Genomic DNA, 69,663 nt, shown 5'->3' with positions numbered 1-69,663 from the left:
CCCAGGGTGCTTCTCCTCTCCCTCTTTCCCTCTCTATCATCTATCTCTGTCTCTCAACTTATGTTTATAAAACATGGCCTCTAGGAACAGTGAAATCATGCAATCAAGTAAGTTAACTTCTTTAAAAAAAAAAAAACTGTGTGGTGCGAGAGGTGGCGCAGTGGATAAATCATTAGACTCTCAATCACGAGGCTGAGCAAGTTGTGGTCTATATACACAATGGAATACTGCTCAGCTATTAAAAATGGTGGCTTCCATCCATCCAAAAAGATCTGTGTACACATATGTTCTTGGCAGCACAATTTGTAATAGCCAAAACCTGGAAACAACCCAGGTGTCCAACAGCAGGTGAGTGGCTGAGCAAGTTGTGGTCTATATACACAAGGGAATACTACTCAGCTGTAAAAAATGGTGACTTCACTGTTTTCAGCCAATCTTGGATGGACCTTGAAAAAATCATGTTAAGTGAAATAAGTCAGAAACAGAAGGATGAATATGGGATGATCTCACTCTCAGGCCGAAGTTGAAAAACAAGATCAGAAAAGAAAACACAACTAGAACCTGAAATGGAATTGGCGTATTGCACCAAAGTAAAAGACTCTGGGGTGGGTGGGTGGGGAGAATACAGGTCCAAGAAGGATTCAGAGGACCTAGTGGGGGTTGTATTGTTATATGGGAAACTGGGGAATGTTATGCACGTACAAACTATTGTACTTACTATTGAATGTAAAACATTAATTCCCCAATAAAAAAAAAAAAGAAAAAAGAAACTGTGTGGTGTGGGAGGTGGCGCAGTGGATAAAGCATTAGACTCTCAATCACGAGGTCCTGAGTTCCATCCCTGGCAGCACATGTACCAGAGTGATGTCTGTTTCTTTCTCTCTCTCCTCCTACCTTTCTAATAAATAATTTTTAAAGAGAAAAAATATATTTTCATTTATTTATTTATTATTGGATAAAGGCAGATAGAAATTGAGAGGAAAGGGGGAGATGTAGAGGGGAAGAGACAGAGAGACACCTGCAGCCCTGCTTCACCACTCATGAAGCTTTCCCCCTACAGGCGGGAACCAGGGGTTTGAACCTGGGTCCTTGTGCACTGTAATGTGAGCACTTAACCAGGTGCGCCACTGCCTAGCCCCTAAGCGATGCAGTCAGTGAGCCCCAGAAATGACCCTGGTGGCCAGATAAATAATACAAAAGAATACAACTGTTCTTTCTGAACAAGCAAAGAAGTTTATCTTTGGCAGCCGGAGTTTGCTAACAATCACATATCCCTATGAACAGTATTTTGAGTAATGAACCAATGAAGGAAGGAAAAGAAATTTATTAACTGTTGTTAAAGTTCCATCTACAGTTTTCAATATGAATTGTAACATTTATTCTAATAAGCTACTTAAGAAGAAATGAGCAAATTACATGGAAGAGCAAATTTGTTAATGTGTCTGCATTCTTAAAAAATCATAAAGGTCTTTAGAAAATAAACATTAAAATAAATGTGTGTTTTCCCACCCAATTTCCAGTAAAGATGTCCCTTACTGGTGATATCCATAAATAAGAATTCTCATAAATAGGCTGGAGTCATTCAGACATGAACAATTTTCTGAGTTGATCATAATCATCTCTATATAATGATGATAATTGCAATGGCAAAAAAATCACTTTTTGATATAATCGTATCACAGTAGGCAGTGACAGGGAATAAGTAGTTTGGGCAAGTGTGCTGATGATTGTGCTGCACTCATGCTAGTCCTTAAAGCTCGCTGTATGGAGATCGTTATATACACTTATGAACGTGTAATGAATTCTGCTCAGTCAAGCAGAAGTTGGAAAACAAGATCAGAAGAGAAAACACAAGCAGAACCTGGACTGGAATTGGCGTATCGCACCAAAGTAAAAGACTCTGGGGTTTGTGGGGGGGGGGGGAGAATACAGGTCCAAGAAGGATGACAGAGGACCTAGTGGGGGTTGTATTGTTGTATGAAAAACTGGGAAATGTTATGCATGTACAAACTATGCTATTTACTGTAGAATGTAAAACATTAATTCCCCAATAAAGAAATAAAAATAAATAAATAAATTCTGCTCAGATGCTCTTCAGAGAACCAGTTGGAGAGAGAGTCAACTTCCTAAGGAGAAGCACACATCTGTGTGACCGTTCACCTGTCAGTACAATCACACCACCACACACTGGAAAACCTAGTAAGAGACACTGAAAGAGATTTTTTTTCTCTTTTGTGTTTTGTCAGACTGCTTTCCAAGAGTTTATTCTCTTCCTTCCTATTGATGGTGGTCGTTTTTTGTTTGTTTGTTTTTGTGGTTTTTGTATGTTTGTTTGTTTCATTTGTTTATGTTTTGTCACTGTTAGAACTTCACCACTCTAAAATGATTCTTTCAGATAGAAAAATGGGCTGAGAGAGTGACAGGCGTCTCAGCTCCAAAGTTCCCTTCACTCTGGTGGGGGACAAGCTTGAACCTGGGTCTTGCACATGGCTAACCAGCACACTATCCCGGTGAGCTATTTTGCTGGCCCTCTGTTTCGGTGTTTGCTGGGAAAACTCTCCAACAAATGGACAGGAAACCCTGGTGGGTGTAGCACCTCCTTTTCCTTCCATAACTTCTTTTTTAAAAATATTTATTTATTCCCTTTTGTTGCCCTTGTTGTTGTTATTGATGTCATCGTTGTTGGGTAGGACAGAGAGAAATGGAGAGAGGAGGGGAAGACAGAGCGGGAGAGAAAGACAGACACCTGCAGACCTGCTTCACCGCCTGTGAAGTGACTCCCCTGCAGGTGGGGAGCCGGGGGCTCGAACCAGGATCCTTAGGCCAGTCCTTGCGCTTTGCGCCACGTGCACTTAACCCGCTGCTCTACTGCCCGACTCCCCCTTCCCTAACTTCTAAGGTTTATGCTTGCTTACTTATTTGACAAAGACACCAGGATACCTGTGGCTTGTGAAGTGCCGGGAATCAGACCTGGGACCCCAGGAATGCAAGGCCTGTGCTTCCCCACTGTGCTAGCCCTCCCTCCTAACTTCTGAAAGCTGAAGTCGTTATTTAATCTTTTCTAACTGCTCAGCTCTGGCTTATGGTGATATAAAGGGTTGGTCCTGGTCTTTTTTGGAGCATCAAGCATGAAAGTCTGTGTGCATAACCATTATGCTAACCCACTGGCCCTGTGAACAGTCTTAAAAATGCCAAAGTAAACCATCAAAGATGCCCCATGATATCAAACTGCTCACCTGCTTCAAAAATGTCAACCCAGGGAGTCGGGCGGTAGCGCAGTGGGTTAAGTGCGCACGTGTCGCAAAGCGCAAAGACCAGTTAAGATCCCGGTTCAAGCCCCCGGCTCCCCACCTGCAAGGGAGTCGCTTCACAGGTGGCAAAGCAGGTCTGCAGGTGTCTCTGTCTCTCTTCCTCTCTATCTCCCCCTTCTGTCTCAATTTCTGTCTCTATCCAATAACAAATAAAAATAAATTTTAAAAAAATCAACCCATTAAGCACATGAGCATCTCCCATGGGTGTCATAAGTATCATGTTCATGGGGCTGGGCAAGGGCACGCCCAGATAAGCACACATAGTACTAAGCACAAGAACCTGCACAAGGATCTGGGTTCAAGCCCCCAGTTCCCACCTGCAGAGGAAATCTTCACAAGCAGTGAAGCAGGTCTGCAAGTGTCTGTCTTCTTTCCCTCTCTATCTCCCCCTCCTCTCTCAATTTCTTTCTGTCCTGTCAACTAAAATAGAAGAAATAGCCTCCAGGAGCAGTGGATTCATAGTGCCAGCACTGAGCCCCAGGGAGAAACCTGGAGGCAAACAACTAAATACATGGTCACCACAAGAAATATGTGTAAGCAAGTGTGGGACACACAGACATTGCCCAGAAGCACACAGCAGATGAGAGGTTCTGACTAAGGGTTAAATGGGGCAAGGGTTCCAGGTGCCGTTGACGTCCAGAGAAGAGGGAGGTCAGAGGACCCAGTAGCCTGCAGAAACCTCACTGTGATGCCCTGAACAGGAAGCGTCTCTGAGAGGATAAAAGTGTCCCGTCTAGGTAGGAGGTGGAGGCAGGCAGCAGCCCCCACCTCCCTCCGGTTACAGAATCTGCACTGAAGGAAGAAGTGTTTCCAGAACAGACCGTTGTTTGGATGGGTAAGTGAGTCTGTCACCAGGAAAGCATCTTCTCTGACGCTGAGTTCTAAGTTCTGGGTGATTCTAGATGCAGGACAGTCTGCATCTTCCACTGTGCCCAGACTTTTTTCCTCTTCTTCTCCTGTGGGCTGTGGGCTGCTTCATCCAAGGAGGCCTCGCTCCTCCTCCCCCTGGCTCCTGAGTGACTTCGGTCTTCCCTTCAATAATCAACTCCCAGGGCCAGCAGAGTGCACAACTTACCACGTGTGAGCTCTTGAGTTCAAGCAGCAGTGCCAAGTGGGAGCACTGTGGACAGTACCGGGGTGAGACCCGTGGATGGTGGAGCAGTGATGTGGCTGATGATGTCTCTCCTCTCTCAAGAACTGAATATAAAAAAAATAGATTCGGGGAGAGCTTCAGCAACAGTGACACAGGGCTGCAGGTGTCTCTCTTTCTAGCTCTCTCCCCCTACCCTCGCAGTTTCTCTCTGTTCTATCAAATAACAAAGAAAATTTAAAAAGAAGGAGGAGAAGAAGGGGGAAAAGGGAGAAGGGGAAGAAGAAGATGCGAGGAGGAGGAGAGGAAAGAGGAGGAGGAGAGAGGAGGAGGAGAAACTGAGTGGAGAGGCCTCTCAGCAGTGATGGGCAAGCATGAAGCCCGAAATTCATCCCCCCCCCATACTGCATAAATAATAATGATGACGACGATAATAATAATAATAGGTGGTGTTACACCTGATTAAGTGCACATATTACCAAGTGCAAGGACCCAGGCTCAAGCCCCTGGTCCCCACCTCCGGGAGATCCATTTCATTAGCAGTAAAGCAGGTCTACGGGTGTCTATCTTTCTCTCTTGTCTATCTGTCTATCTCCCCATCCTCTCTCAATTTCTTTCTGTCCTAGCTAATGAAATTAAAAAAAAAGTGGGGAGGGAAAAGTGGCCACTAGGAGTGATGGATCTGTCATGCCTAACAATAACCTTGGTGGCAATAAAAATACTTAATAGTAAGAAAACCAGCTTCTTGAATATCCTGCCAGTTCCCCCAGTTCCTCCAAACCCTGCACTAATGTGTCCCTTCTCCGAATCTTTTCAGCATTTATAATTTATACCACATGACTGAGCCCTTAATGACATGCTCTCTTGCATTGTGCTCTAATTTGTATGTCACTCTCACTTAGAGGATCTGGCTAAAAATACCGCACATACAGAAATTACATCTTTCTCTCTGGTTCCTCACGAACTCTGGGGAGGCCTCACTCTTTTTCCTTCATCTTCACTACAGTTCTGTTTCATGAGTCAGAAACTCTGATGGCGTGGCTTGGCCAGGGCTCCCCCAAGTGCCCTCCTGGGAAAAGAGCTGACTAGGGACATGAGTCTACAAACATCTTGTAAATTTCCAAGTCACTTAACCTTTTCAAAATGATCTCACTGCATCCAGAATATGAGAACACAGAAAGCTAAGATAATAAAGATGAGGGCTTTCCAGGGAAAAACAGAGAGAAATGAATTATGGGTTCTAAAATCTAAAAACGTTCAAACCCCCTGCTTTGGAAAAAAAAATAAGCGCATTAAGATGTGATGTTTATTCTAAAGTTTTCTCCATGTGACATCTGAATATAAAATCCAAATGACTCACAAGTTTATCTTTATGTTTAATTCAGGAACCAGAAGTACTCAGAGGTTAGCTGAGAGCAAAGGAGGTAGGAATTGGCATGCAAAGCCACATGGTAGTTCAGCAAGGAGAGCACATGGCTTCTCGTGAGTGAGTCCCTGGGTACCATGCCCAGCACTACATGAGGGGACCATGGGCAGCAGCTGGGGAGCTCCATGGACAGGGAAGTTGTGTTCAAGGCCCAGTTCATTCCCCAGTGCCTCCCCCACACCCCCACCCCAGCCAGTTCAAAATGTTCCTTTGAGTGAGTCTCAAGAGGCATTCAATTACCAAAGGATTACTTTAGTACTTTACTAGCTGGAGTTAAAAATATTCCATTAGGAAAAGTACTGTTCGGTGTTGCCATCCTTGCAAGATGGTTGGTGAAGCACCTCTCTGTTCTAGTGTCTTGTGAGCAATCCCACTTTCGAGTATTTACCCAAAGAAAATGGAAGTAGTATCTCAAAAAGATAGATTAACACTCATGTTTTTTTTTTTTCAGCATTATTCTAAAAGCTGAGATATGGGGAACAACCTTAGCATCCATCCGTAGATGAAAGGATAAAGAAAATCAGATGGACACACAACGAAATACAACCCAGCTTCAGAAGGTGAGGAAATCCTGTCACGGACCACAGCATAGGCTAAACAGAGGCATTGCACCAAGTGAAATAAGCCAGAGAGAGAAATAGAAATATTGCAATGATATCCTGTATCTGTGGGCTCCAATAGAAAAAAAATAAACATTCAAACTCAGACACAGAATAGAATGGTCATTGTCAGAGGCTGTGGGGTGAGGCAGAAGGGAAGAGGCTGATTGACATACTTCCAGTCAAGAATTCTCAGAAGGCTAGAAATGGACCTGTCCTTCCATGAAGGATGATAAATGATATAGTGGGGGTTGTATTGTTATATGGGAAACTGGGGAATGTTATGCATGTACAAACTATTGTATTTACTGTTGAATGTAAAACATTAATTCCCCAATAAAGAAATAAATTTAAAAAAAAAAAAGAAATGGACCTGTTCTATGATCCTGCAGTTCCTCTCCTGGGGATATATCCTAAGGAACCCAACACACCCATCCAAAAATATTTGTGTACACCCACGTTTATAGCAGCACAATTTGTAATAGCCAAAACCTGGAAGCAACCCAAGTGTCCAACAGCAGGTGAGCGGCTGAGCAAGTTGTGGTCTAGATACACAATGGAATACTACTCAGCTATTAAAAATGGTGACTCCACTGTTTTCAGCCCATCTTGGATGGACCTTGAAAAATCCATGTGAAGTGAAATAAGTCAAAAACAGAAGGATGAATATGGGATGATCTCACTCTCAGGCAGAAGTTGAAAAACAAGATCAGAAGAGAAAACACAAGTAGAACCTGAACTGGTATTGACATATTGCACCCAAGTAAAAGACTCTGGAGTGGGTGGGGAGAATACAGGTCCAAAAAGTGTGACAGAGGACCTAGTGGGGGTTGTATTGTCATGTGGAAAACTGAGAAGTGGCATGCATGTACAAACTACTGTATTTACTGTCAACTGTAAAACATTCATGCTTCAATACAGAAATTAAAAACAGACAAACACACTTCCAGTCAGAAGAGAATAAGTGCTGTCGTCTAGTATGCAGTGTGGTCATTATAGACTAGAACACAGTAGATCTTAAGTACTCTCACCAAAGTGAAATAAAAATAGAGGTGATGGAGATAATGGTTGGATGTAGAGATTCAGTTGTGGTAATTCTATTTTTCCCCATCTGGGCTTGTCACTGAGGCTTGGTACCCGCACAAGGAATCTACTGCTCCTGGCGGGCATTTCCCCCCATCTAATTGGATAGGCCAGAAATAGAGGAGAGCAGGGGAGAGGGAGAGAGATAGGGAGAGAGAAAGATACCTGCAGACCTGCTTTGCCACTTCTCAGGCGTTCCTGCTGCAGGTGGGGAGCTGGGGGTTCAAACCCAGATCCTTACGCTTAACCTGGTGCACCACCGCACGGCCCCGGTTGTGGCGATCCTTACGGAGGGTATACAGATAGAGAAATCATCACATTGTGTGCTTTGATGATATTAAGGCCTCATTTTGTCAGTTGTATCTCAGTAAACATCGACTATAGGACACGCAGACTATATATTAAGTGACTGGCAGTGCCATAATATGCTCAGAACCCATGCTGCTGAATGAGTAAAGCCAGGCAGAGAGCATCATGTCACATATCTCCCTGTCTGTGAGGTTTCCAAAAGAGAGATCCAGTGGCAGAACAGAGTGACGGGTTCCCGCCAGGGCCCTGGAGGAGGAAGGAGTGTGGAGAGCGGGATGGGGAAGGGCTTAACTTGGTGAGGATGGCGATGTCTTGAAGCTAGAGAGAGGGGCTGTTGGCACAGCAGTGTGGCAAGTCAACTAAGTGGTTTCACTTGGAAACAGTTTATTTTAGTATGTTCTGTGAATTTCACTCTTGGAGGCTTTTTTTTTTCCCTTTATCTTACTGGATAAAAAAAAAAAAAATCATGCCACATGGTATCAAGCTTTAGTTAGATGTGAATCCCCAATTAGTGGAACTCTAATTAAGCTCTGTCGTCAGTAACACAATTTATTTTCTTGGGAAATCTTGATGAAAGACTTCCAAAAGATAGCTCCACAGAAAATGACAGTCCTTCTGGCTAAGATATTAACATAACAAAGTTGACAATTTGTGTGCAATTTGCAAAAATAAATAAATAAGCAGACACTGTCAAGAGCACGGAGAGGATTTTAGTGGCGCATAATCTAATCAGCCTCGTTTATCTAAGGGAGTCTTGGAGTTGGCACCGTTAGCTCCCAACAAAATACAGGATTTTTTTGTGGTTCCACACTGCACCATAACAAGAGGGAAATTGCTCCTACTTTAACCTCTGCAGAAGATGAGCACTGAGGGGGTCGGACGGTAGTGCAGCGGGTTAAGCACATGCGGCGCAAAGCGCAAGGACCAGAGGAAGGATCCCGGTTCAAGCCCCCGGCTCCCCACCTGCAGGGGAGTCACTTCACAGGCGGTGAAGCAGGTCTGCAGGTGTCTGTCTTTCTCTCCCCCTCTGTCTTCCCCTCCTCTCTCCATTTCTCTCTGTCCTGTCCAACAACAATGATATCAATAACAACGGTAATAATAACCACAACAATGGTAAAACAACCAGGGTAACAAAACGGGAAAAAAGTGGCTTCCAGGAGCAGTGGATTCGTGGTGCAGGCACCGAGCCCAGGCAATAAACCTGGAGGAAAAGAAAAAAAAAATATGAGGACTGAATTGATGTGGGGGTGCCGGAGCTAGGCAGAAACGCAGAAGAGGGTGTCCTGCAGCTTGTGGTCCTTGCTTTGTTTCCAGCAGCTTAGGCCTCTGGCCTCTTCATCTGTGTGAGGGTTGCATCTGGATCTTGGTCTCACAGCTGACATCTCCATGTGACACTAGTAAAGCTGGAAGTTAAGGTGACTCAGGGACTTTGAGCTCAGTGTTCTTTTCCTTTGGATGCACATGGACATGAATGGAAACCACCCAGAGCAGTCTGTCCTTCCCGTCCTTCCGTCCTTCCTTCCTTTTTTTTTTTTTTCAAATCAATGTCTCGTTTCTCTGCTTAGATTTCAGTGTGTAAACAGTCCCATTTTGGGGTTTGGAAGTCAAAAGATTTGAATTTGAATCCTGGTCCTACTACCCCTTACAAACTGCCAGATTCCTCCCTCTGACCACTGTTCCAAACTTGTTACTGTTTCTTTCCTGTCTTTGGAGACGCTCAAGTGTCTTATCAGTCCCCATCCCTCCTGCCAAGCACTAGACTGATACACAGAAGTCAGTGATGGACCAAAGAAAACACAGACTCATGGCATAAACAAAATCTTCGGGGTCGACTTTATTTTTCTTTTTAATGTAATTTCTTAATGTGATCAGAAGACTTTAAAAATTTTTTTATATTTATTTTTCTTTTTGTTGCCCTTGTTTTTGTTGTTGTTGTTGTAGTTATTATTGTTGTTGTTACTGATGTTGTCGTTGTTAGGACAGAGAGAAACGGAGAGAGGAGGGGAAGACAGAGAGGGGAGAGAGGAAGACAGACACCTGCAGACCTGCTTCACCGCCTGTGAAGCGACTCCCTTTCAAGTGGGGAGCCGGGGGCTCGAACCGGGATCCTTACGCTGGTCCTTGCACTTAACCTGCTGCGCTATATCGCCCTACTCCCCAGAGAATCTTTTTTAAAATTCTCTTTCTTTATTAGATAGAGACTGCCAGAAATCAGGAGGGAAGGGGGGTGATAGAGAGGGAGAGAGACAGAGAGACACCTGCAGCCCTGCTTCACCACTCACAAAGCTCTCCCTCTGCAGGTGGGGACCGAGGACTCGAACCTGGGTCCTTGCGCACTGTAACGTGCGCTCAACCAGGAACACCACTGCCCGGCCCCTCCTGCCAGTCATTTCCCCCCTCCTCTTATGCTCTCATGCTGCAGTACAATACTGTCTCCTGAGTTTCCAGTTGTCATTCCATCATGAACATTCTCCGTGTCGCTTTTCTCCAAAACGGTCTTTGCACTGTCTAGCTGTGCCTTACCTCATTCCAGCTTTAGTACGAAGCAGCCGGCAGAGTTCAGGATGCAGATTCTGTCTGAAGAAGCTGGAGGACACAACAGCTTGTAGACCAGTTGAAGTCTCCACTGTGGCTTGACGCAACTCAATTAACTTCCAGGGAATAATGGGGGAGCGTGTAGGATCCAGTCTGTTGTGTCAATTTCATAGGGGCGTAGTCTTTATGTTAACAGTCAGATCAACATGCTCTCACCCAGGATGCATGAAAGAGAGCTTGCCGGGAGAAATTGAGCGGAAGAATAACAAAACGCTGCTTTCCACAAGGTGAGCGACAGGGAAACTGACCTGATCAAGCACGTAAACTCTTGACTACCTGGGGTATCACCTAATCCGCCCTTCCTCTTGTGAAATAATGATGACATTTCTATTTTGAGTCCCGAAACCAACACCCGATAGTTATAAAGCAGAGAGGTTTCAAATGAAAGTTTGACCGTGGGAAAGATACACCTGTGACCTTAAGAGAACCACTGCAGTTTTCCATGGAGGGGATGGGGACACAGAATTCTGGGGGGTGGAAATAGTGTTATCTTATAGTTTTGTATCTCTCTCCCTTCCTCTCTTAATTTGTCTCTGTCCTATCAGTTAAAAAAAAAATAGACAGAAAATAAAGGAGAAAATAGCCTCCAGGAGCAGTGGATTCATAGTGCCAACACCGAGCCCCAGTGATAACGCTGGTGGCAATGAAAGAAATAATAATAAATAAAAAATAGGTAAATAACACTGTGGTTACACCGTGGTCACTACACAGCAAGGAAGAAGATGAGTGAATCAAGCCCACACTAACCAGTGTCCCACTCTGCTGATAACAGAGCAGAGAGAGAAAGACGGACACCAGCTCATCCCCTGCCGTCAAGGGAGGCTCTGCCTTGAAAACCTGTTTGTCTCTCCCCCTCCCTGGCCCCACTCCCTCTCTTTCTCCTTCTCTCTCTCTCTCTCTCTCTCTCTCTCTTTCCCCCTCCCCCTCCCTGGGTGATCTGCAGCAGGCGCTCACTCTCCGGACAGTCTCTTAAAAGCCCACTCCAGTGGGGCCAGGAGGTGGCGTACCTGGTTAAGCGCACACACTACAGCACACAAGGACCTGAGTTCAAGCCCCTGGTCCCCACCTGCAGGGGGAAAGCTTCACGAGTGGTGAAGCAGTGCTACAGGTGTCTCTCTCTCTCTCTCCCCATTTCCCCTCTCCTCTCAATTTCTCTCTGTCTCTATCCATTCATAAATAAATGAAATCAAAATAAATAAACAAACCACTCCAGCTAAAACTTCACCCCCCGGGGGTCTCAGCCCAGTCCCTCCCCGTGGGACACTGTGGCCCCTGGTGGTGGCTTCCACTGTGTTCAGGTTCCACTGCCTGTGTGCTAGCTGCTAGGCGTCCCTGTCCCTGAGGCCAGACCAGCTTCTGGGGGTCCCTGCACAGTGAGTGCAGGCAGGCACATCCCTGACCCCCCCACCCTCCACCCTGGGGAAGAAGCCCATAACCAGTGCCTGTTTCCTGCTGCCTCTCCTTTGATCTCGCCACAGTGGGACTTTTTCTTCCTTCTTTTTTTGGCCCCTTGTGCAAGGCATTTTGTCATCTGTGATGCACTTCTCCTTAACAGCACACCGAAGATACATTTTTGGCAAAGCACAGCACGCAGAACTTGAGATCCAGACGGCTGCGTGATTTTTTTTTAGAACGACCGCGGGCTGCGGGTGCCAGCAGCGGGAACAGATAATCCTAGAATCCCAGCTACACTTCTGATGGAGGGCTGTGGCTTGGCTTCTGGCTCAGCAACCCAAGCCAGCTCTCAAGTGACTTGTCAGATAAAGTGAGGAGTATAAAAGTTGGATAAGGGCAAGAGACCAGCACACTCTAATGAGGGCCCTTTTGGTCACTACCAGGCCACCCCATCATCTGGGGTCCCTAGTCAGGGAATCCTGGGATTCCCACATAGATATGATGGGCCTAGACCTCTAACAGATCCCTCTCTCCATCATCACTGGTCACTTCATCCATCAGGAACGTTATCATAATCCCTCTTGTGGGCCTCTCCAGAACCTTGCCCTCAACATAGAACAGCAGTGGTAGAAATGGCCTCACCCTCTGAAGGGAGGCTGGGTCAACAGACTCTGCCACTGGAGGAAGACGGGTCCTGCAATGAGAGCAGCCTAGAATGCTGCCAGCTGTGACCATGGACTGTGAGGCCAAACTGACGGGGGATGCAGAGGTCGCACGAGCTCCTGTGCTGAATAGGAGTGGACATGGGCCCTGGGTCAGATCAGTGGGGTTAACAGTTCATGGTATTTATACTTTGCCCAGATTTGGGAGCTACTCTCTACCCTAGTCCAGCTTTCTAGTCCTATCCTCAACTCTGGCACCATTTTCTCAGACAATACTTTTAGCCCACCCGCATGTTAGCTGTTGGCCTCAGGCAAAAATTAGTAAAGTCACAGGCTCCTTGGACTATACCTAAAATAGACCTCCTAGCTTCTTCCAACATGAACACCCCAAATCTCATCTGCTATAGTCTTACCTTTAGGTTCCTGATTATTAAACAGTTTGTTCTGCTTTATATCTGAATGCTTTTCAGCCACCAAGTTATAGATGCCAGATGCTACCATGACACCAACCTGACTTCCCCGGGCAGACAACCTCACCCATATGTCCTGGAGCCTCCCCTCTCCAGAGCCCTGCCCCACTAGGAAAGACAGAGACAGGCTGGGGTGTTGGTATGCTTCACATTGGTTTGGTCTTACTCCCTCCGCCTCCGGGAGATTGTGGTTTAGTCTTTGCCTTTTCACGCTTCTCCCTTCTCCCCGCCCCCTATCCCTGACTCTGCCACCGGAGAAGAAGGATGTAGGACAGAACTGTGTGGTGATTAGATTAGATTAGTTTTGAACCGTTTGCTCATTAATAAAGAAATACTGCTTCTCTGCTCAGCCGTGTGTCCCTGGTCTCAGTCTTCCGCCCACGAAGCTAGCCCCTGGCGCCCCGAACTTTGATGACACTGGGGGGGTCTGGAACCACCTGCCAACATCCATGTCCAGTGGAGAAGCAATTACAGAAGCCAGAACTCCCACCTTCTGCTCCTCACAAAGAGGGAAGCTGGACTGGGGAGACAGCATAATGGTTCTGCAAAAGACTTGCAAGCCTGAGGCTCCGAAGTTCCAGGTTCAGTCCCCAGCACCACCATCAGCCAGAGATGAGCAGGGCTCTGGTAGCTCTCTCCGTGTATCTTTCTCTCTATCCCTCTCTCACTAAAAATAAATAAAATAGAATAAAATTAATAACTTTTTTAATAAAAAAGAATAGGGAAGCTTCCAATGGAGGGGATAGGACAGGGAACTCTGGTGGTGGGAACTGTATGGAATTATACCCCTGTTACCTTACAATCTTGTTAACGATTATTAAATCACTAATAAAAAGGTAAGATAGGTAAATAAATAAGTGAAGAGCATCCAGGTCGGTCTAGGGGGGAAGGAGGTACAAGCTCTCAGTAAGCATCAGACCCACACAACAGGGCCCCGCCTGGGAAGCGACGCCCCTGCAGGTGGGGAGCCGGGGGCTCCTCACACAGGTCCTTGCGCTTTGCCTGTGTGCGCTTAGCCTACTGCGCTACCGCCTGACTCCCTAGAAGTTTATTTTTAAGGTATGGTTTACTTTTCCTGATTCTCAAGCTGCCTTCAGGCCATTACGAGCTGTTATTTTATTTTTTAGGCTCGAGGCGTCACTTTCGCAACACAGCTCTCTTAAGAATTCGCAGCGTCTTCTGCTGCTGTTGTGTTTTTGAGGATTGCATTACTCAGCTTCCTGTTACTGGTCTCTCATAATCGCATAAACTATTTGGATAAAGTGACCTTGGATGGGGTGGGGAATTTCCTGAGTGATAATGCAGGTGTCAGTTTCCCTGTTATCTTTGCAATTTTCAGTTGTCCCTAAGGAAATGCAGCCGAGGCAACGGATTAATTTCTAAGGCTCCTTGCAGCTCTCTCCTAATAAAAAGTTACCCAAACTATAAACTCTCAAGAAAATTAGTTTGATTTATCTGGTTTCTGCCTGTCAATTTCCTGAGACAGTCTACTGCGACAATAATAAAGAGAAGAAGGTCAGCGGGTTAGCCACAGTTGGCTGGAGAATCTTAAATTATAGCATCTGCAGCACCAATAAAAATGTCTGTATCTTGATGTGGGCATAAAAAAAAAAAAGAGTAATGACCTGTGGTTAATTATTGAGCTGTGGAAAAGTGATGGTAGCAAACCATTTGACAGTCTGAAAATGAATATTCATTCCTCAAAGTATCAGTAGATTTCACTCTAGTGGAAGATGGTCTTTGAACAGAGCTTCTACATTAAAACTGTATGGATTTGCGATGATTTCAGATGGCTCGATCTACACCAATTGCTTAAAGAGATCACATGTATTAGGATCAGATGTTTTTGTGTTTGTTTGTTTTCCTGTTACTGTTTTGCCCCCAGGATTATCTCTGGGCTTCATGCCGGCACTACAGATCCACTGCACCTGGTGGCCAGTTTCTCCTTTTTATTGGATAGGGCGGAGAGAAATGGTGGGAGGAGGGGAAGACAGAGAGGGAGAGAGAAAGACAGACAGCTGCAGACCTGCTTCACCGCCTGGGAAGCGACTCCCCTGCAGGTGGGGAGCCAGGGGGCTCGAACCGGGATCCTTCCATGGATCCTTCTGCTTCGTACTATGTGCACTTAACTGGTGCATTAACATTTGGCCCCCAATTTTTTTTAAGGTTTATTTCATTTGAGAGAGAGAGAGAGGGAAAGAGGGAGAGAGAGGGAGAGAGAGAGAGAGAGAGGGAGAGAGAGAAGGAGGGAGGGAGGGAGAGAGAGGGGGAGTCAGAGCGATTGTGTACATGTCATGCTGGGGAGCCTCAGGTGGCAAATCTACCAGCTGAACTGTCTCCCCAGCTTCGAGATGATGGTTTTTTTTAAAGAGACACCCTTCAGCTCTTTAATTGGAGGTGGGTGAGTAGGGAGAAAGTTGGGGAGAGAAAGTGCAGGCTGCAAGGTCAGCACAGGTGACAGCTCTCAGCAGGTGTGCGGTTTATTATTTACAAAGCGCAGGGCCTTCGTCCTAGGCCAGCGATCCCCTCCACCTCGACCTAGTTTCTGCAGCCTCTGCAGCCCCTCTGCACAGATGTGTTCCAGCTGCAGGAGGCCCCAGAATCCTCGGAGCCAGCCCTCCCCTGCTTGCAGCTGGTGTTGCAACAATGAATAAAGACAGAGAAGACGCGTCGTGGACTGAACAGAGCTGCGGTGAGCAGCTTGTCCTTGTCTGTCTGTCTCTCCCCTGTCTGTCTCTGTCTTCCCCTCCTCTCTCCATTTCTCTCTGTCCTATCCAACAACGATGACAACAACAGTAACCACAACAACAATAAAATACAAGGGGAACAAAAAGGAATTTAATTAATTTTTAAAAAGGACATCTGCGGAGCCGGAGCTCAAACCGGATCCTTTCGCAGTTTCTCTCTCTCGCACTTTGACACTATGTGCGCTCAGCTGGGTGTGCTACCACCCAGCCTGCAATTAAATAAATCTCCAAAAAAAAAAAAAAAAAAGGGGGGGGGGTGGGATTTCAGGGATGGAAAAAGTCTCTACAGTTTCGATGTCTGTGGCTAAACCTGGCCTATGGGTGCATTTCCTTGAACCCAGAAAAAGAGCAAAATAGGTTGGGAACTTTCCCTCTTCCCTCTGAGGGTCCTTCTCGTTCTCTCTCTCCTCCGCGTGGCTGGGGGAGCAGCAGAGGAGTGTGGGTGGCTATTAAATAGTCACTTGTTACAGAGGGACGGGGATCTGGGCCGTATCAACAGTTGCTCCCTGCCAGCCTGCTGGCAGACGTCTCCACGTGAGACGTGGGGTGATCAATTAATTTTAATACCAAGCATATTGCACGGTGGGGACTTCCTGCCTCTTTATTTCCTTTAAGCAGCCTGCTGATCCGAACACAGCCAAACCCTGGGCCGTCCGGGAAGTCCAGGGTCGGGAGAGAAAGGTCTGTCAGGACGTCAGTGAGCTTCTTGGCTTGGGCAGGACACTTCAGAGTGGACAGTGGGCTCTCTTTCATCTGCTGAGGACCGAGGCCCCCGGAGAGTGGCAGTCACCGTTTAACATGTGGAGCTTTTCCGGCAATTAAACCTTCCTCCTCCTCCTGCCTGAAATCTTGCCTAAATTTCAGGCAAGGAAAGAGAGTGAATTTGGAGGACCCCCCCACCCCTGCCCCGTCCCACAGAGATGCCTCAGCTGGCGTCTCATGGTTGCCTCTGCTGGTTCCTCAGGCACCTCAGAGCAGGGCCCACAACTGCTGCTCCCACCCTCACGCAGCACAGCCTTGTGAGCCCCAGGGAGTGGCCATTGAAGGTCCGGGCCGTCCACTCTTCAGACTGAGCACCGTTCTCTAGAGCTGTGGACATGCTGGCCATAGCCACAGCCTCACAGGGGAAGATGAAGATGCTGCCCTGCTGTGTGGAATCTTCCAGTAACTAGAGACAGCCCCAGTGACCAGTGACCGAGGGCTTGTCCCCAGGCGTCCAGTCCAGGCCCTGCCCTTGAGCTAACCCAGGCCCGGATGGTTGTGGGAAGCCAGGACATTGCACCAGAGTAAGCAGGGGGCAGCTGAGATGGCGGGATGGGGAGGGCTGGGGGCCAGGGGGTCGGGTATTGCTTTGGGGGGGGGGGGAATGCCAAACAGCTGGAGACTCTTTAAGTGAGATCCCATGGGAGAGGCTGCCCCGTAAAGGCCGGTTTGAAAGCACCGAGGCCCATGTTTGTCAAGGCTCATGCATCAGTCTGAACCACCAGCCATGAGCACAGGGCCTTGCGCCCGCTCCCTCCCACGTGGGGGACCATGACCAGCCGCCCGGGAGGACATGGGGACAGGCGCCAAAGCTGTGCGACTTCGTGTGGTCCGTGACGCCTGTGTAACTGCTGACTCCCAGTGTCCGAGAACCGTCCTGGAAAACGCTAGGCTCTTGTGTCCTCGTGATGTTGCGTGAACCAGGCCTGGCCCACGCCAGGTCCCTAACACGTGCACGTGCCCACGGGCGACCCCCGGGCCCTTCGGTGAAACACGTGCACTCAGACAGGTGGCTGCTGAGGTCGTCCAGGGATGGGACCAGGGCTCACTCGGCAATTCTATTTACGACTCGTTTGGACAGGAAACACTTTTTATTGGGGGGGGGGGGGGCTGCACACTTTTAGGAGAACGCACACAGGGAGCCACAGCGGGGGGGGGGGGGGGGCAGGAAACACCCCAGCTGGGCCCTCCACACTCAAGTATGTACAGGACGCACATCACATGGCAGAGGAGGCCAGGGACACACACACGGGAGTGCCCCACGCACAGGTAAGGAAACATGGCCTCACTCTGCACCCAGGACACGAGGCCTCGCTTCACCTATAGGTCCCTCAGGCCCAGGAGCTCTGAGCCGGCAGCAGAGACAGACAGACGCGATCAAAGAACGACAGACGGCCAAGAAACCCGGCAGGGACTATTTACGTGGCAGAAGAGGCACGGGGGCGCGGAGAGCGGGCCGGGGTGTACCGGGCGGCCGCTGCTGGAGTCTCGCTGCCCTGCAGACGCTGCTTCCGGGGGGCCGAACACTCGCCCTACTGGACCCGGCAGTTGTCGCTGCTGCCGCCGCCACCCAAGGGCGGGGGCCGGGCTTCGGGGCTGGGGGCCGGGTGTCCCCGCCTGGGGCGCAGGCCCTCCCGGAGGCTTTCGGCAACCCCCTTCTCTGGCTCCCGGGAAACGGCGGCGGCGGCCGAGGCCGTGGGGCTCTGCTGAGCGGCCTTGACCTGCAAGGCAAACATGTCTGTCAGGGGCTGGGGTCCATGTGAGCACTGGACGCAGGGCCCTGGGGGTGAGGCGAGCGCCCCAAGACTCTGGACCTGCAGGCGGGAGGCTCCGGGTGAGACCCGACACCCGCGTGCGGCAGTGGTGCCCTGGACCCCCCTCCCATGAACAGGCCTCCGAGAATAAAGCCTCGTCCGCCTGTGGGGTGCTTTCCGGCAGGACTCTGCCCCTCCCTCAGCACGGGCCCCGCCACAGAGCAAGAGGGGGGCTGACAGGACACCCAGCAGGCTTCCTCGACAGCCCCGCTGGCCCCGGCCTGGTCCCGCTGTCCTTCACATGCGTGGCCACCTGAGGAGCACTCAGCGGACACCAGAGGGAGCACGGAGCAGGCCCCCGGCCCTGGACGTCCAGTTCGCGGCCCCCGACGGAGCCGCCACCTTCACAGGCAAGCTGCTTGCTGACATCTAAGAGGCCTACAGCCCGCTGCTCAGATGACAGGGTGCGGGGAGACCAGAACTCTGCACACGTGTGACTCTTCTTCATTCCTTTTCCTCGCTGAGAAGAGAAGGCTACCACACCACCGTCCACCATCCCTGGGGCTTCCCCCGGTGCCTGGCTTCTAGCAGCTGAGCTGCCTACTGGGCCCTACAGCAAACTTTTAAGTAAGATCGACTGATGAACTGATAACTGCTTACCAGAGGGACGACAGGGAGAGGGAGGCGGAGAGGGAGGCGGAGAGGGAGAGCAGATCACTGATCTGGCCCGTGTGGTGCTGGGACTGGAAGCCCGCTCTGCTGTCTGGCCAAGCCCCGCCCCAGGGGCTGTAAGAGCTTTCTAATCATTCCTTTTCCGCAGTTCTGTCTCGGGGCTGGATGGGGCAGCCGTCACCAGCCATGCCGCCCAGGAAGAGGGGCAGAGGGCTCGGGAGGGACAGATGCCACCACCCACCCTGGCCGGCCCAGAGACTCACCTTGAGGACCCGGGCGCCGCTCCCCGAGGTCCCGGCGAGGTTCTCCTTGTCGGCGGCCAGGGCGGCCAGGCGGGGGCTGGTCCTCGTGGCCATGGTGCTCCTGCGCAGCACGTAGGGGCTGGTCTTGCCCGTGGGGATGTCTGAGAAGCCTGCGGGGGAGGGGCCTCCAGGTGAGGCTGGGGCTTCCTGGGGACTCCCACCCGCCTCCCCCACCCACCTCCAGGAATCTGGGCTGCGGGGATGGAGGCCCCACCGGGAGGGACTGTGAGACAGAGGCCAGCCACCGCAGGGCAACGGCTCCCCCAGGGGACCAGACAGGCACCTGACACGCCTCCTGCCAGCTCACCGTGGCTCCTGGAGAGCCGATGGCCAGGCAGCCCGAGCCCAAGCCCCCTCCCCTGGCATCTTGGGTGGAATCCAGACTCCCTGCCCGTAACAGACGCAGCTTTGTGTACACACGGCACCCCCAGGCCACCTTCTCCCCAATCTTTTTACAGAAATCCAGAAAGAGGAAAAGAAAGGGAGAGAGGTAGGGAAGGGGGGAGAGGAGACGGCCCAGTACTGTCCTCCTTCCCCCAAGAAGCTCTTCCAGGCCATCCCTGGTGCTCCCAGGTGAGCCCGCTGCCCTACCCACTGAGCCAGCTTCAAGCTCTCTACTTAGTTTGCTTTTTTAAATTGTTAAATCTATTTTGTAGAGACAGAGAAGTTGAGAAGGGAGGGGTAGAGCGACACCCGCAGCACGGCTTTACTGCTGTGAAGCTTCCCCGCTGCAGGTGGGGATGGGGGACTTGAACCCTGGTCCTGGAGCATGGTAGCATGTGCCCTCAATTAGGTACACTGCCTAATTTATTTTTTTCTTGGGCTGCCACTGAGGTTATCGCTGGGGCTCAGTGCTGGCACTATGAATCCACAGCCACTTTTTTCCCCTTTTTTTTTTTATTTGCTAGGACAGTGAAACCGAGCAGGGAGGGGAGACAGAGAGGGAGAGAGAGAGAGACACCCACAGCCCGAATTCAGCACTCCCGCAGGTGGAGAGCAGGGCTTGAACCCTGGCCCTGAAGCAGGGTAGCCTGTGTGTGCCCTACCAGGTGCACTAGTTCTCTTTTAAAGGCCTATCTGACCTGTTTGTCCCATGGGGAGGGGCAGGGGGCCTGGCTCCGGCGCTGTGACTGCCAGAAGGCTGCTCACCTCTCCTCACCACCTCCGGGAGGCCCTCGGGCTCCAACTCAGTGTCCTCAGACAGGTGGCCACTCCGCCTGCTGCTCCTCCGGGTTTTCTTGGGGAGGGTCTCGGGGGTAGCGGGCATGCCGACGCCCCCAGCCTCCGGGAGGCCCCTGGGCCGCTGCCTCTTGCCCGGCGCGGGCTTTGTCTGGGCCGCGGGGGGCGAGGGCCCCGGGGGGCCAGGGCTGAGGGCGGGCGAGCTCGGCAGGCTGTGCGGGGGCTGCTGGGCGCTGAGCCGCAAGACCTGCGTCTCCAGCATCTCCCGCTCCTTCTCCAGCTTCTCCTGGCTGATGAGCAGCGCACAGTACTTCTCCAGGTACTGCTCCGCCTCCCGGCCCTTCTCCTCCAGGGCCTCCTGCAGCTCCTTGACTTCGGCCTCCAGCTCCCGCAGGCTGGCACCCTCCGCAGCAGCACCTGGAGGGCACAGGGACATGGGGCGTGGGGCATGGGGCGTGGGGCAAGACACCCCCCCGGCCAGCCTCTCCCCAGAGCACAGGGCAGCTGGCTGGGTGGGCGGGTCACCGAGCTCTCAAGCCTGAAAGCTGGCGTTGTGTGTGCCCGAGCGATGCTCTGGTTCTCTCTCTCTCTCTCTCTCAAAAATAAACACATAGGGAGTCGGGCGGTAGTGCAGCAGGTTAAGCGCACGTGGCGCAAAGCGCAAGGACCGGCGTTAAGGATCCCGGTTCAAGCCCCCAGCTCCCCACCTGCAGGGGAGTCGCTTCACAGGCGGTGAAGCAGGTCTGCGGGTGTCTGTCTCTCTTCCTCTCTATCCCCCCTACTCTCTCAATTTCTCTGTCTCTATCCAAGAACAAATAAATTTTTTTTTTAAGTTCACAAAAATAAACACATAAATAAACAAGCAAACAGCGTAGCATATTCAAGCCCCTGCTCCCCACCTGCAGGGGGGAAGCTTCACACCCTGTGAAGGTCTGCAGATGCACCTCTGTCCCTCCCTCCCTCTCCATCTCCTCCTCCCCTCCCTGTTCTATCCAGTAAAAGAGAGAGGGGAGAATAACAGGGAGAAATGGCCACCGGGGCGCGTGGATCCCTAATGCTGACACCAAGCCCCAGCACTAACCCTGGAGGCGGTAAAAATAAACACATAGCTTAGCACTGACCCAGGCCCTCGCCCGGCCCTGCTGATGACCCAGTTCCGGCACTGGGAAGTGAGTGGGCATGATGCCAGGCCCACAGCACGGGGTGGGGGGGAGGCTCACTGGCACCTCCTGAGCACCCACCTGCACCCCGAGCCTCCTGTGGGGTGGCCTCCAGGCGCACCAGTTCCTTCTGTAGCGCCTCCTTCTCCTCCTCCAGCTGCCGGCAGGACTTGATCAGCAGCTTGACTTTGCCCTGGGCCCGCTCGCTCTCCTTCTTCAGCCGGTCGGCACGCTGCAGGCTGTCCGTCTGCAAAGCAAGAGCGGCTCTCACAGCCCTGGAGCTCTCTCCAGGTGCGTGTGAACAGCAGCACGGGGCAGTCCACGAGAGCATCTGGAAACTAAGGATGCACGCTGAGAAGTCATCCTCTGAGGAAGCTGTGGTCTAGATACAGCGTGGAACACTACTCGGCTATGAAAAATGGTGGTTTCACCTTCTTCGCCTCATCTTGGATGGAGCTTGAAGGACTCATGTGAAGTGAGAGAAGCCAGGAAGAGAAGGAAGGATATGGGATGCTCTCACTCATGGGTAGAAGTGGAGAAGTAAGAACAGAAAAGGGAGATCAAGCAGAGCTCGGGCTGGAGTTGGGACACTGCACCAAAGTAAAGGACGCGCGTGGGGCAGGGGAGGGAGAGCGCTCAGGTCCTGGAACATGATGGAGAGAAGGACCAAGGTGGGCAGGTTAGCGTTAAGCAGAAAACTGAGAAATGGTGCGATGCACATGGACCAACGACTGCATTTTACTGTTGACTATGAACCGTTAATCCCCCCAATAAAGGACAAAAAAAAAAGTCATCTTCAAGAACTATTATGAGGCCTGGGGCTGCGTACCGGGTACTACGCCACATGAATGACGTGGTGGGCTTGTCTCAGCCTGTCCGGCATCAGCCAGGGTAAAGCACGGTTCCTAAGGGGAGGTCCCGTTAAGAGGACCTCTCTGTTGGTGTTGGTCCAGACGGGATCCCTCTTGACGACCCGGGATCCACAGGCGGACTCTCACTGGGCCCAAGTCCTCCACGCTGGTGCCCAGGCTGATAGTCATTTAAGTCACGCCAAGTGGAGATGAAATGACATCCCTGAGCACAGTGCAGATGGCAATGGCTCCAACAGACAGCGAGGCAGAGGCAGGGGGACAGAGTCCACACGAGCTGCAGGGCCACCACTGCAGAATTGCAGGAGGAGGGCTGGCAAGCCCGACGGACACAGCTGGCCCCACTGTGTGGACGCCGAGTGCGCTCTGCTGCCCAAACACTCGCCCAGTTACGTGGTGGCCCGGCCCCCACTGGGGAGTCACGTAACACGTGGCTTGGTGACTGAAGCGTGTAGCCTGCGAAACCAGCCCGGCATCAAGAGCTCCTGCGAAGTGGTGACAGACAGAGGGAGGCCACTGTGCTGTCTTCACGCGGCAAGCAGCTGTGACTGCGTCAGTCTCACCTCAAGCGGATCCATCAGCCTGGGAGCCACAGAGCGGCACTTTCTGGCAGGATTCTCTCTCTGACTCCAGCCGCAGCTGCACTAAAGAGCCGGCCCTGGGAGTTTGGCGGTAGCACAGTGGGTTATGCGCATGTGGCGCTAGGGCCGGTGTAAGGGTCCTGGTTCGAGCCCCCGGCTCCCCACCTGCAGGGGAGTCGCTTCCCAGGCGGTGAAGCAGGTCTGCAGGTGTCTGTCTTTCTCTCCCCTCTCTGTCTTCCCCTCCTCTCTCCATTTCTCTCTGTCCTGTCCAACAACAACGACAACACCAAGAACAACTACAACAATAAAAAACAAGGGCAACAAAAGAGCAAATAAATAAATACTTAAAAAATAAATAATAATAAAAGATCCAGCCCTGACTTCCATTTCCACCACGGTGCCTGGACCCGCTGCAACCACACGGGGCCCAGATTCGCACAGAACACACTGCACGTAAGCCGACACTCCCTGCACTGGGACCACGATTAGATGAGGGCGGGAGGTGTACCCATCCAAAGTCAAACCGAAGTGTCTTTTCCTTCTCTCGTTAAACAGCCTCTCATGTGGAAGCACTAGAACGGGACTGGCCATTCAGGCTACTTTGAATTTCTTGCATCTGCATCCCACTGGTGTATTTCTTCCATCTTAACCATGATTATTAAAAGCCTGTACCTAGCTTTCTGCTTGAATACATTCGATATAAAATTAATGTGGGGGGGCGGGCAGTAGAGCACTGGATTAAGTACACGTAATATGAAACGTAAGGGCCGGTATGAGGATCCCGGTTCGAGCCCCCGGGTCCCCACCTGCAGGGGAGTCGCTTCACAGGTGGGGAAGCAGGTCTACAGGTGTCTATCTTTCTCTCCCCCTCTGTCTTCCCCTCCTCTCTCCATTTCTCTCTGTCCTGTCCCGCAACAACAATGGCAGCAGTAATAACAACAAGGGCAACAAAATGGGAAAATGGCCTCCAGGAGCAGTGGATTCATAGTGCAGGCACCGAGCCCCAGTGAGAACCCTGGAGGCAAAAAAAGTTTAGAAACATGACATCACCCTGTAGGCACCAGCTCCTATTGGAAGGTGTGCGTCTCCCAGGATCCCTCTCTCTGGACGGTTTCTGCCTCGTGGGAAATCTGTGCGAAGCCAGCACAGTGGCTGAGGGGCCTGAGACTGGGCCTCGCCCCTCTCCGCAGCCAGTGCCAGGCCCCAGGGCTCGGAGGAGGCCGAGAGCTCGCACGCACCTGCCACAGCCACAGGTGGCCCACTGGGTCTCCCCGGATCAGGAAGGAAGGTGGGCTAGGCGACCTCACAGAACACTCACACCGGGCCAGGGTCCCCGCCAAGCCAGCATCTCAGGCTCCAGGGCCTGTCTGGCCGGCCCGCCCCACTCCCTGGGCAGCCCCAGGGAGTTAGGACACGGCGGGTCACCCATGAATTGAAAAGGGAGATGCCCCAGGGGTTGAGATGGACTGGCACGTAATGTGAGAAAGAGAGAGAAAGAGAGAGAGAGAGGGCACAGAGGCGGCTGTGGGCGTGCCCGGGAGGGGCCAGGCTGGCTGTGACCGTACCTGAGCTTTCTGTAGCTCCTCCAGACGCTCCCTGGCGGCTTCCAGAGCAGCGGCGAGCTCTTCCTTCCGGGACCTGAGGAGGTCCAGCTCCACCTTCTGGGAGCTGAGGCTGCCTTCCTGAGAGGCCAGCTTCTCCTGGTACATCTGGATCTCTGACTCGTGCTAGGACAGAAAAGTGGCACATGAGGCAAGAGACTGGGGGGCTGGGGGGGGGGGTCACAGAGCAACTTCCCGGAGAGCCAGGAGCAAGCAGCTGCTTCCAACGCCGCCGCAAAGAGTCTGCCACTCTGCCACACCCGGCGGGGTGCCCAGCTCTGCCATGTGGCGGAACCGGGGGTCGAACCTGGGGACTCAGAGCTCTGCACTGCGGCATCATCGGGCCCCGAAGAGTCCTCTTGAAAATCGTCATCGCAGCAGGTTAAGCGCACGTGGCGCAAAGCGCAAGGACCAGCGTGAGGATCCCGGTTCGAGGTCCCGGCTCCCCACCTGCAGGGGAGTTGCTTCCCAGGCGGTGAAGCAGCTCTGCAGGTGTCTGTCTTTCTCTCCCCCTCTCTGCCTTCCCCTCCTCTCTCCATTTCTCTCTGCCCTATCCAACAATGACGACATCAATAGCAACAACAATAATAACTACAACAATAAAACAACAAGGGCAACAAAAGGGAAAATAAATATTAAAAGAATTTTTTTTGAAAAAAGGGAAATGAGGGGAATGAAAAAAGGAATCAAGTGACAGGATGCGACATGCAGGCCGCAGAGGAGTCAGAGTGGTGTGCCTGCTGGACGCCTCACCTGCTTGTCTGCGGCCTCCAGCAGCGCCTGGTGCTTCTGCTCTGCTGCCTGCAGCCGCCGCAGGCCCTCGGCCACCTCCTCCCTCATCCTCCCTTCCTTCTCCACCTGGTCTCGCTGTAGGCCGCCTAGACTTCTCTTCAGCTCCCCGTTTTCCAGCAGGAGCCCTTTTAGCTGGTCCTACACAGAGAAGCAGAGACAGCTCAGAGCCGGCCACGGCGTCAGCAAGTGCCGAGGGCTTCCGGGCAGACGCAATCCGCGATGCGCACACACACTTCTGCTCCAGAGCTGCGGGGGGGTGGGAGCTGGGGTGGAGGGGGCTCGGCCAGCCCGCCAAGGGGCAGCGATCAGGCAGGGGAGCCGGGCCTGGCTCGCCCTGGGACCCCCAGCTGCTCCCAATCTCCGGGCTGTGGCCGCCCCACGGGGAGTCAGGGCAGCGCCGGGCTGTCCAGGCTGCGGGAGCGCTGGCCCTGAGTCACTGCCCTGCGAGGGCCACCCTGCAGGAGGAAAGGGGTGCTCGGGCCCCTGGGCAGAGGTCTCTCCCCCCAGAACCAGGGGCAAAGGACTCCCCGGGGACTCGCCCAGCAGGCTAAGGACAGAGGCCCAGTGGCAGCGGGCAGAATGGCGCTGGCCCCTCCTGGACACTCACCCCAAGGCTCCCGGCTTCCTGGGCTGACGACTGCAGCTCCCCCATCAGCCTGCGAGTCTCCCCCCGCAGCTCCCTCTGCAGCGCCGCCTCCCTGGCCGTCCCGGAGCTCACCTGCAACGGCAAAGCTCCTGAGTGGCCGCTCGCCTGCCCGCAAGCTCTCTCTCTAAACCAGTGCGTGTGGCCCAGGACAGGCAGGCACGCAAGTCTGGCGCTCCGCCCGCTGGGTCCATCCCGGGGTGGGGGTTGGGGTGGGGGGTTGGCCTGCTTCGATGCAGCTGGTCACCGGGCTCACGACGCTCTCACTGGCCTTTGACGATGAATGGGGGCCGACCCCATTGAGCCCATGAAGTGCACCTCCCCTTTCCTCCGGGGAGACCGAGTCCAGGCGGCAGTGGGGAAGCGGAGCAGGGGAGAGGCAAAGCCCAGAGGGGAGAGGGGGAATTAGCCGCAAACAGCAGAGGAGCCGAGCCACTTACTCGTTCAGTCAAGGATGAGATCTCGGCCTTTGCCCGCTGCAGCTCCTGCTCCCGGGCCTCTCGGGACTGCTGCAGCCCCTGGATGCTGTCCTGCAGGACCTGGGCCTCCCGCTCCAGCTCTGCCTTCTGCGCTGCGGCCTGCGACAGCTCCACGGACAGCTGCTGCTCTCGGACCCGGGTCCGGGCGGAGAGCGCGGCGAGCTCCTCCTCCTTCAGCGCCAGCGCCGCCTTGCCTGCTTCCACGTCCCGCCGGAGGCCGCTGAGCGAGGTCTGCAGACGGTCTCGGTTGTCCTCAGCCTCCCGGAGGCCTTGCAGCAGCCGGGCCTTGTCCTCCTCCAGGGCGGCCACCTGCACGCCCAGGCCCTGCTCCCGGGCGGCCATCTCCTCGTTCACCTCTTGCAGCCGGGCATCCAAGTCTCCCTTGAGGTGGCCCATCTCCTGCAACTGCTGCTCCAGAGAGGCACAGCGTGTCTCCAGGGCGCAGACCCGGGACTGCTCCTTCTCCAGGTCCTGGGTGAGCATGTCCCTCTCCGACCTGACTTGGGCGAGCTCGGACTCCAGACCCTGGACCCTCAGAGCTGCCTGCTCTGCCTCTGCCCTCAGTGACTCTGATTTCTCCAGGTCCTGGGTGAGCATCTCCCTCTCCGACCTGACTTGGGCGAGCTCGGACTCCAGACCCTGGACCCTCAGAGCTGCCTGCTCTGCCTCTGCCCTCAGTGACTCTGATTTCTCCAGGTCCTGGGTGAGCGTCTCCCTCTTCAAACTGGCCTGGGCGAGCTCAGACTCCAGGCCCTGGACCTGCAAGGCCACCTGCCCTGCCTCTGCCCTCAGTGACTCCAGGTCCTGGGTGAGCGTCTCCCTCTCCGACCTGACCTGGGTGAGCTCGGACTCCAGGCCGTGGACCCGCAGGGCCGCCTGCTCTGCCTCTGCCCTCAGTGACTCTGATTTCTCCAGGTCCTGGGTGAGTGTCTCCCTCTCTGACCTGGCCTGGGCGAGCTCAGACTCCAGACCCTGGACCCTCAGAGCCGCCTGCTCTGCCTCTGCCCTCAGTGACTCCAGGTCCTGGGTAAGCGTCTCCCTCTCTGACCTGACCTGGGTGAGCTCGGACTCCAGGCCGTGGACCTGCAGGGCTGCCTGCTCTGCCTCTGCCCTCAGTGACTCTGATTTCTCCAGGTCCTGGGCGAGTGTCTCCCTCTCCGACCTGACCTGGGCGAGCTTGGACTCCAGACCCTGGACCCTCAGAGCCGCCTGCTCTGCCTCTGCCCTCAGTGACTCTGATTTCTCCAGGTCCTGGGTAAGCATCTCCCTCTCCGACCTGACCTGGGCGAGCTCAGAATCCAGACCCTGGACCCTCAGAGCCGCCTGCTCTGCCTCTGCCCTCAGTGACTCTGATTTCTCCAGGTCCTGGGTGAGCATCTCCCTCTCCAACCTGGCCTGGGTGAGCTCAGACTCCAGACTCTGGACCCGCAGGGCTGCCTGCTGCTCTGCCTCTGCCCTCAGTGACTCTGATTTCTCCAGGTCCTGGGTGAGTGTCTCCCTCTCTGACCTGACCTGGGTGAGCTCAGACTCCAGACCCTGGACCCTCAGAGCTGCCTGCTCTGCCTCTGCCCTCAGTGACTCTGATTTCTCCAGGTCCTGGGTGAGCGTCTCCCTCTCCGACCTGGCCTGGGCGAGCTCACACTCCAGACTCTGGACCCGCAGGGCCGCCTGTTCTGCCTCTGCCCTCAGTGACTCTGATTTCTCCAAGTCTCGGGTGAGCGTCTCCCTCTCCGACCTGGCCTGGGCGAGCTCAGACTCCAGACTCTGGACCCGCAGGGCCGCCTGTTCTGCCTCTGCCCTCAGTGACTCCAGGTCCTGGGTGAGCGTCTCCCTCTCCGACCTGACCTGGGTGAGCTCGGACTCCAGGCCGTGGACCCGCAGGGCCGCCTGCTCTGCCTCTGCCCTCAGTGACTCTGATTTCTCCAGGTCCTGGGTGAGTGTCTCCCTCTCTGACCTGACCTGGGTGAGCTCAGACTCCAGACCCTGGACCCTCAGAGCCGCCTGCTCTGCCTCTGCCCTCAGTGACTCTGATTTCTCCAGGTCCTGGGTGAGCGTCTCCCTCTCCGACCTGGCCTGGGCGAGCTCACACTCCAGACTCTGGACCCGCAGGGCCGCCTGTTCTGCCTCTGCCCTCAGTGACTCTGATTTCTCCAAGTCTCGGGTGAGCGTCTCCCTCTCCGACCTGGCCTGGGCGAGCTCAGACTCCAGACCCTGGACCCTCAGAGCCGCCTGCTCTGCCTCTGCCCTCAGTGACTCCAGGTCCTGGGTGAGCGTCTCCCTCTCCGACCTGACCTGGGCGAGCTCGGACTCCAGGCCGTGGACCCGCAGGGCCGCCTGCTCTGCCTCCACCCGGGAGCCCTCGGCCTCCAGCAGCAGGCGTTCTTGGGCGCCGCCCGCCGCCTCCAGCTCCCTCTGCAGCTCCTCCACTCTCCCCTGCAGCAGGCCCGCACGCAGCTCCCCCTCCTGCAGCCTCCCCGAGACTCGGCACTGCTCCTGCTCCGCGGCGTGGAGACGGGCCGTCAGTGCCATGATGCCCTCTCTCAGCCGGTGAACACCCCAAGCCGGCGCATCAGGGCCCTGTCCCCCGTCCTCCTCGGCCTCCGGGATCTGCAGGCCACACGAGGCCGCCACCTCCTCGCCCAGGTCTCGGAGCTGCCCCCGCAGCCTCTCCTCCGCAGCCTGCCAGTCTGCCTCCCGCCGCGCTGCGTCTCGCTCCGTCTCTGCCAGGCGGGCCCTGAGCGCGGGCAGCGGCGCCTCCAGCTCCGACAGCTGGTCCTGTGCGGCCTGGAGCCGCTGGGCCAGGCTATCCCTTTCTGCCCGCAGAGCCCGCAGGCCGGCGTCCGCCCCGTCCGCCCGCGCCCTGAGGTCCTCGGCCTCGGCCCGGGCGCTCTCGGCGTCCAGAATGGCCAGCTCCTGCTGCTCCTCGGCGGCCTGCAGCTCCCGCTCCAGCCGCTCCAGCCGCTCCTGCAGGGCGTCCCTCTGGCGCTCGCCGCCCCGCCGCCTGCGCTCGTCGGCCTCGATGCGCACTCGCAGCCTCTCCATGCCGGCCCGCAGCTGCCTCACCTCCTCCCGCGTGGAGCTCAGCCGCCCGGTCGCCTCAGCCTTCTCCTCCAGCGCCTCCTCCAGGGCCTGCTCTGCTGCGCCCAGCCGGGCCCGCAGGCCCTCCGTGTCCCCCCGCAGGCGGGCGATCTCTCCCCGCAGCTTGGACGCCCCGTCCTCTGAGTGTCCGGATGCCAGACCCGGGGCCCCAGTTTCCTCCTCCTGCGGGCACGGGGCCTGGTGTCTCCCTGTGCCGGCCATGCTGCAGCCCTCCTGCAGGCGGGCAACTGGCCTGGGTGGGCTCTCACCAGCTGCCTCTGCCCGAGTTGGCTCCAGGTCAGCGGTCCAGGGGAAAGCTCGGAGGACCTCGGCTCCCTCCTCCTGCGGCTCCTTGGCCTGGGCTGGGGACCGGGGGTCCTGGCCAGTCCCGTCCTCCTCTGATACCATGTCCACGCTGGGAGGGAGGCTTAAGCCGCTGCCCATGCTTAGCAGGAACGTGGAGTCACCCAAGCCCGAGGCTTCCTCCTCGCATGGCACACTGGCCTGGGCCAGGGCTGGGGCCTGGGATTCCTCAAGATGCCCTGCCGAGTCCTCCTCTGATACCATGTCCACGCTGGGAGGGAGGCCCTCGGCACCACCCAGGCTTGCAGCTGTCTCCTCCCAGGCCTCGATCAGGGCTGGGGCCCCGTCCTCCTCTGTGCTCACGTCCCCACGGAGACAGAGACCTGTGGCTGCCTCCCTGAGCGCCTCCGCCAGCTGTCCGGAGGCCTGGCCGGCATCCTGCAGCTGCCTCGTCCGCAGAAGGCCGCCCAGCCTGCGCTCCTGCTCCCGCAGCACCTGCAGCAGCCGCTCCTTCTCCCCCTCGGCCTCTCGCAGACGCAGCTGCAGGGAGGCCCGGCTCTCCGGCAGGTCCTGGGGGTCCGAGGCACAAGGATCAGGCAGGGACGGTTCAGCACTGTCCTCGGAACCACGCTGGGCTCGGCCAGCCACCGGGGACCGCCGGTTGTCTCCCAGGCTCTCTTCTCCCGACGGGTGGCCTGCTCCAGAGACGGCTGTCTCCTCCATCTCAACTCCCTGGGTGTCCTCAGAAACCTGGTGACCGCCAGGCGGTGCCGTCCCCTGTCCAGCTTCTAAAACACGCACTTCTGGTTCACGGGCTCCGTGGCTATCGTCTCCGCCCCGCAGAGCCTGGAATACAGAGGGGTGGGGTGCTTTACACGTCTATTCACACTATCTGCTTCTGTGGTGCCGGGGACTCACAATCCTACAAGCTCACCACTTCGGGCTGCTGTCTCACTCAGGGTGTGGGGTTGAGACACCGCAGCACAGTGGCCATCTGGTGCCAGGGCTTGACCCTGAGCTGCACACGCAGCAGGGGACGAGCCCTCCTCCGTCAGAAAAGTCAAAAACAAAATGGACTCGACCGTGACTTCCTAGAAGCCAGCCTCCCGCCTCTGCCAACACGACAGCCAGTGAGTGTGGCCCACGGGGGAGGCAGTGGGGGAGCCTCGGACCTGGACGAGGCCCTGGGGTCGGCTCTGTAGTGTGTGAGCTCAGAGTCCTCCAGGCGGCCTAAGTAGAGACGCTGCCTTTGGAAACGCAAGGAGAAGGAAAGCAAACTCCATAATGCCACTGAGAGACGGGGTCCTGGTCAGACCCGGGGCCCGGGGGCCGCACCACGGGGCCTGTTGGGAGTGACCACGCAGCCAGCACATCACACACACAAATCACACACATCACACACAAAAGCACTGGCCGGTGCCCTGGGTGGTGACGCCGAATTCAGCGGGTCGGCCTGGATGAACGAGGTTCTAAAAAGCTGAGCAACTGTGCGTCCAGTAAGGAAACGGTTATTTCACAGTTGCAAAGAAATGATTCAATAATAGATTTCGCTTTCATGACCAACTCTGTGGCATTAAAGTGGTCAGGAGAGGCCTGAATTCCTAGGCCGGGGCTTGGGGTGGGGCGGGCTAGTTCAGCCTCTGTGAGGTCGCAGACACACAGGCACAGCTCCCAGCTCAGCTCCCAGATCTCGTCTTTCTTGATACATAAATCTCTGAAGGAAAAAGAATTTTAAAAAATGGTGTAGGGGGCCCTGCGCAGGGGGGTGGGGGTGGCGGGGACACATCTGTTACCATGAGCAAGGACCCGGGTCTCAGGCCCTGTTCCCCACCTGCATGGGTGAGAGTTTATGAGTGGTGAAGCAGGGCTACAGGCCTCTCTCTCTCTCTCCCTCCCTCTCTAAGGCCCCCTCTCAATTTCTCTGTCCCATCCAATAAAAATAGAAAAAAAAGTGAAGAAGAAAGGAAATATGTAAAGGCTTAAACTAGATAAGTTCTGGGACTCAAGCATGACTTCACTAACTCAGAGTGAATAAACTCCATGATGTTCTAATTTCCTCCAGATTCGAAGCCCCTTTAAGCATGCCCCATGAATTGGGATTAAAGGCCTTCACTGAAATCTGCCCCCTCCCAAAGCAGATTCTCCATATTCCTCAACTCTTGTGTTTCTGCTCACAAATCCTCAGGTCTGTTCTGCCTCTCTGTGCTCAAACCATCATCAACTGGGGGTTGAAGGATAGCACACCCAGCAGGCCCTGTGTTCAAACCCTGGTGCCACACGGGAAGCTCAATGGCATCAGGAAGAGCTCCAGGGCCGCAGCGTCCTTGCCCCTGGGTCTGGAAGGGGGTGGGGGAGGGTGTGGAGGCCACAGGGCCCTGCACTCACGTCCTCCAGGTCTGCGGCCAGCCAGGAGCGGGAGCTCAGGTCCAGGCCCTGGAACTGCAGCCGAGCGGCCTCCAGCTCCCACGCCAGGTGCTCCGTGTGCAGACGCTCGGCCGCCAGGTCCTGGGTCACGCGCGCCAGCCTCTGCCGCCAGCGCTCACTCTCCGCCAGCTGCTGCGCCCGCAGGCTCTCCAGCGCCCCCAGCAGGTGCTCCAGCTCCTGTGCCCGCAGCTCCGGGGCCCTCCCTCCGGCCTCCTGCTCCTCCAGCCACCGCAGGGCCTGCAGGCGTGCCCGGCACAGACGCTCCATCTCCTCCAGGAGCACGCATGGGGCCTCCCCGCAGGGCGGGCCATCTTCCAGGCCCGCGTCCCCCGCCTGGTGCCCATGGGCCTGATCACGTCCGGCCTGGCCGCTTGGAGTGGACGCTCCTCCAAGCCGCTCTGGGTCTCGGCAGGAAGGGTCTTCCGGACTCCTGAGCCGAGGACTGCCGGGGGTACGGGGGGAGGACAGGGACACGCAGCAGCCGTCCCCAGGCCCCGGGCCGGTGTCCAGGCGGGACTGCGGCTGGGCCGTGAGGGCACGCGTCTGCCAGTGCCGCTCCAGCAGGGGCCCGAGCTCCCTCTGCAGGGACGCCACCTTCTCCAGGAGCCCCGCAAAGCGGGCCTGCACCTCCTCAGCCACCAAGCCCAGGGACTCACAGGAGCCCGGGGCGGCTGCCTCCGGCTGGCCCTGCGGCCCAGAGAGGGAGCCGTCCTCTCTGCCCAGCACCTGGGCCACCAGCCTGTCCACCTCTCCTGCCAGGTGGCTGGTGGCCGACACACAGTGGGCCCTGGCATCACTGAGCTGGGAGAGCAGCCGTGCCTTCTCTTCACGCAGCGAGTCACAGGCCGTCTGCAGCTCTACCAGCTGCTCCGCCCTGACGCCCTGGCTTCCCGGCGGCTCCTTGTCCCCGTCCTCGGAGTCTGTGTGGTGGCTGCTCTCCGCTGGTGGCCCACGGAGAGGGCCAAGCTCCGTTGTGGCCGGCAGCTGCGGCCGCAGCCCCTCCTGCCCCAGGCATCGCACCTGGGCTTCCAGGCGAGCGGGAGGCCCAGCCGCAGCATCGTCCTCGCCGTCCGGGGGGCTGTGGCCACCGCACCTGCTCCCAGAGTCCCCGGGACCCTCGATGTTGGGCTCCAGGCCCGAGAGCTCGTGCTCCGCCAACAGGAGGGCCCGCAGCTGCTCGTTCTCCAACTGCAGGGCCCGCGCCTCCGTCTGCAGCTCGTGCCTTGCCTCCTCCAGGGCCCGGATCTCCCGCCGCAGGGCGTCGGCCTCTGGCAGTGCAGCCTCACGGGCCCGCTGCTCGGCCGCAAAGGCCTCCTCCAGCCGCTGCAGCGCCCGCAGCCTGTCCTCACACAGGCCCTCCAGCTGGGCGCCGTGCTCCCGGGCGGCCCTCAGCTCCCCCCAGAGCTCCTCCAAGGCCTGGCCGGCCTCCTCGCAGCGGCGCAGGAGCGAGAGCTTCTCTTGCGAGTGCTGGGCGGCCAGCTCAGCCATGTGCTCGTCCTTCCGGGCAGCCTCGGCCTCCAGGAGCTTCCTCTCGGAGCCCCACGCCTCCTGCAGCTCCTGCAGCTCCTGCAGCGCCCTCAGGGCCTCCCCCAGCTGCAGGTTGCTTCTCCTGCCGGCCTGCTCTGCGTCCCTGCTCTCCGGGGCCACCTGCAGCCCGCCGGCGCCCTGGGTCACCTCGGCCGTCTGGCTCTGGTGCTCCGGCTCCGCTGTCTGGAGGTCCCCCGCAGTGTCCCCCATCACGGGAACCAGCTGCTCACGCCGCTCCGGCGAGGTGACTCTGTCTGGCCGGCTGCCCGCCTCGTCTGCCGCGGCGTCTGCATCTGTGGAGGGAGCACGCCTGGCCGGCGGCCCGTCCCAGGAGTCCCTGGTCCCTGCGGGAGCACTCTCGGGCGGCGGCAGGCTCCGGAGGGCGTCGAGCTCGGCGCGCAGGTCCTGGCAGCTCCGGTCTCTGTCGGCCATCTCCGCCAACAGGTCCCTGACCCTCTGTTCCAGGTCCGCCACCTGCTGGGTCAGCTGTGCCGCCCTGGCGCCCGTGCGCTCCGCCTCCTCCCTGTGCTCCTCGGCCAGCCGCCGCAGCTCCCCGCATGCCCGCTGCTGGGCCTCCAGCTCCGCTGCCCTGCCCTCCGCCTCGCCCTGGAGGCCGCGCACCTGGGCCTCGAGGCTCTCACCCGCCATCTCCAGCGCGGCCACCCTCTCGCTGTACTCCTGGCCTTTGCTCTGCAGGCTGTCCCTCTCGGCCGTCACCTGGAGCAGCAGCTGCTCCTTGTCCCTCTTCCAGCGGGAGAGCTGGGCCGCCTCCTCCTTCAGCGCCTCCAGCTCCTTCCTCTGCAACTCCAGGACGCCCAGCAGGGCCTCCGACTCCCTCTCGGCCGTGCTCAGCTTGCCGTTCAGCTGCTCAATGTGATGCTCCCTCTTCCTCAGCAGGTCCTGGGAGCAGCTCCACTGAGTCTGCAGCTCGGCCAGGGCCAGCTCCAGCTTCTCGGAGGCCGCAGAGCCCTGCTGCTGGTCGAGCTTCTCCTGCAGCTCCCTCAGGGACGCTTCCTGTGACATGCTCTTCACTGGTGGAAAGAACACAGACACACAGACACACAGACGCACACGGCTTTTGTTTTCCGAGGGCTCGCACTTCAAATACATCCTTCTACAATGGCTGAACCCCTAGAACACGTGAGGGCAGCAGCCCTGAAGTGAGGCTCACCCACCCCACAGGGAGGGATGTTGGTCTGCTTCTAAATTCTGCTTCTAAGACCCCTTCTGTTTCATTGGTTTAATCCCCCTGCTTAACACTGTATTCTATTTACATAACCACTGTTAACTAAGCACCGCCCTGCCTCCAGGGCATTGGTTTAATCCCACTGGTTCATACTCTCTCTTTGCTCTGCCCCCTCTCCTTGTCACACCCTGATTTCCACCAATCTCTTTTTGCTCCACCCTCTCTACGTCACATCCTGTTTCCACCCTACTTGGCGAGTATACACACACACACACACACACACACACACACACACACACACACACACACACACACACGGCTGCTCTGTCACCAGAACTGTCAGAAGCACTTCACCAGGACTTCCTTCTCTAACAGGCTCTGGAGAGAGCCTAGAAGCTGATCTGCACTGGCAGCCCCAGGATATATAAGGACAAGATTGTGATCAGAGATAGATTACGCTGCGTTCCACATGAATAAAGACTGAACTGCGTACCACTCAGCCATGAGTCCCTGGTCGTCTCTCTCTCCCGCCCGCGAAGCTAGCCCAGCAGAGGGAGCCTGATGTCTCGGGGATGCTCACATCTGTCCACCACCCCGGCCAGGCCCACAGCCCGGAGGCGGGCGTGGAAGGCAGCCCGGCAGAATGGTGCTTGTACAAGGCCCTGGGTTCCTCCCCTGGCACTGGGCATGTGAAGCAGTGCACACCGCATGCCCGAGGGCCCGGTTCAGTCCCCAGCACAGCACCACACATCCAGAGGTGTCTGGGGGGCTTGAAGAAGCGGCACGGAGGGGGTGCACTTACCCCTCAGCTCCTCGGCCTGGGCCCGGCTCTGGCTCCAGCCCTGCTGGGCCGTCCTCAGCTCCGCCTCCAGGCAGCGCAGCTCCCCGGCCCTGTGCTCCCACTGGCTCCTGAGGAGGGCGACTTCCTTCTTGGCTTCCTGGGACACACAAGCGTTGGGCATTACGCCAGCTCCACGCTCCGAGCTGTGGTCTGTTTACGTGATCGCTGTTTTGCCTGAGACCCACCCTGCCTGCAGGGCACTGGTTTAAGACCCACTGGTCAGATGGTAGCTTGCTCTTTGCCTCTTTTTCTTCTCTCTACCCACTCTCCTACCCATTCCCTTTTCCCCATCTGCCACTTCCGCCTCAGATGATATAAAAGGCAGTTTTTTCTAATCAATAAACATCGCACTGCCTTCCTGCTCAGCCACGGGAGTTCCTGATTCTTCTCCCGCGTCGCTGAGTAAGCAGCAGCCTAGGTTGGCTCTGGTCGAGTTCTCTCCAACCCAGAAAGCACATGCTGGGAAGAAGCCCCCTCAGGCTAGCCCGGCGCACGTGGAGGTGGTTATGGGGGGGGGGGGCACTGTCCCTCAGAGCCAGAATGGAGAGACACGGACTCGCATCAAGCCAGCACGTGCTCCACAGCTGGGGGACGACGGAGTCAAACACGAAACTCCGGCCAGCAAGAGGGCACACCCGTGAGGCCCAGGTTTGAGCCCAGTCTCCACAGCAATGGGAGGGGTGGCACCAGTGGCATGGCCTCTCTTCCCCCTCTGTCTTTTTGTCTGAAGAACTTGGCGTGGAGTGGGAAAACAAGGCCTGGGGGAGCTCAGTCTGACCACAGCCTGCGTCTGCAGTATCCCGTCACCTCCAGTCGTGTGACTTAGGTCACGAGAAGAAACCAACTCCGCCAGTGAGCCCTCCCGCAGACGCACAGGCTCCCAGCTCCCATCCCGCCTGAAGGAACAGATGAGACGGGAACCAGAAGCTCCCGTGACAGGCCGGTCCCCTTCAGTGGGGCCGCCTTTTCTGCAGTCACGGAAGCCAGACCGCTGCTCTCTTGAACCTCTGTGACGTCCTGTCGACCTTTTTCCTTTCTTTAAATGTGGGGCCAGACAGGCCAGAGGCAGGAACTCTGGGGCTGGGGCTGTGCTGCCTTTGTCCCCAGCTCGCTTGCGCGCGCTCTCTCTCTCTCTCTCTCTCTCTCTCTCCCTTCTCTCTCTTTCTCTCTCACAGAAGCAGCAGCCAAGGAGTGAACTGTGTTGTGCACCAGAAACACAGAGCCCAGTATCCCACCTCCGGCCTCACATAGGGTAAGCGCCAGCTCTGAGCCACCCCCAGCCCTCAGTGGAAACTGTCACCGGCATGGCACAGTGACGCCTTCATCTGAACGATGACCTTCGATACATCTAGCAGAGGAGCGCCCCGGGTGCAGGGTGTGGGAGCAGGCGCTTGCAGACCACCCCAGGGTGAGCCGGCACCCACCAGGGGCTCTTGGGGTGCTTCCCAGGTTAGCCTGTCGGGCACAAGGCTGAGGCGTCCGAGGCCCCAGAGGGGTTCTCTCTGCCTATGGGCCCCAGGAGACGGGCACAGCGCCACACCCTCTCCGTCCCTCCCTCCACCACTGACTGGGCCACCCTCAGTGGCCTATCAGCGAGAAGGTGTCTCCTAAGGGGACACCTCCCTCTGGGCCAGGCGAGCAGGGAGAGGTCATCAGGACAAGCACCTCATGTCCTCAGATTGAGAAGAAGGCATATGTATAAGAACACTCCCCCTAAAAGATGATACTTTTGAAAACAGTCCTCCGGAAAGGGGGGGGGGGGGGACTCAGAATCTCAAGGAAACAATTAAGGCCCAGCCTCTTGAACCCGGGCGCAAGGAGAGGGCAGATGGCCTGGCACAGGGAGCTGGAAGGCTGCCCGTAGCCGGCGGGCTCCAACTACCAGCAGATGGGCGCCGGGGCAGCGTAGCCAAGCCGGGGCCGGGGGAGCCAGGCTCAGGCAGAGGCTGGGAAGCGGCTGGGAAGCGTGCTGGCAGCTGGCGGCTTTGCGTCTGTGTTCACTTCATTATGCAAGCAAGGCAGGAGCACGGGGCTCGGCCCCGTCCTGACCCTGCGCCCCCCGGCCCGCACTGACCCGTCACACTCATCTGTCAGCTTCTGAGTGGGATCTCCTGCCTGGGGGCTGGGGGGTGAGCCTGGCCCTCTGCACGGGGATGAATGGCGAGACCTGGCCTCCAAGGTCGGGCCTGTAACCGCCAGCTTGTTCCTCAGGTGCAGACTCATCAGAGAGAGCAGGATCACAGAGGTGAGAGGGAGAGGCCCTGAAGTGCTGGGAAGGGACAAGGAGGCCCCTATGGGCGTCCCTGCGTGTCACCGCCCAGTGAGCGGGGTGGGAAGTAAACCCACCACCTGGGCTGACGTGGTGCACTGGCTGTGCCACGTACGAAGGGTCTTCCTGCCCAAAGCATGTCAGTCAGATCACGGGTCGTGCCCATCTGGGGCTGGGGGCAGGGAGCAGCACAAAGATGGGTCAGGACAGGAGCGGGGCGGAAGGGGCCATTGACGCCCGTGTCTGTCTCTGTCCATCTGTCCTGACGTCTCAGAGGGAATATGATCAGGCCTTTCTGTGCTCTGGCATCAGCTCTGCAAGCGCGTCTCTACAGCCAGGATGTGTGGCCAGTGCAGGCCCGGCAGGCTCAGGAGGACAAGCATCACGGCTCCGACTGGCCCAAGAATTCTCTGTGGCGATGGGGCAGCGAGCTGAGCACACCCCTGTGCGGCCAACAAAATGAGGCCTGTCAAGGAGACACCTAAATCCCTGACTGAAAGCTGGCGTCCGGGTGGAGTGAGAGAGCGGGGGCAGAGGACGCAGCAGGGAAGGAAGCATGGGGCCCTTGGCATGCGTCACCCATGGAGGAAGCTGTGGTATCTTTTCCTGTTTTTCTCTATCTTAAAAAAAAAAAAAAAAACAGGCTGGGGGAGTCGGGCAGTAGCACAATGGGTTAAGCGCACGTGGCGCAAAGCACAGGGACTGGCGTAAGGATCCCGGTTCGAGCCCCCGGCTCCCCACCTGCAGGGGAGTCGCTTCACAGGTGGTGAAGCAGGTCTGCAGGTGTCTGTCTTTCTCTCCCCCTCTCTGTCTTCTCCTCCTCTCTCCATTTCTCTCTGTCCTATCCAACAATGGCATCAATAACAACAACAACAAAAACAACAAGGGCAACAAAAAAGAATAAATAAATATTTTTAAAAAGTCAACAAGACAACAAATAACCCTATCCAAAAATGGGGGGAGGACATGGACAGAATATTCACCACAGAAGAGATCCAAAAGGCCGAGAAACACATGAAAAAATGCTCCAAGTCTTTGATTGTCAGAGAAATGCAAATCAAGACAACAATGAGATACCACTTCACTCCTGTGAGAATGTCACACATCAGAAAAGGGAACAGCAGCAAATGCTGGAGAGGTTGTGGGGTCAAAGGAACCCTCCTGCACTGCTGGTGGGAATGTCAATGGGTCCAATCTCTGTGGAGAGCAGTCTGGAGAACTCTCAGAAGGCTAGAAATGGACCTACCCTATGATCCTGCAATTCCCTTCCTGGGGATATATCCTAAGGAACCCAACACATCCATCCAAAAAGATCTGTGTACACATATGTTCTTGGCAGCACAATTCGTAATAGCCAGAACCTGGAAGCAACCCAGGTGTCCAACAACAGATGAGTGGCTGAGCAAGTTATGGTCTATATACACAATGGAATACTACTCAGCTGTTAAAAATGGTGACTTCACCGTTTTCAGCTGACCTTGGATGGACCATGAAAAATTCATGTTAAGTGAAATAAGTCAGAAACAGAAGGATGAATACGGGATGATCTCACTCTCAGGCAGAAATTGAAAAGCAAGATCAGAAGAGAAAACACAAGTAGAACCTGAACTGGAATTGGCGTATCGCACCAAAGTAAAAGACTCTGGGGTGGGTGGTGGGGAGAATACAGGTCCACGAAGGATGACAGAGGACCTAGTGGGGGTTGTATTGTTATGTGGAAAGCTGGGAAATGTTATGCATGTACAAACTATTGTATTTACTGTTGACTGTAAAACATTAATTCCCCAATAAAGAAATTTAAAAAAAAATCAGGCCAGAGGGTTGACGTCCCAGGGACCAAACCCCCCCACGTGCCCACACAAAAAAAACCAAAAAAGATGCAGCTGTGTGAGCAAGGTGCCCCCACCCCCTCCTGTGTGCTCTGTCAGCTTCGAGCCCCAGCCCACAAGGAGGCTTTGGTGCTGTGGTCTCTCCCTCTCCCTCTGCCTCTCTCTCCCCCCTCTACACCCCCAGCCCTGACTCTCTCCTTATCTGAAAGTCAGCCTGCAGTTGTGAAGCTCCAGGGACGACAAAACAAAACAATGAAACGTGGTTTGTGTGGGGGGCGGGGAAGGGGGTCTTTACACACCTGAGGCCCTGGCTTCAGTCCCTGGCACCACAGGTGGCACAGTGCGGCTTGGATCTCGATCTCAATTCCCCTCCTCCTCTCTCTCTCGCATTACATAAATCTCCTAACAAAGAAGGAGAAGGAACATGGACATCCCAGCTGGGAAACCAGAGCCGAGAGCCAGCAGCCTCCTGGGAGCAGTCTGCACCGGGCCTGGGTCTGACCCCTGTCCACAGAGCTTGCCTGAGTCCTCTGTGTGGCCCTGCAGAGGCGGGTGGGCTCTCTGGTCCCTCATGTGATGGACAGCCAGGCTCAGAGAGGGTGAGCCTCTGCGCTCAGGTGCCACAGCAGGCCGGGGGCAGGAGGGCGACCCTCAGCTTGCCCGCGCTAAGGCCACCGGCCAATGTGTGGCTGCCAGGTCATCCCCCTCGATGACCGGCCAGATCTCTCCTGGTCTTCATTTGGGGCCAAAATGCAGGAGCTGGCTCAACCCTCAGCCTCCTCCTCTGCAGAAGGGACAGGCCGCGCGGGCACAGATGATAACCGGCTCTCCATCAGCGCCCCGGGCCCCGCGCTGTCAACGGCTCCCGTCCTCGCGCCCAGAGTGCGGGGCTGGGCCCGCCAGCCGACACCTGCGAGGTCGTGCCCACCTGCTCGGGGCCATGCCAACTGCCGGGGGCGCGTTTGGAAGCTCCTTGCCCGGTGATGGCTTTTACAAACTGCCTCCACCAGACACGGCCGTGGCAGCATTCGCAGAGCATCTGCTGGTGGGTCCCCACTGGCCAAAAGGCAAACATTTGTTTTGCTGAAACAAACGCTTCCATCAGAAAACGTTCGCTGCTGGAATCATCAGCCGGAAGGAGGCATCTCCCCATGGGTGGCAGGGGGCTCCCCGGCCCCCCAGCAGCACAACAGCCCCCCCAACACACACACACACACACACACACACACACAAACTGGCTGGCTATCTCCGTCGCCTCTCTGCTGTTGACAGATGTGACTTTACAACCTCCCATACTTTTTCAAGCCAGAGAGGAGGGGGGCGAGAGGCCTATTTGTCTGGATGAATAAATACCTGTTCGAGGGGGTAGGATTTAAAAGGCAATTTTCCACCAATAGGCTGGAAAGTGGCCGAGCAGCCCCAGGGCTCGGGGAAGCGACACCGTCCCGTGACCCTGGAGGAGTCACACCCCCCACCAGAGATGAGCTGACCCCCGGGCTCAGCAAAGACGCAGCCTATTAACTGTCCCTAAGTGGCTCTTAATTAAGCTCTTTAAAATAAACTCCAGGCCGCTAGACAAATTCAGAGAGGAGCCAAATTAAAGACAGAGAGGATAAAAACCCAGCCGGGAGAGCAAGAGCCAGCTGTCCCCGGTCCCCATGCAGGTGGGGAGGGTGGGCGCTGGTCCCCCCCTGGGTCACAGACCCCAGGCCGCTGCCAGTCGTGGAAGCCAAAGCCACAGCTTTTAGGGCCACTTGGCTTTCTGTGTCGCTTTTAGTGGAGAAACTCTTTGTTAATTCTGTTACCTCTCTCAGTTTTCTCAACCAACACCAATTTTGTTTCTTTCCACTGAGAAATGCCCTCCCTCCTTCCCTCCTACCTCCCAGGAGACCTAAAGCAATTCAAGGTTTTTTTTGTTTGTTTGTTTTTAATTTGGGGTCAGGAGATGGCTCAGTTGGTAGAGAGTTCATGGCCGCCTGTGGTGAGGCCCTGCGCTGTGTCCCCAGCACGACAAGGCAGCATGTGTGCAGCACTGAGGGAGCTTTATGGACACTGGGCAATGCTATGGTCTCTAGGGACAGACAGCAAATGACAGTGGGCTGGGGAAGGATCTCTGTCGTGTTACGAAGGTGGAGGCCAGGGGTCAGGCGGCAGCGCAGCGGGTAAGCGCACATGGCACAAAGCACAGGGACCAGCGTAAGGATCCCGGTTCGAGCCCCCGGCTCCCCACCTGCAGGGGAGTCGCTTCACAGGTGGTGAAGCAGGTCTGCCTTTCTCTCCCCATCTCTGTCTCCCCCTCCTCTCTCCATTTCTTTCTGTCCTATCCAACAACAACATCAACAACAACAATAACTACAAGGCTACAACAACAAAGGCAACAAAAGGGGGAAAAAGTGGAGGCCATGGTTTCAATTCCCAGTGCCAAATAAACAAATAAATAAATAAATAAACAAAGGGGCCGGGTGGCGGCGCACGTGTCACAATGCACAAGGACTCGGGTTTGAGCCCCCGGTCCCCACCTGCAGGGGGAAAGCTTTGTGAGTGGTACAGCGGGGCTGCAGGCGTCTGTCTCTCTGTCTCTCTCACTCTCTCTCTCCCCTTTCCCTCCTGATTTCTGGCTGTCTCTGTCCAGTACGTAAAGATAATAAAGAAATAAAGGCAGCATGTGCTCTCAAGACAAGATGGGCTCCCCTCTCATCACTAGGACTATCTGACTGCAGGCAGGAAAAAAAAAAAAGCAGAGAGTCGGTCACGGTCCATCAGGGCAAGTGGGAGTGGAGGTCTGCAGGAGCCCGTGCACAGTGCTGCCGGCGTGGTCCCCGCTCACCTCAGCCTCTCCCTGCAGGTCCTTCTCCCTGTTCCGGCTCCCCTGCAGAGCCTGCTCAGTTCTGTGCGACTTCTGTTTCCACTCCTCCAAGCTCTGTTCTAGCTGCTGCTTCGCCGAGGTCACCTGAGAAGAGAACAGTCCCACCTCTCGTTCAGCGCTCTCAGGAAAACCGCATCGTCCACTTTCTCCATCGAGACGCGGGGCCGCCTCAGCTGGGGCCAGGGCTACCAAGCACTGGGGGGCAGCACGGACAGCAGAAAGGCTGGGCTCGGGACGAAGCCACCAAAGAGCTAGAAGTGGGGGCCGGGCGGCGGTGCGCCACGTTGAGCGTGAGCCCTGGAGCCCCACCTGCGGGGAGGGGAGGACGCTTCGCCGGCAGTGAGGCAGGTCTGCGGGTGTCTCTCTCTCCCTCTCTATCTGCCCCTTTCCCTCTCAGTTTCTTTCTGTCCTATCAAATAAAAAAGAAAGGAAGAATGATGATGATAATAAAGGGATTCATCATGTGGACACTGAGCCTACACTGATGGCAATAAAAAAAAAAATTAAAGAATAGAAAAGTAAATAAAATGATAATAAACAACAAACACACAAAAAAAATGTAGTGAGAGGAGAGAGGAGAGATTTATCACATACATGACAGGTAAAGAACCATCTGTACAAATGCTTCAGAAAGGACCAAGGGTGGCAGCAGGAGACTTCGTGGTGGGCAGGGGGAGGGGAGGGGCAGGCAGGGGGGAGGGACGGGGAGGAGGGAGGAGGGGAGGGCACGGCCCACCTTGTCCAGCTCTGCCTGCAGGCCATCGCGGCTACTCTTGGCCTGCTGCAGCTCCTGCGTGAGCCGGGCTTTCACCTGGGTGCCCTCCTGGGCCAGAGCCTGGAAGGCGCGCTGCTGACAGTTGAGTTCCTGCAAGGGGGGCCCCCATCAGACTGACGACAGTCTCTCCTCCTTATTGTTTGCACGTGATCAGAACACCCACTCAACTCCTGCTTCCGGTGGTGCTGGGGATCGAACCCAGCCCTGGGCCTCACCTGCTGAAACTCCTTCTCTTTCTCCTTGAGCTTCTGCTCCAGGGAACACCTGGCGCTCTCGGCGTTCTGCCGCTGACAGCTCAGGTCTTCTGTCAGCTTCCTCAGCTTCTGCTCCAGGGCCTCGCCCTAACAACAATGACAAAGACAGGCGGTGACCGGCCGGCGTCTCTGAGACCTGGTCCGGTGGGCACACCACCGAGACGCGCGCCTCCTAAAAGCGGGGTAGGGGCTGTGAGCCAAAGCCCGAAGCCCAAAGCCAGAGTGTCCATGCGGCGGCCGCGAAGCTCACATGTGGCCACCAGGCAAAGAGGCGAAGCGTCGTGATCTGTGCGAGGGAGGAGGAGGAGGAGGAGGAAGAGGAGAGAAACGAGGAGGCCTTCAGGGGGCACAGGCGGGGGACACAATAGAGCGCAGGTGTTGAAGGCGTGAGGACCCAGGTTCGAGTCTCTGGCCACCACCTGAAGGGGAGAAGTGTGGAGCTGCTGTGAAGCAGTGCTGTGCACAGGTGACTCTCCTGCTCTGTCTCTCCTGCTCTCATCCCCCAGCAAAACGGAAGGACGTGACTTGAAATCTCCAGAGGGGTCATGGCTCCCCAGAGCCTGTCCCCACCCAGAGAATGTTTCTCCTCCTTTCAGGCAGCGTCGAAATGATTTGCAAGATGTGAACATCATCAAGAATTTAAGATGCCCTTTCCAAAAAGCCAAGTTGAGCGAGTTGGGCGGTAGCGCAGCGGGTTAAGCGCACGTGGCGCGAAGCGCACGGACCGGCAAAAGGATCCCGGGTTCGAGCCCCTGGCTCCCCACCTGCAGGGGAGTCGATTCACAGGCGGTGAAGCAGGTCTGCAGGTGTCTGTCTTTCTCTCTCCCTCTCTGTCTTCCCCTCCTCTCATTTTCTCTGTCCTATTTAACAACAACATCAATAACAACAATAACTACAACAACAACAACAATTAAAAAAAGGGGGGGATGTGGTGCAAAGCACAAGGACCAGCGTAAGGATCCCGGTTCAAGCCCCCGGCTCCCCACCTGCAGGGCAGTCGCTTCACAGGCGGTGAAGCAGGTCTGCAGGTGTCTGTCTTTCTCTCCCCCTCTGTCTTCCCCTCCTCTCTCCATTTCTCTCTGTCCTATCCAACAACGAATGACATCATCAACAACAATAATAACCACAACAAGGGCAACAAAAGGGGGAAAAAAAATAGTCTCCAGCAGCGGTGGATTCATGTTGCAGGCTCCGAGCCCCAGCAAAAAAAAAAAAAAAAAGGGGGGGGGGACTAAATGGCCTTGAATCCCAAAGGGCTGAGAGTCAGTCCTCAGCACCTGCCCGCCACAGTGCACCCATCCTAACTCAGCCCAACAGAGTCGCCAGGGAGCCCGGGGTGGGGGGCGCGGCTGGGGGAGAGGCCTAGTCTAAAACAAGGCGGCCCCAATTAGGCAGCGACCCCGACACTCATTAGAGCCTCGTTTAGAGAGTCACCTGAGACCTGGGGGGAAGGTATCACCAGCATGGGCCCCTCAGCGGCGGACCTCTCCCTCCGGCACCAATTAGCAGCTCTCCGAGGTGCACAGAGCAGAAAGGCCTGCCGACACCAGGACCCAGGCGCAGAGCCGGGGTGGTGGGGGTGGAGGGTCTCAGGCTAGAACGGGGACGCTGGGGGTGCGGGGAGCTGGTCGTGTTCTCACACGGGCACCTACACTCCTAACTCTCACAGTGCTGTGGACCGTTGTCAGATCAACAGCAGGAAAGCACAGACGGAGTTTGGGACATGAGGCCCCAGCTGACCTGTCCTCTTGGACGGGAAGACACCTTTGTCATCACTTACTCTTCTGGCCTTTTAAATCCCCAAGGAAAAAGCTCACAGAGACAAACGTGTATGACGTTGCAGCGCGCAAGGACCCGGGTTCAAGCCCCAGTCCCCGCCTGCAGGGGGAAAGCTTCACGAGCGTTGAAGCAGGGCTGCAGGAGTCTCTCTCTCCTTCTCTGTCTCCTCCCCTCTCAATTTCTCTCTGTTGCTATCCAATAATAAATATAAGAAAATTAATTAAAAGATAAAAACAAAAGGAGAAAGAGAGAGATGTAGATGATGGATCCGACAAGGGAGCATTTCTTCCCCAGAGCCCTGCTCAGCTCTGGCGTGTGGTGGCCTCTGGGGGCCTCGGGCCCGAGTGTCTTTTGCGTGACCGCTAGGCCATCTCGCCAGCCCTTTGGCAGATGTTTCTGGAGTGTGTTGGCACATCCCGGGAGGCACTGAACAGCGCGCTAGGCAGGACTCCCAGCCCCAGGGGCGTGGGAGACCCCGTGGGCTAAGGCTCCTCGGGGAACAGCTAGGCTGGCACATGTGAGTGAGGCCACGGCTCCCTCTGCTGCCACGGCTGCGAACTGCGGCACCTTTCCAGGCAAGGCCCCGGGCACTGAGGGTGCTCTCAAGGCCAACAGCAGAGAGAGGGGTCTTCTATTTGGAATTTACATTTTAGTTCAATTGTTCAGTGTGGGTCTGATGTTACCCAGACACGGCCTGTGACCGCATGTGGCCACTAGGGGTCAGGAGTGCTCCACTGTACCCCAAACACCCTGCGCTGGGACCCGCCCTGTGCTGCTTGTGAAGTGTGGGCGCTGCACCCCAGCTCTGCCCAAGGCTGTGCGCACCCCAAGGCTTGAAAACACTGACAGCAGGGCTCCTTAGACGTCCTACAGAAGCTGCAGGTGGAGCACAAGGTCCCGGGTTCAAGCCCCCACTCCTCATCTGCTGGGGGAAAAGCTTCACGATCCGTGAAGCAAGTCTGCAGGTGTCTGTCTTTCTCTCCCCCTCTCTGTCTTCCCCTCCTCTCTCCATTTCTCTCTGTCCTATCCAACAACAACGACAACAACAATAAAACAACAAGGGCAACAAAAGAGAATAAATAAATATCTACTCTTCTGGGGGGTAGATAGCACAATATATACATATATATTTTTTAAAAACCCTATTTTTTAAATAGTGCACGTTCACTAAAGACTATGGAGTGGGTTCCAGCTAGATCAGCTCCACTTAACAGGTGAGGCTGACAGCAGACAGGGAGCAGACAGGCAGTGCAGGTGTGCTGGCCCCGGGCTCACTGTCTGTCACTGCATTAAAAGAGAGAGAGAGAGAGAGAGAGAGAGAGGGCCAGGGAGACAGCTCGGCACTATACTGAGCGGGGGCTGTATTGTTACGTGGAAATGTTATGCATGTACAAACTACTGTATGTTACTGTCAACTGTAAACCATTAATCCCCCAATAAAGAAATTTAAGAAATAAATTTCCAGCACAATTGTGCGTGTGTGTGTGTGTGTGTGTGTGTGTGTGTGTGTAGAGAGAGAGAGAGAGGGGAGAGAGAGATGGGGAAAGAGAGACGTCAAAAGAAGGGGCTTGGTGGTGGCACGCTCAGGCAAGCACATAGAGTACTAAGCCTAAGAACCTGGGTTTGAGTCCCGGCTCCCCACCTGCAGCGGGACGCTTCACAAGTGGCAAAGTAGGCCTGCAGGTGTCTGTCTCAGGTGTCTGTCTTTCTCTCTCTCTCTCCCTTCCTCTCCCCTCTCAATTTTCTGTCCTATCCATAAAAATAAAAAAAGTAATAATGGTGGTCTGGGAGGTGGCGCAGTGGATAAAGCGTCGGACTCTCAACCATGAGGTCCTGAGTTCAATCCCCGGCAGCATATGTACCAGGGTGATGCCTGGTTCTTTCTCTCTCCTCCTATGTTTCACATCAATAAGTAAATAAAATCTTTTAAAAATAATAATAATAAAGGAAAAAAAAATGACTGCCAAGAGCAGCGGATTCACAGTACTGGCACCGAGCCCCAGTGATAACCCGGGTGGCCAGAAAAAAAAGGAGAGAGAAGAAAATATAGCACAGATATGTTGGCGTCAAAGCAAAAGCAAGAAAAACCCTTCAGACAGAGCAGGCTGAAAGGCTCGGTATAAGCGGCGACCTTGGAGGGCCTTGGGAAGCCTGAGGACAGACAGGCACTTTCCGCAGCCCAGGGAAAGGCTCCCCCAGAGTCCAGACCTCTCCTAGCAAAGCTATGTCACCACCAGCCAGACACACAGCCACAGGTGCCCACTCTGCTTCGACCCACAGGACAGCGGGGGCCGGCCGGTGTCACTCAGCAGGGAAGGGGTGTTGACCCCAGACCTGACCCCTCGTCTACCAGTAGTTCTAAAAGGACTTTCTGGTTCAGCGGCGCCAACTCTGCCCACCGCACGGTCGCCGAGTCCACAGCGTGTTCTCACGGGGCCATGTGCCCTTCCCAAACGCCTGTGTGGACGCGCGCGCGCCTTCCAGAGAAGGAGTGAGGGGTCCGGTACCTTGGCTGAGGCCTGGTCCAGCTGGGCCGTGGTTCTGGTCACCTCGTCCTGGCGCTTACTCAGCAGTCTCTCCTTCTCCGTCAGCTCTGCCTTCACTTTCTCCAGCCGGACCTGGAGCTCTTGGCATTGACTCCCCTGGTTCTTCATTTCCTTTTCCTGTCCTTGCAGACATAGTTCCAGCTCTGTAATCTTGCTCCTGAGGTCTGAAACCACAAACACCACCTGTGCTTGAGCGACAGCATCCTCTCTCCCTCCCCCCTGCCCCCCACACCTGATTTCAGAAACTCAATTATTTTACTCGGCCCTGACATCTCTGGTGAGTTGAGTATAAGTCAGTTCTCATTAGACTCAAGCTACCTTAATTGGATTCTACTTCAGTGCTCGGTTGTGACTCGTATTCCAATATCCTGGAGGAAGCAGGAGAAATAAACGTCCCCATGTTTTCAGGGAGAAAGTGAGGGGGTGGGGACATCCTCCTGAAACCATGACCTGGAATTAGAAGGGGCATCCTGCTCCCGCCCCCATGAGGATGGCCATCTGGGTTGGCACCGACCCGCTCACGTCTGCCTTGTACCTGTGCAGACACGAGTGCCCAGCAGACAGGAGTCTCCTCCTGGACAGATTCCCTGGAGCTCCGTCTCCAGTAAGACCAGACTGGGGGCAGGGGACACACGGACACACACACACACACACACACACACACACACACACACACACACACACACGGCTAAAACGTGCAACGACTTTTTGGCACCCCCTCCCTGCAGAGACGCCGCCTTGGTTCCAGTGGCCTTGGCAGGGCGACAGCTCTCATCGGTGACACCGATGGTGGCTCTCAATCTGTCACACACTGGAAAGGGGTCCAGGTGCAGAGCAGATTCCAAAGCGCCACCTGGTCCCCTTGGCCGCCCACAGCAGCCAGCACAGTCGCCAAGGGGGAGGGTGTGCAGGGTCAGGGGTCTCCGAGGAGTCAGGGTGAGGAGGGGGCCGCCATCTGCTTCCAGTAGGACCGGTGAAGCCACCCTCAACCTCCAAGGGCTTCTGGGTACCAGCTTTAGAGCATGGGTTGAGGTGCATGGCAAAGCTCCACGGCTGGTGTCGTCAGAAAGCCAGGCTTGTGGCCCCGGCGGTGGCACACCTGGCTCCGTGCACACGTCGCGTGTGTGAGATCTCAGGACTGAGTCCCCACTCCCCTCCCGCAGGGGACGCTTCACAAGTGGTGAAGCAGGTCTGCTGCTTCCTTTTTTTTTGAACTGCCACCAGTGTTATCACCGGGGCTTGTTGCCTGCATAACAAATCTACGAATCCTAGTGGCTACTCTTCCCTCCTTTTTCCCTTCCTTCATTTCTCTCTCTCTCCTTTTATTTGATAGGACAGAGAGAAACTGAGAGAGGAGGGGAGAGAGACATCTGCAGACCTGCTTCACCATGAGGAGTGGGGGCTTGAAGCTGGGTCCTCACACCTATAATGTATGTGCTTAACCACGTATATCAGCCCCCTCAGGTATCTGTCTTTCTCTCTCTCCCCTCCCCTCAACTTCTGTCTTATCCAATAAAATAAAAAGAAAGTGGTCACCAGGAGCAGTGGACTCAGAGTGCTGGCACCGAGCCCCAGTGATAGACCCGGAGGCAGTTAAAGAGAGAGAGAGTTTTATAGCACCAACTGGCACCGTGGATGGGTCCTTCCTCTGGGACAAAGAGGGTCTGAAGTCAGCCAGGACCGACTAGATGTAGATCAGATTGCTGGATGATCTCAAATTTAAACTCCAGTTTAAGAAGTTATCTTGAGGGTAGAGGAGATAGTATAATGGTTATGCAAAAATGGTAATAATAATAATAATCAAATAAAAACCTATCACGCCCGAGGCTGCAAAGTCCCAGAGGTTCAGTATCACCTTAAGAAGTTATCTTACGAGAGGTGGATAAAGGGCTTGACTCTCAAGCATGAGGTCCTGAGTTCAAGCCCCGGCAGCACATGTACCAGAGTGATGTCTGGTTCTTTCTCTCTCTCCTCCTATCTTTCTCATCAATAAATAAATAAAAAAATCTAATAAAAAAAAAAAAGGTTATCTTGAGGGCTAGGGACATACCTTGGTGTTTGAGCAAGGACTCACACGGCTGAGGACCCAGAGGCCACTAGCTCGATGGCCAGAGCTGAGCAGTGCCCTGGTAAAAGTGCTCCTGTGATGTTTTTAATATTGATTTATTTTCCCTTTTGTCGCCCTTGTTTTTATTGTTGTTGTTATTGATGTCGTCACTGTTGGACAGGACAGAGAGAAATGGAGAGAGGAGGGGAAGACAGAGGGGGAAAGAAAGACAGACACCTGCAGACCTGCTTCACCGCCTGGGAAGCGACTCCCCTGCAGCTGGGGAGCCAGGGGCTCGAACCGGGATCCTCACACCGGTCCCTGTGCTTTGTACCACGTGCGCTTAACCCGCTGTGCTACCATCTGACTCCTAGTGTTCCTTTAATTTTTAAGTTTTAAATGAAGTGATTAAATTGTTTTAAAATACTGACTTATTAATTCCCACCAGAGCGTCTACAGAGAGAGATCAGAGCCCCATTCAGCTCAGGCGAGGGCGAGGGTGATGATGGTGGGGAGAGAGGCCTGGGGACTAAGGCGCGCACTATGGTGAGCTACCCCTGTACTCTTTCCCCGGCCCGAATCAATCAAATTAAAATGAATGAACAGGTGAGTGAAAGCAGCAGCGGGAGCTCTTCTAAGGGAGCCAAGTCACCTTGATTTTGGGCCTTTAGCTGATCCGCAGCCTGGGAGCTGCTGGTGCTGTCACGGAAGCTGCCGTTGGCGTCTCTCTTGCCCGTCCTCAAAGCCGACCGGCCTGGAGTGGCCTCCCACTCCCGAGGGGCGTCTCTCCTCAGCGGGGTCCTCTGGGCGCTGGAGGAGACACGGCCCGGGGTCTGCTCCTGCTGCCACGGGAACACAGACGACGAGGCCTGGTGGCGGGCGATGTCCCGGTGGTTCCTGGTGCCGGGGGCCCGCGGCGGGCTGGCTCTCTGTGAGGAGGGGAGCCGCTCAGGGCCCTGACACTCGCACCCCAGACCAGCAGGGAGCCATCGGCACCGAGGGCGTCTCCCGACCGTCAGCTCAGCCACCGAAGGCCGAAGCCGGTCCCAGCTGAGGCCCACGGGGCCGCCAGGGGCTCCCCTTCCGGATCTGCTCCGAAGCCCCGGCAGAAGTTTCCGGAGCCGCCTGCAGATGCTCCCTGCGCTCGGAGACCCGCGTCCCCTCGCCCACCGACCCCATGGCAACGAGAGGAGAGCCCCACGTCCCAGCCATCCGCCCCTGCAGACTGAAGAGAGACGGAAGGAGCCGTGGTGGCCGCTGCCCCCCACCCACAGTCACTCACTCTAGGGGGACACCAGCCCTGGGCACCGCAGCCCACGACGCGCCCAGAAGATGCTTGCCCCTTTCACACAGGCTAAAGGCAGCTCCGTCACAGCTCTGACGGGGGGGGGACCTTTCCCTCCTCTGTGTTGATGGCATGGCCACCCATTTAACCCTCAGCTGTCTCGTTCCTCATTAATGTCCTACGTTTCACAGACGTGCGTCACTGAGGGCCAAAGCTGGAGTTGCCTTTGCTACCGCTTTATTAGAGAATAGCATCGCTGGGGCCCGGTGGTGGTGCACCTGGCTGAGAGCATGTTACCATGCACAAGGGCCCAGGTTCGAACCCCCAGACCCCACCTGGGGGAGGGGGAAGGTCTGTGAGTGGTGAAGCAGGGCTGCAGGTGTCTGTCTCTCTCTTCCTCTCTATCTCCCCCTACCCTCTCGACTTCTGGCTGTCTCTATCCAATAAATAAATGAGGATAAAAAAGAAAGGAAAGGGGGGTCGGGCGGTGGCGCAAAGCGCAGGGACCGGCGTCAGGATCCCGGTTCGAGCCCCGGCTCCCCACCTGCAGGGGAGCCGCTTCCCAGGCGGTGAAGCAGGTCTGCAGGTGTCTGTCTTTCTCTCCCCCTCTCTGTCTTCCCCTCCTCTCTCCATTTCTCTCTGTCCTATCCAACAACGAATTGCGTCAACAAGGGCAATAATAATAACCACAACGAAGCTACAACAAGGGCAACAAAAGGGGAAAAAAAAATGGCCTCCAGGAGCGGTGGATTCATGGTGCAGGCACCGAGCCCAGCAATAACCCTGGAGGAGGAAGAAAAAAAACAAACAAAGAAAGGAAAGGGAGGATGGGAGGAAGGGAGGCAGGGAGGACATCCCATGAGCAGAAGTGAAGAAAAGCAGATGCCCGTGGAACCAGGTTCTGTGGAGTCCAAGCGATTGGTGAAAACCTGCACCGGACGCTGGAACGGCACTGAGCACGTCTCTCGGCCATTTCTTTTGCTCATCTGCCCACATCACAGGAGAGCTGAAACGGACGGCCGGGGAGCCCAGGTCCTCTGTTCTCTCCGTGTTAGCGAAAGCATCAGCTCTCCCTAAGACCCGTTTTCCTCAGACCTTGTTCTCGATCAAGCCAACCGCGTGCTTTCACGAGCCCCCGAGTTCACTCACTTTAGCCTGCGGGACTTTGACTTCTGCCTCTAATCTCTTCCGGGCTTCAACTTCTTTCTGGTATTTTTCCTGGAGCTCTTCATACTTGGAGCCTAAACACGAACAACGGTGCGGTTTTACTTCACTTGCTAATGTCACGGAGGCACTGACAGACGGACAGCCGTCAGTCAGCACGGCGCTGAAGTCTGACTTACAGACTAGGGTCTCAGAATACCAGGTGACCTCACTCGTGTCGGGGGCGCATTTAGGAAACAGAGCCGAGGAACAGACAGGGTGAGACACCAGTTAAGTTCTCAGATCTGAGGATTCTGACGGAGGAGAGAGAGGAGGGCTTGGCAGACAGGTGAGGGAGCTGTTCCCTTCAGGGGAGGGAAACGGTGCTTGGTGGGTGAGGTGTGCGGAACATTCTTAGGGAAGAGGTGAGACACCGACCGTCCCCTGTGCGATCGGCTTTGAATTACACGGCAGAAGCTGGGCCTGGGAGGTTGCTCACGGCACTGACCATGCACTGCCTTTTAGAAACAAGGGCAAATTTGAACAGCTGGAAGAAAATAACTTAGGATGAGATGCTAGGAACTGTTGACTTGATACCAGATAAATATATCTGGGGGCGGGGATCTTCTTTGATATAGAAAAGCATTTTGGCTGGGACAACAAGACAGTGACCAAATTATTCAAACAAACCAAATACATAAAACATAGGTGTTTTAAATATTCTCATATGGGTTTACTTTTTTTTAAGTATTTATTTATTTATTCTCTTTCGTTTGCCCTTGTTGTTTTATTGTTGTAGTTATTATTGTTGTCGTCGTTGGATAGGACAGAGAGAAGTGGAGAGAGGAGGGGAAGACAGAGAGGGGGAGAGAAAGACAAACACCTGCAGACCTGCTTCACCGCCTGTGAAGCGACTCCCCTGCAGGTGGGGAGCCGGGGGCTCGAACCGGGATCCTTACGCCACGTGCGCTACGTGCGCTTAACCCACTTTGCGCCACGTGCGCTTAACCCACTGCGCTACCGCCCGACTCCCATGGGTTTACTTTCTAAAGCATCCTGGGCAGGGGTAGAGAGCATAATGGTTATGCAAAGAGCCTCTTATACCCCAGGCTCCAAAGTCCCAGGTTCAATCCCCAACACCACCATAAGCCAGAGCTGAGCAGGGCTCAGGTAAAGTAAAAGAACCCCACCCCACCTCACCCCCTAGAAAAAAGACAGTTTTAGGGGCCAGGCGGTGGTGCGCCAGGTTAAGTGCTCACATTACAGTGTAAAGGACCAGGGTACAAGCCCCCCGCTCCCCACCTGCTGGGGAGAAGCTTCATAGTGATGTGGGGCTACCGGAGTCTGTCTCTCCCTCCCTTATCTCCCCCTCCCCTCTCAATTCCTTTCTGTCTCTATCCAGTAGTAAATAAATAAAAACATTTGAAAATAATACACAATCTGTGTAGGAAAAAAAAGTGATAAACATTAATAAAAATCACTTGAAATTTAAATTAAGTAAATAAACGAAGCATACCCCAGCTAAGTAGGCCACCTGACCGGTGTGTTTGATTTGAAGCGGACCACCCGGGCTCAACTTGCCCCCTACCACAACGGGGACATTTCGGGGCGCTGAGGCATCTTTCCCTTTCGATCTCTGTCTCACTCTCTTTATCTGACAAAGCCATCCCAGGGCAATAAAGCCTCTGTGACCAAAAAAAAAAAAAAAAAGGGAAATGTTCAGAGACATACACTGATGGGGCTCGGCAGCGGCGCAGCTGGTAAAGCGCACACACTGCAGTTCACAAGGCCCCGGGTTCAAGTCCCCCGGCCCCAAGCTGCAGGGTGGAAGCTTGACAAGTGGGGAAGTAGGGCTGCAATGTCTCTCACCCCCTCCACACCTGCCCTTCTCTCTCAATTTCTCTATCTCTCTATCCAAAATAAATAAATCAATAACATGAAAGAAGAAGGGTGTTGATGTCACCAGTCTGCATGTCTGGTTAACACCCAGCTGAGAAATCAAACTGTCCCTTGAATCAATTCATCTCCGACCAAAGAAAAACCCAAGTAGGACATCCCATTCTGGAAAGGAAAAAAAAAAGAATCCTTACCATGGTAATACTGGCTCGGTGTTAACGGGGTTGCGAGCAGTTTTTGGGGTGTGCCGCCTGGGTTCTGAGAAGCGTCTGCTGACTGTTGGCTTCTCTCGAGCTCAGATTTACACCTGTCAGCAAAGGGCCACGGGAGACACAGGTCACAGCAGGATACTCAGTTCGACACCTTGCCTCCCCCAGTGAATATCCTGCCCAAGTCAAGGTGAAGTGAAGGCACCGGGGGACCGACAGATGCCCCGCCATTAACCATGCGTGAAGACGGGGGCCACGACCCCCATAGTACATGGGGGCCACGCATGGCACCAGGAGAAGCTTCACGAATGATGGAGCCATGCTGCCCTGTCTCCTTTTCTGTCTCTCTTCCTGTGTCTTTTCCCATCTGGAATTTCATTTTGAAAGGTTTGATGTCTTTAATAATGACACACAGGGAGAGCAAGCAGCAGCCATCACTGCTAGTACATGCACTGCAGGGGATCTAACTCTGAACCTCATACTTGAGAGTCCAACACTTTATCCACTGTGCCACCTGCCAGAACACCTATCTGGATTTTTTTTTAAAATATATCTTTACTTATTGAATAGAGACAGCCAGAAATTAAGAGGAAGGTAGGAGATAGAAAGGGAGAGAGACAGAGAGACACCTGCAGCCCTGCTTCACCACTTGTGAAGCTTTCCCCCTGCATGTGGGGACCAGGGGCTCGAACCTGGGTCCTTGCGCGCTGTAACATGTGCGTTCAACCAGGTGTGCCACCACCTGAACCCGGACCTATCTGGAATTTTACAGGAAGGAAGGAAGGAAGGAAAGATCAGTCTACCAGTAACAGAATCAAGGTAGCTTAAGCTGGTGGCGGGAGTGGTGTGCTGACACCTATCACAGGAAGATAAGAAATGGTAGACCTATGAGGGTAGGTAGCATGATGGTTATGCAAATAGACTCTCATGCCTGAGGCTCCAAAGTTCAATCCCCAGCACCACCATAAACCAGAGCTGAGTAGTGTTCTGGTAAAAAAAAATAATAATAATTAATTAATTAAAAAAGAAATTAAAGAGAAAGAGAGGAAGAGAGAGGGAGAGAAGAAAGAAATTATAGACTTGTGATAACATCATTATTTCCCCCAATAAGGTGATCTGAAAAATCTATAAAGGCAGGGTGGGGGTAGATAGCATGATGGTTATGCAAAGAGACTCTCATGCTCTGAAGCTCCAAAGTCCCAGGTTCAATCCCCCCGCACCACCATAAGCCAGAGCTGAGCAGTGCTCTGGTGTTTCTCTCTCTGCATCTCTCCCAAAAATTAAATTAAATTAAAAAGTAATAAATAAATAAATGGAAAAGCTAGGGCTGGAAAAGGCGTCCACCACTGCGTCTGCAGAGTGCCCACAGCCCAGATGCTGCCCAGCAGTGGGGCTCCACGCAGGTCTCTGATGTCACTGCTGTAGACACAGAAACGCACTGAAGACCGTCACTGCTGTGCCCAGGCTGTGAGCCGCGGGCACTCTACAGAAGCCAAGGGCACAGGAGCGCTAGGTAGCTGGTTCCAGCCCTCCCCGGATGGGAGGAGCAGAGCCCCGAGCAGAGCCAACTCTTGCATTCCAGCTCATGGCAGGAGCACACAATCCAGTGTGTTTCCCGTTGTTGAGATTGGGGCGTTTCATGCCAGGGCTTCATTTATCCAGGCATTTCCAAAAGTCTGTCATTCCAACTCCAACCCACGGCGGTCCTAATGACAAAAGTGGCTGATGCAGTAGCTCCCAGACCCTCGCAGGAAACCTTCATGACTCCACCTGGGGTGCATGGAGCTGGCGGCTGCCCTAGCAGGTGCCGGGGAGCAGAAACCCAGGGCTAGCGGCTGCTGAGTCCACAGGGGATCCCCGCAGAGCCAGGGGCTCCTTCCCTCTGGACTCCACGTGAATCCAGTGAGACAGGGGAGCTCTGGCCACACCTGCAGCCCAGGTGGGAGACCCCACACCCGGCTGGCGCCTGGGGAAGCACCTTGGGTGCTGTGGTGTCTCTCCCTCTGAAAGACTTGAGCTGTTTCCTACTGGGTTTAACTACCTGCAGCTGTCAGGACTCGAGCTCTGATCAACACTTCAGAGGGCTCAACCCAGTGGGGACTTTCCTGAGGAAACCTAAAATCAAGCTCCCACACCTCAAAGGTCTGCCGAGAACTCACAAACAAATTCAAGTTGTTACAGTCTATAGGTTTTTTTTTTTAATTTATTTTTAATACCTTTATTTTTTTTAAAAAACACTAATTTTTAAATTATTTATTTTCCCTTTTGTTGCCCTTATTTTATTGTTTTTGTAGTTATTATTGTTGTTGTTGATGTCATTGTTGTTGGATAAGACACCTGCAGACCTGCTTCACCGCCTGTGAAGCGACTCCCCTGCAGGTGGGGAGCCGGGGGCTCGAACCGGGATCCTTACGCCGGTCCTTGCGCTTTGCACCATGTGCACTTAACCTGCTGCGCTACCGCCTGACTCCCTACTCGAGAATTTTTGTAGCTGAGCTTCAGTAGATTATAAACATCTATATCCACATCATAGATAAGATTCTTAGACCAGGGCTGGGGAGGCAGCATAAGGGTTCTGCAAAAGACACTGATGCCTGAGGCTCTGAGGTCCCAGGTTCAGTCCCCAGCACCACCATCAGCCAGAGCTGAGCAGGGCTCTGGTCTCTCTGCCTCTGTATCTTTCTCTCTGTATCTCTAACTAAAAAAAAAAAAAAAAAAAAAAAAAGATGAAATTAAATATTTTTTTATAAAAAGTTTTTAAACTAAATGCAATGACAGAACCAAGGTCTGTATGGAAGTAAACTGTCAATGAGCATGAACCTTCCTCAGCCCCGGAGGGCGGCGCGCAGGCACTCACCTCTTCAGCTCCTGCTCCAGCTGCTCTATCTGCTTTCTGCTTGAGTTCAGCTGCCCTTCCTGGAAGTTCACCTGCGACTCCTTGACCTGAAGCTCGTGCGAGATCTTCTGCCTCGCCTTCTCCAGGTTCTCACAGGCCTCCGCCAGGCTCTGGTTCTCCCTCCTCAGGCTGACGCCCTCGCTCTTCTCATCCTCAACCTGAGGGTGAGGGCAGAGGGGAGCCCGTTCAGGAGGGAGCAGGCAGGCCTCTTACTGGCCCCGACTCGGCCCTTAACTCTGCGTGGGACTGAGAGCGACACAACTGGCGTCCCGCGACAAGGCTGTACTCATCCAGTGAGCTCTCACGGTACAGGAAATGAAGATGCCCACTGGCTGGCTTTGTTGTTGTTGTTCCTCTTCTTCTTTTTTGCCTCCAGGGTCATAGTGGGGGCTCAGTGCCTGCACTACGAAGCCACTCCTGGATGGCTCCTGCGGCCATTTTTTTTCCCCCATATCGTTGTGGTTGTTGCTGTTGTTGTTGGACAGGACAGAGAGAAATGGAGCGAGGAGGGGAAGACAGAGAGGGGAAGAGACAGACAGACACCTGCAGACCTGCTTCACCGCCTGCGAAGCAACCCCTCTCCCCCAGCAAGTGGGGAGCCGGGGACTTGAACCCGGGTCCTTGCACCAGTCCTTGTGCTTTGCGCCATGTACACTTAACCCGGTGTGCTGGTTTTTGTGGCACTTGGGGCCTGGAGCATGTCTGACTTCAGTGCTCCTGGGGCCCACTTTTTCCTTTTAGATAGAGAAACAGAAAGAGAGAAGAGAGAGAGAGAGAGAGAGAGAGAGAGAGAGTGGAAGAGAGAGAGATCACAGCACAAGTCTGTCACCCACAGATCTTCCCCTGGTGCTGTGGTGTTCCCATGTAGGACCTGAACCCAGGCCCTGTCACCTGGTAAGCCATCGCAAGTGAGCTCATCTCTGAGATGCCCACTCTTGAAGCTGGGGCGGCACCCGGAGGCCCATTCTCACTGCCTGCTGCGCCGGGAGCCCAGGGCAGAGCCAGGCACAGCATCAGGGAGTGAGTAGCCGCACATCACTCGCCTTCGGTGCAGGCTACGCACAGGCATCCGAGGAAGCGAGTCTGCCGGACGTTTCCAGCACAACGGTCAAAACCGGGGCACGTGGGGTCCCTCAGCCACTCTGGGGCTGGGCTGCTAACAGCAATCTCCTCCAGAAACAAACAAGCAGAGGCAGGACAGCACAGCTCCCTCCCCAGGCAGGGCAGGGGCACGAGGGGAAGGGCCGTGGAGGCTCTCCTCCCCTCCATGGAGAAGAGGCCTGGGGCTCCCAGACAGGCAAACTCTCCAAAGTGCTCTGCTCAGAAATGCAGAGCTCCCACATGGCACCACAGAGCCCAGCCCCAGTCCCAGAGGAGGCTGCCAGGGCACTCAGTGAGCCCAGGCCTCGGCAGCTGAGCAAAGGTGATGGGGACAGGGGCCACAGAGAAAAGGAGCCAGGGAGGGGGCTCAGTGGGAGAGCCGGAGATGAAGCCCTGAGTTCTACCACCGGCACGGAACATAAACTAAGCTGGACTGAAGTGAGTAAGATGGGTGAGTACGCGAGGGGTCCTGGGTTCACTCCCTGGCACCACCATTAGCCACAGCCGAGCAATGGGCCGTTTGCTCTCTCCCTCCCTCTCCATAAATAAGTGTTTATTAAACAGATAGCACGGCTCAAGAGGAGAGGAAGTGACTGGCACCACAGACAGCAGAACCAACTGATTTAAACCCCAAGGTACAGGGGCAGGCCAGGCAGAATACAGGCTAGTTGGGGACAGATCAGGCAGGGACAGGCAGCGGACGGGGCCAGGTAGGGGACGGGGCTGGCAGGGGGCAGGCAGGCAGGGGGCAGGCAGGCAGGGGACAGGCCGGCAGGGAATAGGACAGGCAGGGGACGGGGCAGGCAGGGGATGGGCCAGGCAGGGGACAGGCCAGGCAGGGGACAGGCCAGGCAGGGAATAGGACAGGCAGGGGACGGGGCAGGCAGGGGATGGGCCAGGACAGGCAGGGGACAGGCCAGGCAGGGGGCAGGCCGGCAGGGAACAGGCCAGTCAGGGGACAGGCAGGGTACAGGGCAGGCAGGGGACAGGCCGGCAGGGAATAGGACAGGCAGGGGACGGGGCAGGCAGGGGACGGGGCAGGCAGGGGACAGGCCAGGCAGGGGATGGGGCCAGTCAGGGGGCAGGCCGGCAGGGAACAGGCCAGTCAGGGGACAGGCAGGGTACAGGGCAGGCAGGGGGCAGGCAGGCAGGGGACTGGCCAGGCAGGGGACGGGGCAGGCAGGGGACAGGCCAGACAGGGGACGGGGCAGGCAGGGGACAGGCCAGGCAGGCGATGGGGTAGGCAGGGGACAGGCCAGGCAGGGGATAAGCAGGCAGGGGGCAGGCCAGGCAGGGGACGGGGCCAGGCAGGGGATGGGGCCAGGCAAGGGACAGGGCCAGTCAGGGTGCCGGCCTGCAGGGAACAGGCCAGTCACGGGTCAGGCAGGGTACAGGGCAGGCAGGGGGCAGGCTGGCAGGGGACTGGCCAGGCAGAGGATAGGCCAGGCAGGGGACGGGGCAGGCAGGGGACAGGCCAGGCAGGGGACATGCCAGTCAAGGAACTGGCCATGCAGGGGGCAGGCCAGGCAGGGGCCAGCCAGGCATCAGGACCAGGCAGGCAGGGCCCAGGCAGGCATCAGGGCAAGGCAGGGCCAGGCAGGGGCCAGGCATCAGGGCCAGGCAGGCAGGCAGGGCTGTGTAGTACCTTCTGCTTCTGCTTCTGTAGGGCCGCCTCCAGCGTCTCCAGCTGGAACTGCCGCTGCTGCCTCTCCTTCTTCAGCCTGTCCAGCTGCCCCTCGAGCTCCTGCACCTTCTGCAGCGCCCGGCCGGACAGGCTGTCCTTCCATTCCTCCACGGCCCAGCTCATGGCGCTCCCGTGCCTGCTGCCAGCATGGACCAGTCAGCTGAAAAGAAGCACCGGCCCCTCAGTCCTGAAATTCAGCCTGGGAGGCGGCCAGCTCAGAGCTAAGCTTTGGAGGGGCCATCTGTCCTCTCCACCTTTTGGGGGAGACCCCCTAACCCCGCTGACCAAGCACGGCAGGTCCCCAGGTGGCACTGCTTCACTGATCTCCTTTGGAAGTGTAACAAGAGTGACGGGACCTCAAGTCACTGAAGGACCTGCTTTTGCTCCAGTCCCCTGGCTGGAAGGTCCCATGTCCGGAATCCTGAGGGGAGCCTGACTTGGGGACTCACGGCACCTGCAGGCCTTGCACCCCCTAGTTCTCGATTGTTTTGATTTGGTTTCATTGCCAACAGGGTTATTGCTGGGACGGACACACACACACACACACACACACACACACACACACACACAGGCTCAGGGCTTGAACCCGCATCCACGTCTATGACACTATGTGCCCTCAAGCAGGCACACCACTGCCAGGCCCCCTCTCCGTTGTTGCGTTTCTGTGATTCCTGCTGCTGCGGCTTTTCTACCATTCCGCTTGTTTTCATTCTGTGAAACTGTTTTAATGTAAAGTTCAGAGGACACTGCAGAGGCACCCTCTCCCCTCTGCAGGAGGCCAGCACCCCCACACACACCTTTTGTCCCTCTTCCTCGGGAACCCCATCGCTGAGCTCCACCACCTGGCCCGTCTCCTAGTGGTGTGTCCCAAGGTGGCTATGCTGTGTGTGGTTAGTGAGCAGGTGAGTGAGCGAGCCGACGGCGGGGCCCTGTGTGCGTCAATGCAAAGCACCGGGGGCTCAAGTCCCTGCTCAAAAACAGGGAGTAAGGGTGGCCAGCTTCCTCAGCCTTCACTGGTGTGGCCTGCTGTCTTTCTGTGGGCGCTGGCGAGTCAGGGCGAAGGGTGCAACGTCCTCAGCCACATCTGGGAAGGCTGAATCAGCCGGCAGAACAGAGAGGCAAACGGCCCCTCTGCCTTGAGAACCTCACTGAGGAGAGAAAGGCATCCACAGCCCAGTTGTTCTGGCAACAGAATAGTTCTCCCTTCTGTGCTAGATGAAGTTCACAGTCATTGTGGGGAATATGCCAATTAAAAAAAAAGGGGGTGGGTGGTGGGGCACCTGGCTAAGCACACAGATTACAGTGCACAAGGACCCAGGTTCAAGCCCCTGGTCCCCACCTGCAGGGGCAAAGCAGTGGTGAAGGAGGGCTGCAGGTGTCTCTCTGTCTCTCCCCTACCTCTCAATTTCTTTTTCTATGCAATATGTAAATAAATAAAATATATATTTTAAAATAATGGAATAGCAGGGAATCGGCGGTAGCGCAGCAGGTTAAGCGCATGTAGTGAGAAGCACAAGGACCTGCGTAAGAATCTCGGTTCGAGCCCCCGGCTCCCCACCTGCAGGGGAGTCGCTTCACAGGTGGTGAAGCAGGTCTACAGGTGTCTGTCTTTCTCTCCCCCTCTCTGTCTTCCCCATCTCTCTCCATTTCTCTCTGTCCTATCCAACAACGACATCAACAATAACAACAATAACTACCACAGTAAAAAAAAAAAAAAAAAAGGACAACAAAAAGAAATAAATATTTAAAAAAAAAAAAAAAATTAAATAAAGGAATAGCAAATAGCTAATGGAAGGACCAAGAACGGTAAGAAGAGTTTCGAGGAAAGACCCAGGGTCACACCTGAGCTGGGCATCAAGCCTTGGAAAGCTCAGCTCTGAGGACACAGCATCTTCACCCCCAGGCCAGTGCGTCCAAGCTCCCCCGCGGGTGTCTGCACTGCCCCGAGAGCCGCCTCTCTCCGTCCAGCCCGGGAGTAACTGCGCTGACCCTGCCAGCCGACCCCTGAAGCTGGCCATGAGGACAGCCGAGGAGGGAGGGAGCGATCTCAAGGTAAGGCAGAGAGGGGTGAAAGAAAAGAGCACAGAGATAGGCCGGCGAGTACGTCGACCTTCCATAACCTCAGAGACAGCTGTGAAGACGGCTGGAAGCAGCCGCCAGACCCAAGCCGGCCGGGGTAAGCGGGGGCTTCTGCTCAACTAAAGCATCGTCCAGAGATAATCTGCATGGAGTCCCGGGGGGATGAAAAGACAAAGACAGGGAGTCGGGCGGTGGCGCAGCGGGTTAAGCGCACGTGGCACGAAGCACAAGGACCGGCGTGAGGATCCAGGTTCGAGCCCCCGGCTCCCCACCTGCAGGGGAGTCGCTTCCCAGGCGGTGAAGCAGGTCTGCAGGTGTCTGTCTTTCTCTCCCCCTCTCTGTCTTCCCCTCCTCTCTCCATTTCTCTCTGTCCTGTCCAACAACAACAACATCAATCATAACTACAACAATAAAACAACAAGGACAACAAAAGGGAATCAATAAATATTTAAAAAAAAAAAGAAAGGAAGGAAGGAAGGAAGGAAGGGTGGGAGGGAGGGAGGGAGGGAGGAAGGAAGGACAAAGACAGCCAAGCATCACAAGCAGTGAGCCAGGCAGAGCACAGCGTGTGCCTGTCAGGGACGGGACGGGACGGGGTGGTGGAGTCTCTAGAAGGAAGCAGAGAACGGCTGCCTCACCTACCACCTAGAGAGGCGTCTCCAAGCTGGAAAGAGATCTCTGTTAGCAAGCCTCAGGCCCAAGGCATCTGGCTCTTGTGACATGGGGAGTGGCATTCTCCCTGGAGCTGGGGGTCCCCTGTCATCCCCCCACTGCTGGCCCTGGGTGTCCCCACGTGCAGCGGCACAGAGACTCCGGCTTCCGCGGGGAGACCAACGGGGGTGGGTGCTGGCAGGTGGGGCCCCCGGTCTGCAAGGCAGCCTCTCAACGAGGCTCACTGTTCTGTGGGGGCCCATGCTGGGTCTCTGTGCTGGGATCAGCTCCTCGCTCAGCCCGTCCCCGGACAGAAGACCCCCAGGGGACGGACGCACCTGCCAACACCCATGCCCGGCGGAGAAGCAGGGACAGAAGCCAGCACGCCCACCTTCTGCTCCCCAAAAGAGAATTTGGGTCCAGGCTCCCAGAGGGGGAGACAAGTTAGGGGGGAGGTGACCAGAGGACTCTGCACCCCTGACTCCATCAAGACCTGGAGAGAGAAGAAGAAGAAGAAAAGGAAAGACATCTGCAAGTAAGTAGCCACAGGTGTGGGTGTGGCTTAGAGAGGAAGGCAGGACCAGAGGGAAAAAAAAATGGAAAAATATATATAATATAGACACTTATGGAAATAATAGTCAACCCATAGCTGTGGTTTGGGACAATCCCTGCAGTTGCCAACGGAGGGGATGGAGACGGTTTGGAATTATAGCCCAGTTATTATAGCCCGTAATTTTGTCAAGTCAATATTAAATCACTAATTAAAAAGGAAAAACTGTAAGAAATCAAAGAGAGAGCCCCGGAGAGATGTGGGGCTACCCCCAGCACCGGGTCAGCATGGAAGCCCCTCACCCGCCACCAGGACGACCCCGGGGACGCCGGCCCACCCCGCGCCCCGCGCCCCGCGCCCCGCGCCCCGCACCCCGCACCGCTCACCTCGCCCGCGGGGCCCGAAACCCTGCGGCCCGGTCGGCCCGAGTCCCGATTCAAACTGCCCGCCGCCGCCGCTGCTGCCCCGCTCCCCGCGCCGCTTCCGGCCCCGCCCCCTGGGAGCGCGAGCCCATTGGCTCCTGGCGGCCCCGCGAGCCAGCACGCTCCGCCCCCCGCGGGCCGGGGGCCAATCCGCTTCCGCCTCCGCGAGCGGCCGCACTGATTGGGTATTTCGGATGGATTTAAAAAATGACGCGGGGCGGAGGCGGCGCGCGTGGTGGGGGCGTGGAGCGGCGGGCCTGCGGGTGCGGATGGGCGGGGCCTGTTATCGCCGGGCTCCCGCCGCGGGGACAAAGCACAGGGCGCAGGGCTCAGGGCTCAGGGTGCAGGGCTCAGGGCGCAGGGCTCAGGGCGCAGGGCTCAGGGCTATGGGCACAGGGTGCAGGGCACAGGGCTCAGGGTGCAGGGCTCAGGGCGCAGGGCTATGGACACAGGGTGCAGGGCTCAGGGCTATGGGGACAGGGTGCAGGGCTCTGGGCTCAGGGTACAGGGCTCTGGGCTCAGGGTACAGTGCTATGGGCACAGGGTGCAGGGCTCAGGGTTATGGGCTATGGGCACAGGGTGCAGGGCTCTGGGCTCAGGGTACAGGGCTCTGGGCTCAGGGTACAGTGCTATGGGCACAGGGTGCAGGGCTCAGGGTTATGGGCTATGGGCACAGGGTACAGGGCTATGGGCGCAGGGCACAGGGTGCAGGGCTATGGGCACAGGGTGCAGGGTGCCGGGCTATGGGCGCAGGGTGCAGGGCACAGGGTACAGTGCTATGGGTACAGGGCTCAGGGCTATGGGCACAGGGCACAGGGTGCAGGGCTATGGGCACAGGGTGCAGGGCTATGGGCGCAGGGCGCAGGGCACAGGGTACAGTGCTATGGGCACAGGGTACAGGGCTCAGGGCTATGGGCACAGGGCTCAGGGCACAGGGTACAGGGCTATGGGCACAGGGTACAGGGCTATGGGCACAGGGCACAGGGTACAGGGCTATGGGCACAGGGTACAGGGCTATGGGCACAGGGTACAGGGCTATGGGCACAGGGCTATGCGCTCAGGGCTACGGGCTCAGGGCTATGCGCACAGGGCTATGGGCACAGGGCTCAGGGCTATGCACACAGGGCTATGGGCACAGGGCTCAGGGCTATGGGCACAGGGCTATGTGCACGGGGCTATGGGTACAGGGCACAGGGCTATGGGCACTGGGCTATGGGCACAGGGCTCAGGGCACAGGGTACAGGGCTATGGGCACAGGGTACAAGGCTATGGGCACAGGGCTTAGGATACAGGGCTATGGGCATAGGACTATGATCACAGGGCTATGGGCACAGGGCTTAGGATACAGGGCTATGGGCATAGGACTATGATCACAGGGCTATGGGCACAGGGCTCAGGATACAGGGCACAGGACTATAGGCACAGGGCTATGGGCATAGGACTATAGGCACAGGGCTATGGGCATAGGATTATAGGTACATGGCTATGGGCATAGGACTATAGGCACAGGGCTATGGGCATAGGACTATAGGTACAGGGCTATGGTCATAAGGCTATGGGCACAGATCTCAGGATACAGGGCACAGGGCTCAGGATACAGGACTATGGGCATAGGACTATGGTCACAGGGCTATGGGTACAGGGTTCAGGGCACAGGACACAGAGCTTAGGGCTATGGGCACAGGCTTAGGGCTCAGGACACAGGGCTCAGGCTCTGCCAGAAGCTCCAGGTTCAGTCCCGGCACCTGGGCTCTGGTCTCTATATATGCACACACACATACAACTATCCTGGAAAAAATAGGAGGGCAGGGGAGACTATATTATGCTTATGCAAACTGACTCTCATGCAGAGGCTCCCATGTCCCAGGTTCAATCTCCCATACCACACCTTAATCTAGAGTTGAGCAGTGCACAGGCAAATATAAAAAAGAAAGAAAATTTAGGACTGGACAGAGAGAGATAGTACAGTGGTAGTGAGACAGGTAGTGGTTAACTTTTTTTTTTGTAATTTTATTTATTTTCCCTTTTGTTGCCCTTGTTGTCTTTTTATTGTCATTGTAGTTATTATTGTTGTTCTTACTGATGTCGTCGACAGAGAGGGGGAGAGAAAGACAGACATCTGCAGACCTGCTTAACTGCCTGTGAAGTGACTCCCCTGCAGGTGGGGAGCCGGGGGCTGGAACCAGGATCCTTATGCTGGTCCTTGCGCTTTGCGCCGCGTGCGCTTAACCCGCTGCGCTACCGCCCGGCTCCCAACAAAAATGTTTTTAAGGTATAGAGAAAGAATAAAACTTATGCCAGGCACATGCAGGCACTCACTCCTCCCAGCTGTCCTCTGTGAACCTAGAAAGAACCAGAAAATCTTTCAGGCACATGCAGTGAGTGTTGGGCATGGAATGTGAGACCTCCTGTCTGCAAATCCTGAGCTCTGCCACCACCTGCCACAGTGCCACCTCCTCCCCATCACTAAGAGTCTTCTAAATAGAGTCTGAGCCTCTGAGCTGGGACTTGGGGAAGGAACGTTGTAGCCAGAAGAATCTTCAGAACTGGTCGCAGTCTCTCCACTCTCGTGAAGCCCACTGGTTGTCAGTGCAGTGATGCCCGGGCCCTGCTTCCCTCTTCAGCTCAACATGAGCTCCTAAAGGCGGGAGAAGACGGTGAGTTGCATCCCCTCTGGAGCAGCTCAGATCCACTGTGGTCAGCAGACTCCAGGCTTGCCCTGCCTCTCTTGTCTTCCGTGAGACGTTTCCTGCAGCAGCCCCATCTGCCCCTTACCTTTCTCTGAAAGTCTGCCTTTAGGAAGTAAGAACTTAACACAAGAGCACCAAACTTGTATGTAACCCAATTCAAATGCCAATTTCTTCTTCTTATTATTATTATTATCATTATTGTTATTATTATTTTATAAGAGCCCTGCTCAGCTCTGGCTCATGATAATACCAGGGATTGAACCTGGGACCTCCTAGACTGAGACACAAGAGTCTCTCCCGGGAGTCGTGCAGTAACGCAGTGGGTTAAGCGCAGGTGGCACAAAGCACAAGGACCCGCATAAGGATCCTGGTTCGAGCCCCCGGCTCCCCACCTGCAGGGGAGTCGCTTCACAGGTGGTGAAGCAGGTCTGCAAGTGTCTGTCTTTCTCTCCCCCTCTCTGTCTTCTCCTCCTCTCTCCGTTTCTCTCTGTCCTATCCAACAACAATGACATCAATAATAATAATAACTACAACAATAAAACAACAAGGGCAACAAAAGGGAATAAATAAATATTTTTTAAAAGTCTCTCCCATAACTATAATGCTGGATAGATCCTAAGGAACCCAACACATCCATCCAAAAAGATCTGTGTGCACATATGTTCTTGGCAGCACAATTTGTAATAGCCAAAACCTGGAAGCAACCCAGGTGTCCAACAACAGATGAGTGGCTGACCAAGTTGTGGTCTATATACACAATGGAATACTACTCAGCTGTAAAAAATGGTGACTTCACCGTTTTCAGCCGATCTTGGATGGACCTTGAGAAAATCATGTTGAGTGAAATAAGTCAGAAACAGAAGGATGAATTCGGGATGATCTCACTCTCAGGCCGAAGTTGAAAAACAAGATTAGAAAAGAAAACACAAGTCGAACCTGAAATGGAATTGGAGTATTACACCAAAGTAAAAGACTCTGGGGTGGGTGGGTGGGTGGGGAGAATACAGGTCCATGAAAAATGATGAATGAAATAGTGGGGGTTGTATTTTTAAATGGGAATCTGGGGAATGTTATGCATGTAAAAAAAAAAAAAAAGAAGAAGAAGAAGTAGAAACGCAAAGCAGAAATTGACTGAGTTTGGAGTATGGCACCAAAGTAAGAAAGCAGAAGTACACTAGAGTTTGCAGTGAGTACCTCCCTAACACTTCCTCTCCACTTTTTCAAGATTTGGGTCCATGATTGCTCAACAATTTGTTTGGCTTTGTATGTTAACTCTCTTTTCAGTCACCAGGTTCCAGGTGTCATCAGGATGCCGGCCAGACTTCCCTGGATTGAAGACCCCACCAATGTGTCCTGGAGCTCAGCTTCCCCAGAGTCACACCCTACTAGGGAAAGAGAGAGGCAGACTGGGAGTATGGACCGACCAGTCAACGCCCATGTTCAGCGGGGAAGCAATTACAGAAGCCAGACCTTCTACCTTCTGCATCCCACAATGACCCTGGGTCCATGCTCCCAGAGGGCTAGAGAATGGGAAAGCTACTGGGGAGGGGGTGGTATATGGAGATTGGGTGGGGGGAATTGTGTGGAGTTGTACCCCTCCTACCTTATGGTTTTGTTAATTAATCCTTTCTTAAATAAATAAATAAATAAATAAATGCTCAGTGCTCCTAGGATCCAAATGCAAAGCAGGGCATTTACTCCATTTTCAAATCCTGCTAGAATTTGAACATAGTTTTCATAAATGCTTTTGGGGGGGGGGGCTCCTTATTTTAAATACTTCTCATGTACAACACCTATGGAAGATAGCTCTGAGCACAAAAAGATGATAATTTCCCAGGTGAGCACACGCTAATTTTTCTCCAGTTGTTATCAGTCTGAAGCCCTATGAACTGAATGACAAATGTGATGATTACTTATATGTAGACAGTTTATGATTACCATGCTGAGAGGTCATAGGAGAAAACAACCATTGGAGCTCCCTTGCCCCTGAACTTGTCATTTATTGACCCATTCATTCACTTTTGGTAACAAATCTGACATCTGAACGAAATCATAAAATTCTAGAATTGTGGTCCGGGAGGTGGCACAGTGGACAGGGCTTTGAAAAAAAAAAAAAAAAAAAGTCTCTCCCATAACTATAATGCTGTATACCTGCCCCTCAAATAAGGACCCAAAAGTGTCTGCCCCTCCAAGTCCTATCAGACCCACCAAGTCCAAGGTCCTTCAGTGCAGCCGCTACCCATGCCCCACAGGGCTGAAAGGACACGGGTAACAGACATAAATAAGTGACCACACAGCACCCGCTCTGACCAGCCATCTGCTGAAGGGCACTTAGGTCGTTTCTGTCTCTCTCGTTTTCCCCTCTCACCAGGGTTACTGCTGCGCCTTGGTGCCTGCACAGTGACTCCACCTCCTGCTGGGCATGTTATTTCCTTTTGGTTTTAATAGAGGATGAGAGGTCCAGAGACGGGAAGATTCCTACAGCACTGCTCCACCCATCTTGAAACTCCCCCCTCTGCAGGTGGGGATGAGGGGCTTGAACTTGGGTCCTCATGCATGGTCACATGGGTCCTGAGCCCAGTCTTGCTGAGGTTGTGCCGGTCCCTGTTCGGGCGCCAGATGATGGGCTAGCTTCGTGGGTGGGAGAGAAATAACCAGGGACTCATGGCTGAGCTGGGAACGCATTTCAATCTTTATTGATGAGCAGGAATGCAGTGCAATCAATCTAATCTCCATTCATTAGAAAATCCTGTCCTTTATATCTCCTGAGGCGGAAGTGTCAGGAAGAGGAAGTACATAGGATAGGGGGTGGGAGAAGGAAAAAGCTGGCATGCTTGGAAGTATCAAGCTTG

General features: G+C 55.2%; 1 protein-coding gene across 5 annotated transcripts; it reads right to left on the bottom strand.

Annotated features, from left to right (window-relative positions):
* Nucleotides 1-17,852: 17,852 nt before the first annotated feature.
* On the bottom strand, nucleotides 17,853-64,168 carry CENPF (centromere protein F). Of its 5 annotated transcripts, none has more exons than XM_060178432.1 (21): nucleotides 64,086-64,168; nucleotides 60,381-60,579; nucleotides 57,596-57,792; nucleotides 54,724-54,836; nucleotides 52,640-52,731; nucleotides 50,858-51,134; nucleotides 48,120-48,322; nucleotides 43,795-43,920; nucleotides 43,541-43,669; nucleotides 42,766-42,888; nucleotides 35,802-35,937; nucleotides 32,248-34,844; nucleotides 27,253-30,708; nucleotides 26,443-27,138; nucleotides 25,967-26,077; nucleotides 25,321-25,497; nucleotides 24,532-24,693; nucleotides 21,598-21,763; nucleotides 20,327-20,773; nucleotides 19,139-19,287; nucleotides 17,853-18,170 (listed from the first exon to the last, which is right to left on the bottom strand). In XM_060178432.1, the coding sequence occupies exons 2-21, from the start codon at nucleotides 60,540-60,542 to the stop codon at nucleotides 17,982-17,984; spliced, it is 9,708 nt and encodes a 3,235-aa protein (XP_060034415.1). In that variant the 5' UTR covers nucleotides 60,543-60,579; nucleotides 64,086-64,168; the 3' UTR covers nucleotides 17,853-17,981. The 5 variants fall into 5 exon arrangements, with proteins under 5 accessions (XP_060034415.1, XP_060034416.1, XP_060034418.1 ...); XM_060178433.1 differs by having other exon boundaries at nucleotides 26,443-27,876; nucleotides 27,994-30,708; XM_060178435.1 differs by having other exon boundaries at nucleotides 26,443-26,977; nucleotides 28,769-30,708.
* Nucleotides 64,169-69,663: the final 5,495 nt, after the last annotated feature.

Source organism: Erinaceus europaeus, chromosome 19 (assembly GCF_950295315.1).
Source record: "Erinaceus europaeus chromosome 19, mEriEur2.1, whole genome shotgun sequence".
In the NCBI taxonomy this organism is placed as follows: domain Eukaryota; kingdom Metazoa; phylum Chordata; class Mammalia; order Eulipotyphla; family Erinaceidae; genus Erinaceus; species Erinaceus europaeus.
This window is presented reverse-complemented; position numbering and strand designations above follow the sequence as displayed.

What these genes read in the sequence shown, in the direction of transcription:
- CENPF (XM_060178431.1), bottom strand. Translation starts at nt 60,542, where the DNA reads ATGAGCTGGGCCGTGGAGGAATGGAAGGACAGCCTGTCCGGCCGGGCG. An exon ending in ACCGAGCCAGTATTACCATG is followed by an intron (nt 52,732 to 54,723) that starts GTAAGGATTCTT and finishes GTTCGTGTTTAG; the next exon opens with GCTCCAAGTATGAAGAGCTC. An exon ending in AAGAGAAGGAGTTTCAGCAG is followed by an intron (nt 43,670 to 43,794) that starts GTGAGGCCCAGG and finishes CCCCCCTTGCAG; the next exon opens with GAACTCAACTGTCAGCAGCG.